General features: G+C 30.2%; 6 protein-coding genes and 1 long non-coding RNA gene across 8 annotated transcripts in view; 2 read left to right on the forward strand and 5 right to left on the reverse strand.

Annotated features, from left to right (window-relative positions):
- The first annotated feature begins 254 nt into the window (after nucleotides 1-254).
- On the forward strand, nucleotides 255-2,792 carry LOC112798095 (isoflavone 7-O-methyltransferase-like). The gene is made up of 3 exons (XM_025841266.2): nucleotides 255-766; nucleotides 1,607-1,920; nucleotides 2,401-2,792. The coding sequence occupies exons 1-3, from the start codon at nucleotides 292-294 to the stop codon at nucleotides 2,707-2,709; spliced, it is 1,098 nt and encodes a 365-aa protein (XP_025697051.1). The 5' UTR covers nucleotides 255-291; the 3' UTR covers nucleotides 2,710-2,792.
- A 2,481-nt stretch (nucleotides 2,793-5,273) lies between these two features.
- LOC112798096 (putative disease resistance RPP13-like protein 3) lies at nucleotides 5,274-9,347 on the reverse strand. The gene is made up of 2 exons (XM_025841268.3): nucleotides 8,697-9,347; nucleotides 5,274-8,274 (listed from the first exon to the last, which is right to left on the reverse strand). The coding sequence occupies exons 1-2, from the start codon at nucleotides 9,185-9,187 to the stop codon at nucleotides 5,385-5,387; spliced, it is 3,381 nt and encodes a 1,126-aa protein (XP_025697053.1). The 5' UTR covers nucleotides 9,188-9,347; the 3' UTR covers nucleotides 5,274-5,384.
- A 10,893-nt stretch (nucleotides 9,348-20,240) lies between these two features.
- On the reverse strand, nucleotides 20,241-24,519 carry LOC114927607 (toMV resistance protein Tm-2(2)-like). The gene is made up of 2 exons (XM_029297677.2): nucleotides 23,297-24,519; nucleotides 20,241-23,092 (listed from the first exon to the last, which is right to left on the reverse strand). The coding sequence occupies exons 1-2, from the start codon at nucleotides 23,764-23,766 to the stop codon at nucleotides 20,299-20,301; spliced, it is 3,264 nt and encodes a 1,087-aa protein (XP_029153510.1). The 5' UTR covers nucleotides 23,767-24,519; the 3' UTR covers nucleotides 20,241-20,298.
- Nucleotides 24,520-24,605: 86 nt separating this feature from the next.
- On the forward strand, nucleotides 24,606-27,978 carry LOC112798098 (eukaryotic translation initiation factor 3 subunit H-like). Of its 2 annotated transcripts, XM_025841270.3 has the most exons (12): nucleotides 24,606-24,987; nucleotides 25,071-25,150; nucleotides 25,592-25,708; nucleotides 25,811-25,914; nucleotides 26,149-26,215; nucleotides 26,435-26,568; nucleotides 26,650-26,698; nucleotides 26,818-26,889; nucleotides 26,975-27,076; nucleotides 27,157-27,224; nucleotides 27,357-27,509; nucleotides 27,646-27,978. In XM_025841270.3, exons 1-12 carry the CDS (start codon nucleotides 24,978-24,980, stop codon nucleotides 27,701-27,703), a joined length of 1,014 nt encoding a protein of 337 aa, XP_025697055.1. In that variant the 5' UTR covers nucleotides 24,606-24,977; the 3' UTR covers nucleotides 27,704-27,978. The 2 variants fall into 2 exon arrangements, with proteins under 2 accessions (XP_025697055.1, XP_072071400.1); XM_072215299.1 differs by lacking the exon at nucleotides 26,818-26,889 and having other exon boundaries at nucleotides 24,637-24,987; nucleotides 26,650-26,719; nucleotides 26,942-27,076.
- A 336-nt stretch (nucleotides 27,979-28,314) lies between these two features.
- LOC112798099 (uncharacterized) lies at nucleotides 28,315-30,687 on the reverse strand. Its single transcript, XR_003199923.3, has 2 exons — nucleotides 30,066-30,687; nucleotides 28,315-29,766 (listed from the first exon to the last, which is right to left on the reverse strand). It is a non-coding gene; the product is annotated as an uncharacterized lncRNA (long non-coding RNA).
- Nucleotides 30,688-56,561: 25,874 nt separating this feature from the next.
- LOC112798100 (probably inactive leucine-rich repeat receptor-like protein kinase At3g28040) lies at nucleotides 56,562-60,508 on the reverse strand. The gene is made up of 2 exons (XM_025841271.3): nucleotides 58,435-60,508; nucleotides 56,562-58,325 (listed from the first exon to the last, which is right to left on the reverse strand). Exons 1-2 carry the CDS (start codon nucleotides 59,973-59,975, stop codon nucleotides 56,843-56,845), a joined length of 3,024 nt encoding a protein of 1,007 aa, XP_025697056.1. The 5' UTR covers nucleotides 59,976-60,508; the 3' UTR covers nucleotides 56,562-56,842.
- Nucleotides 60,509-70,956: 10,448 nt separating this feature from the next.
- Nucleotides 70,957-72,089, reverse strand: part of LOC114927646 (isoflavone-7-O-methyltransferase 6-like) — a 3,076-nt gene continuing 1,943 nt past the window's right edge. Inside the window, exons 2-3 of the mRNA XM_029298073.2 lie at nucleotides 71,951-72,089; nucleotides 70,957-71,337 (exon numbers count right to left, since the gene is read on the reverse strand). The exon at nucleotides 71,951-72,089 is cut by the window's right edge and continues 175 nt beyond it. Coding sequence (XP_029153906.1) covers nucleotides 71,032-71,337; nucleotides 71,951-72,089 — 445 coding nt within the window. The 3' untranslated portion in view covers nucleotides 70,957-71,031. The remainder of the gene's footprint in view (nucleotides 71,338-71,950) is intronic.

Genomic DNA, 72,089 nt, shown 5'->3' on the forward strand with positions numbered 1-72,089 from the left:
ATAAAGCAAGCATGTTTTCAATAGTTTTTTCATTTCCCAAATTTACTATAGATTGTGTTTTAATCCACATCATATAAACTTAGACGCCCACGTGTTTTCAAATGTTAAAAATGAGTTTTTCATTTTACGTTATTCTCTTATTAATTGTTTACTGTAGAGAGGAAAATAATTTGACTGAATAGTAACTAAGAAGCTAAGCCAAACTCTATATAAGGTGATTCAAATGCTAGTAATTAATCATCACAAACACACAATTAGTTTCACTTGCAATCATAAAAAAAATTAAAGATCATGGCTTCACACATAATTAACAATGGTCTCAAAGCATCAAATGAGATCTTTGAAGGCCAAATTCACTTGTACAAACACATGTTTGCATTCTTAGATTCTCTTTGCCTTAAGTGGTGTGTGGATCAAAGAATACCAAACATAATCCAGAACCATGGTCAACCTATGACTCTTCATGAGTTGGTTTCCAAGTTACAAGTTCCATTAGCTAAGGTTAGTGGTGTGCACCGTTTAATGCGTTATCTTGCACACATTGGATTCTTTGACATTGTAAGAATTATCCAAGAAAATCAAGAAGAAAAGGAAGCATATGCTCTTACTTATGTCTCAAAGCTCCTTGTTAGAGGTAGTGATCATTGTTTAGCTCCAATGGTTGACCTTGTTCTTGACCCAACTATCTCAAGTTCATTCCAACAACTTGGGAAGTGGGTTCATGATGAGGGGAATCAAACACCATTTGCCATGGCATTGGGTACAGGTATGTATGTATTTTACAATGTTTTGTTCGGATTTAAATTAGTGTTTATTTTTAATGTAGTAGTATACTCTTTTCCTTTTAGTAATTGAGTTTTACTAAAAAAAAAAATTTTAATACAAAAATATTTAAAAAATAATATAAAATCAACTCAAAACAGTTTAAAATTATATTATTTAATATTTTAATTATTATTTACTTAATTACTACTGAAATAATTGACTTATTAATAATGTCATTTAATTAATCTAACTAGAGTGGTTAATAAGAGTTAACTAGGATTAAAAATCTGTTATAACTAACTAGTTAGGTAAATTAACTTAGTTACACCCTTGATACTAATATTAAACATAATATACATATAATTATAGATATTAAATTAAATAAGATAATTTTCACTTATTGTATATAAGACCAACTTTGTTTTGTTAAAGTGTAGTGGTTAATTATGTCTTTTCCATTGTTTGTTTTGTGATCTCTTGTTTATAATTTTTTTCTTTGGAGCCTGTGTTTTCTGCTTCTTTCATCTATCAAGCTTAACTATAACAAAAAAAGCAATAAAAAAAAACAATTATTTACGCAAAAATTTTAGTTTGTTTATTAAAATCAAACTTTTAAATAAATATAATTTTAATTTATACAGTCAAGTTAATTTGCATAAAACCAACATGTTTCTAATTATTTTTTAAAATTTAAGTCCTTGACTAACTATAATCTAACACTTATCTAAAATCAGATGGAACATATTCATTTCATATATAGATAGGTAGAACATTATCTCTCTAGAGAAAATATAATAATATTTAAATACTTGTTTTCTTGTTTTCTATATTTTCCTGACAGATATTTGGGACTTTCTTAACAAAAACCCTACACATATGAAATACTACAATGATGCAACTGCTAGTGACTCTCAAATCATAAACTTGGCATTGAGAGATCATGGTGCTGTCTTTGAAGGATTGGAATCAATTGTAGATGTTGCTGGAGGAGCTGGAATGGTAGCCAAGTATATCTCTGAGAAATTTTCACATTTGAAATGCATAGTTTTTGATCTTCCACAGGTTGTGAAAAATCTTAAAGGAACCAACAATTTGAGTTATGTTGGTGGGGACATGTTTCAATCTATCCCTAAAGCTGATGCAGTTCTACTTAAGGTATATATATGTTTCATCAAATCTAAAAATACATGCATGGTGATAAAAATTAGGGTAAAGTATATTTTTTATCTCTAAAGTTTGACAAAAATTTTAAAAATACTTATAAATTTTATTTTGTCTCAAAAATTTTCGATTTGCACCAAATATACTCTTAACGGCTAATTTTTCAAAAAATTTAAGACCAATTCAGTAACAATTTTATAAGAACAACCTTTAACACATGCAAATCAAACATAATTTTCATGCATTATTGTTAGATTGATCTTAAATTTTTAAAAAATTTATCCATCGAGGGTATATTTGATGTAAATAAAAATTTTTTGGAATAAAATTGAAACAAAATAAAACTTAGGGATATTTTTAAAATTTTTGCCAAACTTCAAGAACAAAAAATATATTTTACTCTAAATATTATTATTATTATTTTAAAAAAAGTTATATATGATTTTTTTTTAATTGTTTTCTTTTTGTTTTCAGTGGATTTTGCATGATTGGGATGATGATAATTGCATCAAGATATTGAAAAAATGCAAAGATGTTGTTTCTTCAAGTAATAATAAAAGAGGAAAAATAATTATTATAGATATTGTGATAGATGATGAAAAAAAGGATCAACCTGAAATTACTCAAGCAAAGCTTCAATTGGATTTAGTGGTAACAGCATATTATAATGGAAAAGAAAGAACCAAAAAAGAATGGAAGAAACTCTTCATGAAAACAGATTGTCAAGACTACAAAATTTCACCTTTAACCGGACATATGTCTCTTATTGAGATATATATTTAAACACTAAATGTTGTGACACATTTAATAATGGTTAAATGAAATAAATAAAGTTGTAATGTCTTGATGAATAGTTTTATATATAATATGTATATCTACTAAATAATGGTGAAAGCCAATGCAATGTGTGTCTTGAATGATTTTAGGTTCTATGTATCAAATAAAGCCAAAGTGTATGTTATGCAACAACTTCATTTGAAGTTTATTGTGTGTTACTTAGAATATAAATTCTATAAAAAATTATGAAACTTTTTATAGAGGCAAATTGTCAAGATTACAAAATTTCATCGATGTATGTCTTTTATTGAGGTTTATCTCTGAACATGTAATCTTATGATCCATTTTTATTATAATAGTATAATTTTCATCTCATGCACAAAATAATATTTTTCTCTTATCTCCCTAGTTATTTTGTATGTAGCGCGGTTGTAATAATATAGACTGCGTTTGATTATGAGAACAAGATAAGATACTAAAAATAAAACATAAAGAATAGATACAAAAATTAGTATTTTTATATTTTGTTTGGTGATAAATAAAAATATAATTTATTTTTGTTTTTTTCATTAAAAAAATTTGAGAAAAAAATATAACAATAAAAAAATTAATAAGAATAATAAAAAAATAAAAAATCAGTTATATTTTTTGTTAGTATCTTTCTGTTTTTTCTGTCAAGATGAATACAAAAAACACTAATTTAATATCTCTAAATATAATGTCTTCTGTATTATATCTGTCAAATATAATTTTGTGTTTCAATATTCCAATCTCAGTGTTCGCGTGCTATAAACAAACGCATGCAACCATATGTATTGGAATGGAAAATATTTAATTTAATGATGAATTGTTTCATAGATCTTTTATTTCTTTAATATATTGAATGCTTAATATTTTTTTAATACAATTATCTAATTAGATTGAATTTCACTTTAAACATTTGACGTTTTGAAAACTCTTCTTCTGTATAATCTAAAATTTTAGGTGAAATGTTTTCACTGGAAAAATCACAAGATGGTGATCTAAATTGAAATATCTCTATTTTCCCAAGTACATGAACTGATTGAAAGTGTTTTAGGAAATATTTTAGATAATCCTCTCCTGCAAAGAAGAACAAAGATGTGCATGGTTAAAAGTTCTCAACATTTTTTGCCACGTTATTTTTAAATTTATTTATTTATTTTTCAATTAACACGTTCACAATACTGAAATATAATGAAAGGCCCATTATTGTCGGTTGCACAAAGTTTGATTCAATATATAAAATAAAATAAATATACAAAATCATTTTTATAATTGAAACCGAAGAAAGATATAAATAAGAAAGCTAGTGCAAATTCTCGTAACTTGTCTATATTAAGTTTAGTTTACATGATATTTACAATAATTGATTCTTAATTTTTTAAGTAAATGATAAATTTAAAAATATAAATTTGATGGGTCAAGAAATTAAGATAGTACACAAATTACCGAGCTTGGAGATAGGAATGAAGAAAAGGGCAAAAAAACAGAAATAACCATAGGAAGAAAATAATTTACGTGAATAAGCCAAAACGAAAACTGCTTCATGAATCTACCAATGTACGTTTATATGTAGTTCGAACCAGCTTGATTCGAACTCCATTTCTACATAATTCGAACCAGTTTGGTTCGAATTATACACAACCACATGCACACACTAATTCGAACTAGCTTGGTTCGAATTACACACAGTAATTTATGGTATAATTCGAATTATGCTATTAAAAAATTAATAATTTATTAAAAAAATTTATTAAAAAATTTATTAAAAAATTAATAATTTAAAAATTAAAAATATATATATTTTATTTCATACGTTAAAAAAAAGCTAACAAAATATTTAATTACGAGACTTCTTTAAAATATTAATGAGCTATCAATTCGAATTTCATACAATACTTTTCTGCCTATTTTTAATAGCTTATGAATATTTTTTAATAAATTTTTTTAATAATTTTTTTTTTAAATTATACTACAAAAAATATTTTATCCTATGCAAAACAATTTAAAAAAAATGGCTTAAAAAATGTTAGGAGTACTTCTAAAATTTTTTAAGCCATTTTTTAAATTATTTTACATAGAATAAAATATTTTTTTTGTGGTATAATTTTTATAGTGGACATGGAGATCCACGCTAATTGATAAGCTAACCTCAAATATCAGGGAATTCAGGAGAAGTCATCAGAAAAATGCAGAGGATCACATATCATTTAAATGGCGTACAACAGAATGTTCTAATTTGGAATCTAAAATAAAACCAAATCCATTAGGAACGATGAACATCTTCATTAAGTTACATGAGAGTGATGAGAGTACTACGAAAGCACAAGCACAGCATTGAAAAAAATTAGAATTAGATGAAGCAGGGAAAAAAAATCGGAAACTAGAGATTTAAAATGAAAGTTTGTCTAAATTTTAGACATAGAATTCGAAAAAAAAGTTTTTTCCTTAGTAGTGTATTTTGTATTTTTAAGTTGGTGTGTTTGATTAATGAACGACCACAGTATCATGAGATTTTTAGTCAACAGTACATTTTTGTATAGTTCATATAAAAGAAATCAATCGTCAATTTATTTATCTTTATTAGATTTTGGTATGTTAATTTTAATGTTTTTAACAAAAAAATAACATAATTATAAAATTAAAAACAGTGTAAGAACCTAATTAAAAAAGATAAAAAAAAAAAAGTATAAAAACATAATTGAAAATTTGATAAAACTATAAGAACTAACGGGAACATTGACATCCAATATATCAGAGAAATCAATCATCATCAGCATCATCGTCATCATGATCATCATCATCGTCATCATCTTGAAGATATCATCATCTTCATCTTCATCATCGTCGTCGTCATCATCATCATCAAAATCACTATCAGCATCATCATCATCATCATCATTATCATCATGTGGCGTAAAATGCAAGTTACAACCCAAGGAACGCATTTGTTGAGGAAGGTACTTCAACTCCAAGCCAGGGCAGCCATGGAAGACCGCACGTCGAAGGCAAGGCATCGCACCATCTTCTAAGGTAAGACATTTGACACGCACAGATATCATGATAAACACTTGAAGCTGCAGAAAGCTCCTATCAGTACCACAATTAAGAATTTTTTCGATACAACGAACATCATTGAATTTTAAAATCTTAAGGCCGGGAATTCGTCCCAATGCATTCATGTCTTCGGACTTCAAACCATCAAAATATGAGATGGTAAGCTTCCTAAGATTTGACGGAAATGCAATTTTATCAACTGGAATTGGAAATGATTCAGAGATCGGGAGCTCCAATTTCAGTTTCTGTAGATTGCTTAGGCAGTGTAAACTACTAAAAGTTTTTTCTGCTGAATGTCTTCCTTCTTCAGTTACAGATAACCCGAGTGTTCTTAAGTTGGGAAAGTAGCCATTGTGGAGTAAGAACCCTAGTCGTGAATCAACATGCACATAAAGTAGGGTTTGGAGATTCTGCATTTTGTTTTTTACCCCATCTTTATCTACTAATAAACACACTTCACATTCTCTTCGAAAATGTCTCAGTTGCTTTAACCCCCCAATATTTAGGTCCTTGGGAGTTTCATCGTCCGTTATATGTAATGTTTGTATGCTCTGAAGCTTACTTAGCTCATTTGGGTAAAAAATATCTATTTTCAAGAACTTGACACTTTTCAACTCCTTCAAATTCTCAACATTCTTTTCATTAGTTAGTTGACTTAGATCATCAATCCATCCTTCAAAATATAGCACATTAACTCGACAGTCTTCTGGAATATGATGTGACCACCCCTTGACATCTCCATAAATGAACAAGGAATAAGTGCATGATTGATCACATGTTACTGAACATGCATAGGATCCTATATCCCTTGGAAAGGACAACCTACGAGCATTATTGTTACCGTTATCAGGGCTGTTACTCACTGAAATACACAATTCCCGAATGAGATCGTGGATCTTACAAGTTTTGACGCCTTTCCCGTCACTCCTCCTACTGGCCACTTGTACCAAGTTACGATCCACTAGTTCCTTCAAGTATTGCTCACCAATATCTTCAGGTTCTGCTGCTACTTTTGATCTTCCACTCTGGATTGGCTCTATCAACCTTTCTGCTATCCATACTTCGATTAAATCTCTCACCCGAATCTCTATATCTTCAGGAAACACCCCAAGATATAGGAAGCATGGCTTCATTTTCTCAGACAGATCATCGTAGCTAAGCTTCAATATCTCCATCATCTTCTTACCTTCCTTGTCTTCAGCAACAGACCAGTAAGGGAGCAGGTTCTTGATTTCTTCCCATGCATCTTCTGATCTCTCCCTCTTCGCTACAATCCCCGCTATGGTTTTGATAGCCAATGGAAAACCATTGCAACTTTGGGCAATTGATCTACCAATAGGTTCTAGATCCCGAGGACACTTTTTGCTGCAGAATACCTCATTGCAAAACAGTTTCCAACTTTCTTTTTTATCCAAAAAGGAAAGCCTGTGATGAGGCTTCTTTGACTCTGAAACGTTGGCCACCCGATCGTCGCGGGTAGTTAGTAGTATCATGCTTCCATTGTTGTTTTTAGGGAAACAACCCTTTAGAGCACCCCATGCGTTATTAGTGTCCCAAACATCGTCAAGGACTACTAAGTACTTTTTTCCATTCAAATATTTCCTCACCTTCTCCTTTAGCTCCTCTTCACTACTTGAATCTTTATGTTTAGATTTGGATGTTAAGTTGAGAAGGCTTCTAAAAACTTCCTTTCCTCTGAAATCTTTGGAAACAGTTGCCCATGCTCGGCAAGAGAATAGCTTCTTCACCTCATTGCTATCGAAAATCTTTCGAGCAAGGGTAGTCTTTCCTAACCCACCCATGCCAACAATGGAAACAACATTACCAGGAGAGTTTGCTTCCTTGAGTTGATTAATTACAATTTCAAAATCTTTCTCCAATCCCACTATATTTTCTTCCTTCGTAGTAGAACTACTTCCTTGGGTGAAGTAATATTTCTTAACCTCAACACCATTATTTGACACATGATCATCTAGCACATCTTCATATCTTGTTGTTATGATGATCCTACTACCGGGACCAAACCAATCAGTTCCTCCCGCTAGTGAATTCAGTTGTTGTATACTGTCAACATCATCCAAAACTAGAAGAACTCTTTTCTGGCCCAGTCTTCGTTTTATTTCAGAGGATCCTTTGAATGTGCTTCCGATCTTAGTCTTGACCACCTCTCCCATCTCAGAAAGAAGAGTTTCTTGTAGATGTTCTAGGCCACCACCACTTTCATTTGTTTTCTCACTGATATTAGAAAGAAAACTTGCAATTACAAAGTGAGGCCTAATCTTGTTATACAACTCCGCAACAAATTTGCTTATTTCATCACCATCTCCATGAATTCCCAGCATCAAACAAGGAGCATGAGAACCAATCTCTAAAAGTAATTCCACCAGTTTAAGTTCAGAATCACATCCAAGTGGACGATCAATATGCAGAGGCAAGGGGGGAAGTCTTTTTGTGACCTCTTCAACAATCTTCTCAATAGCCGTACCCCATGGACTGCAAACAACATACATACACATTTTTTTGCATTCTAATTTGTCTTCTTTTATAGAAAAACTACTTACATATAGAAAAATGAAGCAAAGAAGATCAAAACATACTAAAATATATCCGCATATGTCCAATTCTTTATCTAGATGAACATACCATGTATAGGATGAAAGTTAATGCTATATCCTACATACATTAAAAACTTGGATAAACTCTCGAGTTTGTCAAAATTAGTCTCTTAAGAATCAAAATACTTAATTTTACAAAAAGTCCTCCTAATCAGACTCTTAGGAAAATTAATGAAGTTATATCATATCTAGAGTCAATATATTTTTACATGATGGTTGATTATACATGATTGACGTTTATTATTTGGCTAGATTTTGGAGGAAACCTGTTTAAAATTTTAAAATAAAGTAACTACTCACGTAAGTCGACTGATGTTTTGTCCATATATGCTGCCAACTGCAGACAAGGCAGACCTCCATGCTTCCACCCTGTGCTTGTATCTTCCTTTTTCTTGATCAATCATGGCTGTTCTATAACTATTCTTCTCATACTGCACATCTGATCTTTGCACATGGAAATAGATTGGTAACACTGGTCGCGTTTTTCCGTTCTCCGAACACTCCATGATCTTGACGAGTTCATCAAGGGGCCACCTGGAAGTTGGATACATATCACAGAGTACAAGAACTGACATCCTTGATCTTTCAATTGCTTCCACAAGAGAACCGTGCAGCTCCTCCCCTATTCTGAGCCCCTCGCTATCCCTGAAGGTCTCGATTCTTGCTTTGATCAAAGCATGATAGAGCGTGTCGGTGAAATCGAACCTTGTGAAACCTCTAAAGTTGAGAAAAACATCATACTTGAAATATGATAATGGTGTTGGACCTTGATCTGATGATGAACTTGCCATGGTAACAGTGGTATTTGGAAGGTTTCAATTGCAACGACGATCAAGATTCAAGAGTCAACAAAATAGACACAGAAATGGACATTATGTGAAGTCACTACAAACAAGCCGAGCCAAGCTTCTTTGTATCTTCTGATTCTATATATTTTATTTTGAAAAATACAAGAAACCAAATTTTTAATAAGTAAACTTAAATAAAAAATTAATTATATATCATTATTTTTTATTTTAATTGCAAGTTGAACTTACATCATTGTCATTATCTCATTTACAGCTTTTGAATCGACAAATAAATTGAATTTCTTCGTCGTGGTCGAATAAATGATTTTAAAATAGTATTGCTAGCTTCCATAAATGCTTTCTCGGTTGCTGTTTGGTGCGTTATTTATTTCCTAGGAAGAAGTTGCTTATCTGGTGGATTGACTTGGACGGTATTAGAATACATATTTTATTTGCTTTTATTACACTCTAATTTTATTAAACCACATTTGCTATGGAACATCCTCTCAATTGTTAAAAAAAAATAAAAGTGTAAAGTACGATCTCTAATTTTTTATTATTTTTTTATATTTATTTTTTATCTCACTTATAAAATTAATGGTGGGAGATCACATTTTATTCTCTCAATTGTTAAAAAAAATTGAGAGGATTCATTCTCTATTAACATCTCTGCATGATATCAAAGAAAATTAAATTAATTAATGAAGAGTGTCAAGAGCCAGTAAATTTTGTGATTTGTAGTTATCAATTAATTATTATTTATATTTTTAATGGCATGAGATTTCATCCAATAATATAGGATTACTCACTTTTCTTTTATTGGTTAAGTGCTGACCAAATTTTAATAAAAATATTATCTCCTAGACTTTCTCTTAATTATATTATATACTTGATTTAAAATATTATATTATTTAAGAATGCATTAGAATATTAGATAATAGATAAATTAATATTAAATTTAAAGGTTAATTTGTAAAATAAAAAAACAAATTCTACAAAAGATTCATTTAGTATGATGGTAATAAGTGGTTAAAAGAAGGGGGTTGAATCTTAACTTCTTTTTTCGGAGAGTATTACTTTTACTTTTTCAATAAACTTCAGGAGATATTTTCACTTTTGTCTCGTAACAGGTTGAAAGATGTTGAGTTAAGAAATTAACTAATATAATTGATGATGACAAACATTAAATTATTGGGTTAATTACCCAATTGGTTTTGATTGTTTTGATTTAGTGATGCAGGCTAAAATTAATACACCAAAGCAGCTCAAACTGAATAAAATCAAAAACAAAGCTGGTGGGCTACAAAGCAATGAAAGCCCAAAGAAAAACAAAGCAAGGAGTCAGATGGGCCTAGCAAATCAAACCCGATCCAAACCCGATTACCTCTCTCATTCAAACACTCTGATAAGTGACCAAAAGCATGGGTTTAGATTTTCGCACGAAAAATATGATTGACGTTGCAAGTATAGTCCAAACCCAACTATTGATCATCAATCAAATTATAATCCTAAAGATGTCACAATCAACACAAAATAACCGGGAGTTTTAAGTCCTGGGTCGTTCTCCCTAGGAACTAATGCCAAAGAGTGCACACAATTTTTGTTGTGGAAAGCAAAGGGTTTTCAATGATAAGCAAGCAATAAAGAAATAAAGAGATAAAAGAACAAGGCAAGTTTCAACTAATAAAGTAATGAAAGAACAAAAGAACTATACATGTAATATAAACAAGTAAAACTATAAAATGATTGAAAAATGGTTCAAAATATAAATGAAATCTTGACTTGGGATGAATTATGGAAGCCCTTCCTTGCCATAACCACGACTATAGTAATTATCATGAGTTAATCTCGCTTAGTTAACCCCTAATAACGAGGAGTAAGTCAAACAAGCATAATTGACCTTAATCTATAAGTCCTAACCAACTTACCAACTAGTTGATAAAAGGCTAGCTTTAATGGAAACAAGAATCAACTAACTCCCCAAGAATTACCACTAAATATTGGACATTATAGCTCTAGTAATCCATAAACTCATTTCCCCAAGTCAAGGGGTGAAAATCTACTCCATAATCAAAATTGGCATTTCATCGAATACATAGAGGGCATAAACATAAAATATGGCAAAATTGGGAAAATCATGAAAGCTATGAACCATAAATGATCACAATCAATAAAAGTAACTCAATAAACATAAAATAAGCATCAAACATCAAATTCATGAACAAGAACTCAAAATTGCAAAACCAAGCATATATTGACAAAGGAAAGTCAAATAGAAGTATGTGTAGAACAAGTGTAGTAATTAAAAGAGAAATTAAAGGAATACTTACAATGCAATTGCTATAATAAAAAAATAAACTTGAAGTATAAAATGCTACAAACCCTAATTAAATCTAAGAGAGAAATTCCTAATCTACACTACTCCTACTCCTACTCCTACTATGTAAAACTATGAAAAATAAAATCTAAATCCTAATGCCTTCGTATGCCTTCATTCCCCCTTCATATAGCCTTTGATCTCAGCCTCAAGCCTTTAGAAATGGACCAAAAAGAGCCCCAAAACGCGAGTGCACGTGTATTTTTAATGAAGGCACGCACTGGTACCTGTGCAGACGCACAGATGTGTGCGTCCGCACACTTCGCCGAATATGCACTTGTGCGTACGCACAGAGGGTTGTGTACACGCACACTTCGCGATGCTCTGGATTCGCTCTGCTTGGGTTCTTGTGCGTACGCACAGGTTGTTGTGCACACGCACGCATGGCTAAGCTCTCCTCCTTTGTTTTCGTCATGCTTTCTCCCAATTGCATGCTCCTCTTCCATTTCTACCTTATTCATCTGAAATCACTCACAAATAACATCAAGGTATCGAATGGAAGGTAAATAGAATAGAATTAGTCAAAATAAGCACAAAAGAACATGTTTTCACATTTAAGTTCAATTTAGGGATCAAATACAAATGTATGCTATTTTGGTGAATAAGTGTGTGTTTATGTGATGAAATCCATCCAATTATAGCCAAAATATATCATCAAATATGGATTCATCACACTCCCTTGTGCTTTCACCAAGAAAAAGCAACGTACACTTTTTTCTCTTGGTCAGATAGCAGAGAAGTAAGAGAGAGCTTCTTCCATAAGTTGTTCACAGAAAAAGAAAGAAAGAGAAGGTTAGGCAAGAAAGATTGATGTCAAATTAACATGGTCAAACCAAATCAAGCTTAGGTAAAGGTTAAAGGTAAACCATTTCCTATTACATGCATACTACTATCTTCTCTTCTTCCCAACTCTCTGCCAAGTCCGAAATGGGATACATGGGAAAGATGATTTCTGATCCTCACTGTTGTGCATCTACGGTCACAAGTGTGTCTTGGGGACTAAGTAGTTTCTCAATGGCCAAGATCTGGGCTTACCATTGAAGATATTTGTTTCTGCTTTCCTACGGCTTTCGATCAACAAGAGAAGGTCAGAACCAAAGTTTCTATTTTGAGGTTTAATGGGAAAAAGTGAGATGGTGGGTTGGTGAAGCACAAAACTCAAGAAGTTGACCTAGAGAGAGCAACCTAGCAACATGCAATGAGATAAAAAAAAAAAATTTTCTTCATTCAGAATCAAGGAGAGATAACCAGCATTCTTGAGGTGTATGTTCTGAGAATAGGCCTTTGAAGAAGTTCATCTAACTGGACAGTGTTTCCTAATCAAGGTGCATTCCACCAGTATGAAGAATTGAATCAGAGGCTATCAAATCTGGTTTATCACATAGCAAAGAGGCTGTTGAAGAGTCAATCTCCTTCATGTTTTACAGATTGTAATTTACTTTTCAATGTTTATCTTTCTGTAATTTCTTGAGTGAAAAGGCATAATGAGAGAGTTCAAGTAAAAGCCAATGAGTGGAAAGAGACTGAGTGATACAATTGAGAGAAAAGTCTAGAGTTAATTTCATATTTCTTTTGGTAAGTTTGTGTCTTGTATCCAGTACCAGTGAGGTATCCCTTTCTTAGTTGGGTGAGCACTAAGAGTGAAGAGTTAGGTATTAGCATAACCAATGTCAAGTTAGGTTAGAACTTGAGTGTGAAAGGATTGTGTCAATCTTGTGAAATTGGTGTATGTAATACTTTTAACTATAGTGAAAATTCCTCCATTGTTGTGAAGGAAACTGGACATAGGTTGCATAGCATAAGGCAACCGAACCAGGATACATGGTGCTGTTAGCTTTTCTCTTCTCTGCTCTGCCTTGTTTTCTGATATTCATGAGACAAAATGAAATTGTCTCATAAATTTTCCGCTGCTTAGTTCAAACAGATTCAGGCTGTTAGTTCATTTCAAATGGGTTAATTCATTAAACTAAAAGAAGGTCATAGATTCAACCCCCCTTCTCTAAGCCTTCTACAACCTTCAAAAGACATTTTTAGTTTTGTCTCGTAACAAATTGAGAGATATTTTTCATTTTGTCTCCTGAGAACTGGTGCGGTATTTACAACCACACTTACTTACCGGCAAGTATACCGGGTCGTACCAAGTAATACCTTACGTGAGTAAGGGTTGATTCCACGAGGATTGATGGATTAAGCAACAATAACGTTTGATAGGATTAGTTAGACAAACTAAAAAGAGTGTTTGAATATTTAAAGAGCATTAAATAGAAGACAGGGAAACAATTACTTTGGGAATAAAATATGGAGAAGGCAGTTAAGACTTCAGAGTTATCTATTTTTTCGGATTAACTTTTCTTACTAACTATTTTAATTATGTAGGATTTAATTTATGGCAAACTATATGTGACTAGACCCTAATTCCTTAGACCTTCATAGTCTCCTCTAAAATTCATCAACAGCCAATTCCTTGGTCAATTAATTCCAATTAGAGGGTGATGATCAATTTCTAGTTTATATGCCACAAAAACTCTAATTATCCAAGAAGTAAAAGGATTATATGTCACGTATCCTGTTAAATTCAGATAATTAAAATTTAGGAGAATATGTTTTCAAGCTGTTGTTCAAGTAAAGAGCTTTTCCAAGTTTTACAAGAACTCAAATAGAAAGAGAGTCATACTTCCGTTCCACCCAAATTCATAAGATAAAGAGCGAAAATAATTCTTAAATTATAAATCCATACATAAATTAAAATAGAAAAAGCAATAAAATTAATCCATAGAGATAGACAGAGCTCCTAACCTTAACAATGGAGGATTAGTTGCTCATGGAATGTAGAATGTAAATTTGTATAGAATTCCCTAATGGAATCCCCTAATGGTATGTTCTACTAGGAGAGAAGTCTCCCCTTTTTATAACTAATCCTAATTAATTTGAAATCTAATATCTAAAACTAAAAATTAAAATAATATCTTTTCTTAGAATTAAAATTTGAATTTAAATTTGAATTAATTTAAATAATCAAATCTTCAAAGGATGGATGGGGATCACTTGAATTGTCCATGCTGCAGCTTCTAATCTGTGTTTTCTGGGCTGGAAACTGGGTCAAAATAGCCCAGAAATCGCCCCCAGCGTTTTCTGTCAATTCTGCAGATCGCTCATGTGACGCGTCCGCGTCGTCCATGCGTTCGCGTTATTTGTGCAGATTCCAGTCCACGCGTTCGCGTCATTGCGATTTCCTCTATTCCGCGCGGTCGTGTGAGCCATGCATCCGCGTCGGTATTCGCTGATCATCTCCTTGGTTTAATTTCTTCTCTTTCTCTGCAGAAACTTCATCAAATCCATCCGAATGCTACCTAAAATAAATAAAATTGCACAAAACTCAAAATAGCATCCATAGTGGCTAAAATATAATTAATTCTTAATTAAACTCAACAAATTAGATGCAAATTCACTAGGAAAAATAGACAAGATGCTCACACATCAAGAACTAGAAACAGAAAAAAAGCAGAGAAAAAGAATTGACACCAGATATATCCTGGTTCAGCTACTAGGTGTAATATAGTCTACATCCAGTCTCCATCACAACAATGATGGAATTTCACTATCTTTTTCAAGATTACAAACACCAATTCTTCTCTAGGATCTACCCAATCCTATCTGAGACAATTCCATATTCTAACCCTAATCTGAATTTGACTTGGACTCAAACCAAGCTTTCAACAGCAAAGTGCTAACTCAACTTGCAAGAAAATCTCCACATAATCATGACACACAACAATAGATGTTCAAAGAAATTCTGAGACATCTATGACTTTTTCTCTAATTTTGATCACTATCTTTTTTCTTTCATTAATTTTTTCTTACAAACCTCATCATGTTTGCCTTTTTCACCATGAGATTTAGACAGATAAAACTAAGAAAAAGAAAATAAAATAAACACTATTGAAAGAGAAGAACTCAGGTAGCTTTTGGGTAGCTATGAGAATTCTGTGCTTTTTTACTTACTCTCCTTATCTCAACCCTTGACTGTTCACCCTTAATATAGAAGAGTGGAGCTTCCAAAGTTGAAGCCAGTTGCACCCTCACAGCATCTTTCTTCTCCAACATCAGAGTAGCGGTGGCTTCACCAGAGGAGATTGAGAAGATCGAGACTGATGCATGCAAGATCACTTCTTCTCTCTCTCATCATTTTTCTTCCATCTTCTCTAATCTTGGTCATTTATCTTGACTTTGGCCCCAAGAATTGATTCTGAGCGTTGATGAGCATCTGATCCAAGATGGCTTTACGTTTCTATTTTTGCTTCTTCTATCTTGAGACTCTGAGGCTTATGTCTTCTTTGTAGCACAAAAATGGAAATGAACTTTTGCTGTGCCTTTGCCAAGATGGATTTGCTTCATGAACCGAGGCCTTTCTTTCCTTCCATGGCAAAGAAATTTGTTGGCCCTTCTTCATAGATTTTTCTTTTGTGAAAAAAATCTTTCTTAACTTTTTTTCATAGGTTTTTTTCTGTGTCTTCCATTTTTCTTCTTTCTTCTTCTTTGAATGATTGATTTGAATGAAGCAAGAGAGAGAAGAGAGGAAGCAAGAAAGCTTTCGGTGAAAGCTATCAATACAAATTAAATTGAATTGAATTTAGAGTTTCAGTTACTAAAGAATATAATTAATTGAATTGAAATTTAAGTTCCAGTAACCAAATAAGTAGATAACTGAAACATGCTTTGTAAACCCAACTGAAACATGCTTTGTAAACCTTGGGTTCCATTTTTATCAACTTTGGTTTATGGACTTTTGATTTGAGCTTAGAATTTCTTTTCTTTAATTCTAAGGTTTCAGCCATTATTAATTTCTGCACAACTCTAAGTTAATTCAATGTTCGTCTTGGGTTTGTTTGGCTTTTGGCCTATTATAAAAATTAATTTTTTCTTCCTGCACACTAACAACAACATCAAACAACTAATTGAAAATAATTTGAACACTTAATATTTTAATAATGTTTGATAATCATTTCAGCCAAACCCAACATAGTAATTTGTATATAATTCAATATAATTATTTAAAAAAATTATACTATTTTAATGTAAATAATAATTAGATTTAACTATTATTTTTTAATTCAATTAAATAGTTATATATATAATTTAATTGATTAAGAATCTCTTTCATGTTTTAGTGGCATATCAAAATTATTTTAAATTTTATATCTATATTGATGATAAATGAGGATAAATGACATGGTAATACTATATAGAAATTTAATTATTTTTTATATTGTAAAATTATAAAATTGTCGTCTATATATAAAATTATCGATATGACATAAATATAAAAGGCAATATGGCATAAGTTCATTCTATTATATATTAGCATTAATTTTTATATGATCGATATAAATAGATGTCTATTTTCTTAAGATATAGATTATTAAATAATGTTCATCACATTGAACATAATATATATTTCTTCGTTAGTTGGCAATCTGAATCCTTAACTAAGCATTATAAATCCATTTAGGGAAATTATCCATTTATAATATGTTAAAGTATAAATCAAATAGTTCTAGTGTTCCACAATCATTTTGGATATTTGACATGTTTTTTATTTTATTAGATAAGGTTTGCTTTTTTTTAAAAAATCACATGGTTTTTTTCATGATGACTATTTTTTTTTACCAAAGATAAAGATATGAGACTCGAACTCGCAACTTCTTAATTGAGTATGGAGAGATTATGTCATTTAAACTATTACTCATTGATTTTTTCATGATGACTGTTGCTTTCACCTACCGGCAATTTATTATAGTAATTACTATATTATTTGCTAGTTGCAGTATTTTATATATATGATAATGATGAATGAATGATATATATTTGTTATAAAAAGACCTTAGTCTTGACAATTATTGCTTTCACCCACCGGCAAATTTTATACTAATTACTGTATATTATACCCTAGTATATATTAGGGGTGAACACTATTGGGTATTCGATTATCCGTCTAAATATATTGCAGTACTATATATATTATCCGTCTAAATTTGAACTAAACTAATTAAATTAGTTTTGAAATTAATGGTCACATTTAATCCAAATTAAATCGACGACTTTTGTTAGTAATTAGTTTAGGTATTAGTTTTAGGGTGTAGAATTTGAACCAACTCACAAATTCGATCATATATTAATTAACTAAAAATTATATATATGTCTTTTTCATTAGAAAATGATTATTCATTATTAATATGTTTTGATTTTAGTGAATTTAGTTTTTAATATATTTAGTTTTTAATATGTTTAGATTATTTCTATTGATGTTATATGTTTATTGTACTTGTTGAATTTTTAAGATACAAATATGTTTTTTTTTTTATAAATTCCAAAGTCATCAAGTACCCAATTATCCAAACCGAATCAATTCGTTCTTAATAGGTTTGGTTTAATTCGGATACATATATAAAAAAACATAAATTCGAATCAAACCGAACCAATTATATTTTGATCGATTCAATTCTAATTTTACCATAAACCCAAACCAAATCGATCCGTGCTCACTCTTATTATATATGATGATGAATGAATGATATATCTTTCACACTATATATACATGTTTTAGAGTAAACACCCAATTCGGTCCCTGTCCATATTAAATTAGGACAACGCGATCCCTCACCAAAAAAGTAACCCATGCCGGTCCCTGTCTATGCATAAAATAACTCATCGCACCCCCTCTCATGTATTTCCGTCCATGGACAGGGACCGGCGTGGGTTAGTTTTTTGGTGAGGGATCGCGTTGTCCTAATTTAAAATGGACATGGACCGGGTTGGGTGTTTACTAAAAAAAATATTAAAAGTAGTAGTGTAAAAAAATATTGCAAATTTAATATTATAAAAAAATTATATAAAGACTAGTTGACTAATTTTTAAAATTTTACGACAGTTGATATTTTAGAAATTATTTTTAGTAAGTATAGAAATAAAAATGGTGTTTTGTCTAAATTGATATTTGACAATTGGATACGCAAGGAATGTTACTACAGCGTCGTCAAAGATTCGTCCAAGCATGGCATACATATAGTGTTCAATACGTATTTTGTGTTTTAGTTATGACTTATGATCCACCTTATATATTAGACCTGTTCCACCTACAGCAATATCCAAATTTTTTCAATAAAGGGCCAATTTTCAACAAAAATATCCAAATTTTTTCTTATAGAAAAAAATTAAGCTATGATATTCTTTCATTTTTAAATTAATTCTTATTCAATTTATTAAAATTAATATATTAGAAAAAATTCACCTAAATATATTAATTTTTCAATAAATTCAAAAAGTTAAAAGATTTTAATAATATAGATATAGAACTTATTTTATACAATTATATTATCTTAACATACACAAAAAATTAATCACCATATAAAAATAAGTTTAATATTCATAAAAAATACTTTTTTTGTTATGAAAAAATTAAATTTTTTATTATTGACAAATTTATTATTCTCTTATATTAGATTTTGTTTTCTTTGAAAAGTATAGAACCTAACTTTGCTTCGTGGCTGCTCGTCAGTGAAAAAATAAAGAAGTTAATAGGAATTTCGAATACTAGTTCATTACTAAGGGTATAATAGATATTTTACCAATTCTTTTTACTAAAATCTTTTCACATAGCCAACGTGAAATATCTTATGACCAAGGTAATATTCACTAATTTTATTGTGTATTATCAATTTTTTTACTTTTGTGTCATTCTTTTCCGTCAATCTTCTCTTATGTTGCCTTATTTGTATTAAACACAATGTGTCAATATAATAAATGATTCAATATTTTAATACATATTTTTTCCATGTTATATCAATTATGACATGCGAACACTTTACTGATTTACTGTATCGGATGAATATCGAGAAGTATTATATTTAAAATATATTCAACATATAGAAGTGTCATATTTTAACTAATTATATCTTAATAAAAAATAAAAAATTTGTAATATTTTCTGACACTACTAATTTTAATTTTTTTTTAGTAAATACCCAACCCGGTCCCTGTCCATTTTAAATTAGGACAACGTGATCCCTCACCAAAAAAGTAACCCACGCCGGTCCCTGTCCATGGACAGGAATACATGAGAGGGGGCGCGATGAGTTATTTTATGCATAGACAGAGACCGGCGTGGGTTACTTTTTTGGTGAAGGATGGCGTTGTCCTAATTTGATATGGACAGGGACCGGATTGGGTGTTTACTCCATGTTTTATATCTCACATTTAAGAGAATACTAGAAAGATTATTCAAATTTATTATTTTTTATTATTATTTTTTGTTATTAATTTAATTTTTTTAGTTTAATAATTTAATAATATATTTTTAATTTATATTTTTATATTTTCAAATATTAATAATTAATTACTAAAAATATTTAATAATTCTCTAATGTTTCTCATCATTTAATCATAAAATATGTGTCAATTTTGTTCTTATTTTTCATAGTACAAAATTTAAACTCATGAATAGATACAAAGTTATTATAAGAATATTGTAGTCATAATCACAAAATTAAACTACTTCATATTAAATTATTTATATAACAATAATTTTATTTATTATCATAAATATTAATAGAATAAGTCATTATTATTTTTTATTTGAAATTAAATAAAAATAAAATAAAAAATACTAATTCATTTAGATTTTAGAGTTTAATATTTTTTTTTATTAATTATTATTTACACACCAAAATAAGCTATTATATTATGAATTTGTGTCACTCATTTTCAACGTGTCTTTTAACATTCTCCTCCTGAGCCCAATGCCAATGGAATGTGATAGTTTGAGATCACAGTTATGATTTACCTTAACATCTTGCAAGCTGTTTCTCAATTCCTCAGAGGGATCAGTGACACGCACTTTCGCTAAGGTTGTCAAGGACCAGAGTTGTTCTGGAAGCTGACACAATCCAATACAGTCCCATATTAACAGATATCGAAGGCGAGGCATTGCACCTTTCTCTAAAGTCCAACTTTGGACTGGGACTTGCATCATTTTGAACACTTGAAGTTTAGGGAAATCCCCAGTGACACAATCAAGAGGGTCTGGAATGGTACCTCCTAATAGTTTCAAAACTTTGAGGTTGGGAAACTGTCCTAGAGCCTTCATGGAACTGCAGTCCATCTTACCAAACGCTCTCAAGGTAATCTTTGCAAGATTCAAAGGAAACCATTTTGCATGTATTGAAAGATTTGAAGGACAGCAGTTTAGTTTCAGCTTATGAAGACTGATCAGATGCTGCAAACTGAACAATAATTCATGCCACAAACTATGTTTCTCCCTTTCAGGATTTAACCATAAAGTCAACTTTTTCAAGTTGGAAAATCTTCCCTCCCTGAATAGGAATGCTGTTGGTGTATCAAAATCCACTCCACAGAGAATCTGAAGATTCCACATTATTGTTTTTGTTCTGCTATCGTCTCCATTCTCCTCTGTTGGTAGACTTGCACCATCTGAGGATAATATATAGACATGTCTTAATCGCTTGAGCTTCCAAAATTCTTTTGGAATGCAAGATGTTTGCCAACCTCTTGTATCCATCGTTTCTAAATTCGAAAGGCTCCATATACACTCAGGAGCTTCTGTTACTTCACTAGTTAAAGTAGTTATTGTTATTTTCAAGTACTTTAGGAAGATCATAGCCTGAAAATTACTGGGTATGCGTAGAAACCATGCTTGTCCTCCCAAATGTAGCACTTGAACTGATTGGAAGTATTTTAAAGAATCATGTGAAGAATCCTCTCCGGCAAAGAAGAACAAAGAACGAGTGCTTGATTGATTAGTTTTGATTGAGGACATGTAAGACACTTCACTGCACAACAAGGACAATCTATGAGGGTTGCTTAGAGTATGGATATTGGACCCAGTGCAAACCTCGAAAAAGTTATCAGCTTTGCTCAATATTATGCAGAGGTCACGGAAGAGATCATGGATTAGGCATTCTTTCACACCCCCATCACTCCTCTGTCTTGACACAAGTACCATGTTACGATCCACTAGCTCTTTTAAGTATTCCTCACCAACAACTTCTGGTTCTGGTGAATTTGGTAATCCACTTTCTTGCATGAAACCTTCAGCCATCCATAATTGGATTAGTTCTGTAGTAGGAATCTTAAAATCTTCAGGGTAGATACCAAGATATCGAAAGCATGGCTTCAGTTCTTCAGACAAGCTGTCATAGCTAAGTTTTAGTACATCCATGACTTTGGTCATGTCCCTGGTGAGATGCCAGTGGATGCACTCCTTAACTCTCTGCCATTCTCTTTCTGACCTTTTCTTCTTGGCAACAACCCCAGCAATGGCAACAATAGCAAGTGGCAAACCTCCACAACTTTCAACAATTGATCTACCAAGAGGTTCTAGATCAAAAGGGCACTCTTTACCCGGAAACACTTTCTTGCAAAACAGTTCCCAGCTTTCTCTTTTATCAAGGAGTGGAAGTTTGTAGGGTCTTGAGCTTGTATAATTTGCCACCTCTTCATTACGACTAGTTATTAAAATTTTGCTGCCATTGCTTTCTGGAAAGGCTGCTCTTAGATCGTCCCATACTTCAGGTTCCCACATATCATCAAGTACTATCAAGTACTTTCTCCCTTTCAGGTAATTGCTCACTATCTTCTTTAGATCCTCCATTTCTAAATTTTCATATGTAGATGTGGACTTCATCAAAGAGTGGAGGAGCCTCAACAATACTTCCCTTGGCTTGTAATCTTTGGAAACACGACTCCATCCGCGGCAAGGAAAGAAATCCTTGACCTCTTTGTTCTTATAGATCTTTTGAGCAAGAGTAGTCTTACCCGACCCACCCATGCCAATGATGGAGACGACATTATTGTTTGCATCATAAAGCTGCTCAATTACAAAGCTGAAGTCATCCATGAATCCCACTATATCTCCTTTGTCTGCATCATCTTCCTCAACCTGTCTACCAACAATGCAATGTCTCCTAATCTCAACACCAATATTTAACTCATGCTCGCGTAGCAGATTGTCATATCTTGTTGTTATAATGATCCTACTACCAGGACCAAACCAATCAATCCTTCCTGCTAATGAATTCAGTTGTTGGATTCTATCAACATCATCCAAAACTAGAACAACTCTTTTCTGGCCTAGTCTTTGTCTTATTTCAGAGGATCCTTTGAATGTGCTTCCAATCTTAGTCTTTACCTCCTCTCCCATCTCAGAAAGAAGAGTCTTTTGTAGATCTTCTAGGCCACCACTGTTTTCATTTGTTTTCTCACTGACATTAGAAAGAAAACTTCCAGCTACAAAGTGAGGCCTGATCTTGTTATAAAGCTCTGCAACAAATTTGCTTAGTTCACCATCTCCATGAATTCCCACCATAAAACTGGTAGCATGAGAATCAATCTCTAGAAGTGATTTTGCCTCTTCAAGTTCAGATTCAAATCCAAGTGGACGATCAACATAAAGAGGCAAGGGAGGAAGTCTTTTTGAGACCTCTTCAACAATCTTGTCAATAGTCTTACCCCATGGTCTGCACACAACATACATACACATTTTCTTTGTATTTTAATTTTCTCTTCTTCTATACAAATATATAAATTACTAATAAACAAGAGAATCACATCCTAAAATTGACAATCATAAGTAATTGAGAAATATCAGTCAGCTAAAGCATGTAAAAATATTTAAAAAGCTTTGTCTACAAATTAAAATAAAGTAACCAGTAAGTACTCACGTATTCTGATTACAGCGTTGACCATAAATCTTGCCTACTTGAGACAAAGCTGACTTCCATGATTCCAACTTGTGATTGTATCTTCCTTTTTCTTTATGAGCAGCCATGGCTTTTGCATATTCATTGAGCTGGTACTGCACATCTGATTTTTCCACATAGTAGTAAACCGGTAGCACCGGTCGCTTCCTTCCATTCTCTGAACACTCCATGATCTTGACGAGTTCATCAAGGCACCACTTGGAAGCTGGATACTCATCACACAGTATAAGAATTGACATCCTTGATCTTTCAATTGCTTCTAGAAGAGCACCTTCCAGCTCCTCGCCTATCCTCAGTTCCTCGCTATCTCTGAACGTCACTATTCTTTTATTGATCAAAGCATGATAGAGAGTGTCTATGAATCTGAGTCTTGTGTAGCCTCTAAAGCTCAGAAAAACGTCATACTTGAAATGTGATGATGAACCTGCCATGATAACAGTCTTTGCAAGCTTTTTAGTTGCAATATTCAAGAGTACTCAACAAAAGATAGGAAGGTTATAAGGTGTATCCGGCGTTCTAATTATTTTAACCGTTTATCTGAATTATAACAAATATATATAATATAAAAATTTTTTTAAATGTATCAAGAACACCAATATTCCAGTTTTAATAGTTGATTTCAATTAATATATATTATATATATTTTTTATAATTTAGATTAACGGATAAAACAATTGGACCGATATTTTTAATACATTTAAAACTTTTTCTATAATATATATTAATTAAAATCAACGGTTAAAACAGCTGGAACATTAATATTCCTAGGTATACGTGATAACATTCCCAAAAGATATAATATAAGAAGGTTATCAGGTGTACTGGAAACATCAGTGTTCCAATTGTTTTAACCGTTGATCTAAATTATAAAAAATATATATAATATATATTAATTAAAATCAACGGTTAAAACAACTGGAATACCGATGTTCTTAAGTACACCTGATAACTTTCCTATAATATAAGAGATTAGAAATAGAGATTGAGATTAGCAAATGATTATAGAATAGTATTGCTAGCTTTCATGATTGCTTTCGATTTTGTTTTTTGCATTATTTATTGGTCTTGGAGAGTCAACATAATATTTTACTTGCATTTTGTAGTCCTCTAATGGAACCGATAATCTGAACCCTTCATAAACAAATCAACGGTTAGAATAAAGAACGCAGCTTTGACGACACCGTATTATCACAATGCAGGAACACCTGAACATTCTCCTGCTAAAGTGGATCAAAAGTCAAAAGTCAAAACCCAGCACGAGGTGAGTTTTAAGTTTTAATGGAACCCAAAACCTTTGAGATGGGGAGGGGGAGAACGCGGTGTGAGCTATGGCTCATTGGCGGTTTATTTTTAGCTTTTGAGGATGATGTTAATCTTATCTTTTATCTTTTTATTTGGGCTTATTTGGGCTTACTAGTACCCAATAAAATTGTAGCTGAAGTATTTGAGCCCAATACAGAGGAAAAACAAAAACCTCGTCTCACTCGTCTCTTCTCTTCTCTTTGCTCCGGCGTTTAGGGTTTTCTTCGATCTCCCAACTCCCAAACGCTGAACGCCAAGAGATTCCTCCGCCACCTCGAACCACCGCAATCTCCTCCTTCCGATTCGTGTGCGCGTCGTGCTGAATTTCACCTTCACAAACATGGCTAACAGTAAACATTCTCAATTTTCTTTTTTTTTTATTCACATTATTACTAATTCACTGAACTCATCATTGGTAATTTGTGTTTTGTAGCTATGGCTAGGTCGTTCCTCCAAGTGGCTGCTACCGAGGAGGCTGCTCCGCCTCTCAGAGTCGTCCAGATGGAAGGGCTGGTAAGAGTTCTTACCAATTTTATCACTTTATTTGCTCAATCTGATTCACAGGCTCATATGCTAGATTCTCCATCAGCATGTTCAGGAATGACGAGATAGATTACCTTTACATGGGGCTTTGGAAGCTTCCGTTATTTGATATTCTGGGTCACTGTTTTATTTTCGCATTTAGTTTTCTACTAACGTGATGCATTTTAACTTCCATCTATGACATGGAATTTGGAAACTGCAACATTTAACTTGGTGACATTGATAGTTATAGGTATCATATTTTATGTTGCGTGTTGTGTGTAATGTTTAATGTACCCCTTTCCTATTTTTAAAATTGGATCATACATGGGTGGAAAGTTTGAGGCAGGGTCTCCTTTTCTGAGAAAATCTTCAATTAGTTTATTTGTCTATCTTTTTGAAGTGATTTTTTTTTGAAATTCTGTTGAACAGGTTATCCTGAAGATAATTAAGCATTGTAAGGACCACTCACCTTCTCTAGTCACTGGACAGCTTCTTGGGCTGGATGTTGGCAGTGTTCTTGAAGTTACTAACTGCTTTCCCTTTCCGGTATGTTACACTTTTTATTTTGTCTTCTTTTCAAATTCTCTTATCAATACCATTCTCCTCTTGCAATTATAAAATGCCTAATTTGGTTACTATAACTTGTAGATGAGGGAGGAGGATGAAGAAATTGAAGCTGATGGTGCAAATTACCAGCTTGAGATGATGAGGTGCCTGAGGGAGGTGAATGTTGACAACAATACCGTTGGATGGTATGTATGATGAAAAATACCACTTCACGTTTGACTAGAAAAGAGCAACTAGTAAGCTAAAAGTTAAATAAATTTTATATCTGTCGAAAACTGATATACGTTGCAAGGAAGACAAAAGAGAAATTACAAATTCCTATATTATAATAAAGTGTCCTTAAGAACTTTAGCCATAGTGCTAAACTGTTCTATGTTCTATAATGATTAATATAACACAAGATAACTCCATGAATTTAGGTACCAATCTACATTGCTTGGCTCATTTCAGACTGTGGAACTGATTGAAACCTTCATGAATTACCAGGTAATGGTTCATGAATTATTTATTCTTTTGGCATAATATCACTTATGATTGGGTTTCTTGGAGTACAAGTTATAGTTCTACGCTATTAAGGATGTGCAATGCCCACAGAGTTTGCTATTTGGTGTAAACTTTGTGAACTTTTACAAACCAGTCCAAACTATTCAACTCTTAATCAACTGAGGTATAGCTAATGAGCATACTCCTTCAAACTGTTTTCAGGAGAATATTAGACGCTGTGTTTGCATAATATATGATCCATCAAGGGCTGATCAAGGTGTCCTAGCCCTTAAGGCCTTGAAGCTTTCTGATGCATTCATGGAACTCTATCGCAGCAACAATTTCACTGGAGAAAAGTATGAATTGACTTCAATAATTGTTATTCTATTTAAATAGTTATATGTAAGTTCTTATTTATCATCATTCTTCTGAAATAGGTTGAGGGAGAAGAACTTATCATGGGTGGATATCTTTGAGGAAATACCTGTAAGCTCTATCAGCCTTACTGTAACGTTTGCATGAGCTTCATTGTAATGTTTGGATTTTATTTTTGTTAGCCAATTGATATTTAAGCTGATCTTGTTTACTATATTTTTGTATCTCAGATCAAAGTTTCAAATTCTGCCCTTATCAGTGCTTTTATGACAGAACTGGAACCTGATTCTCCGGTTACCCAGGTAATAACTATGATCTTCTTAAGAGGTTATTTTGGTTATTTTAAAAGTTTAGTTTATGTTATCAACTGCTGTTTTTCCATTGCAGTGTGATTATGATCGTCTTCAATTGTCAACCAGTTCATTAATGGAGAGGAACATGGAATTTTTGATTGAATGCATGGATGACTTGTCCCTAGAACAACAAAAGGTGATTCTAGGTTCTTATTCAGCACGATTCTTTATTTTAGGTTTGAAAACTAGATTTGACTGAAGTGTATTCTGTTTCAGTTCCAATTCTACTATAGGAGCTTGTCGCGTCAGCAGGCTCAACAGCAAGCTTGGCTTCAGAAGAGAAGGTGTGATTTGTTTTGTATTTATATTGGTGTTTAAGGCAGATGGACAACTTAAATGTTCTTTGGCAGTTGTAATAGTTTACTTTATCCATGTTGACTGTTGGTTCAGTATAAAATTTTGTTGTTGCATTATAGGGTGGAGAACATGTCACGTAAAGCTGCTGGAGAGGACCCTTTGCCTGAGGAAGATCCTTCAAACCCCATCTTCAAGCCACTCCCTGAACCATCACGGTTGGAGAGCTTCCTCATTACTAATCAAATTTCAAACTACTGCAACCAAATCAATGGGTATGTTAACACTATTTTTTAAAGACAACCATGGAACTTGATTAGTTTTTCAAATTTATGTGAAGCAAATTCACTATAGTTGTTTTAATGTTTATGTTTTTTTACATTATTATATCTTTGTTTGCATGTTTTGCAGGGTGTCAGGGCAGAGTTTTAACAGACTCTATTTGATGAAGGCTTTGCATGAGGAATGAAAGGCAAAAATTTTGTAGTTTATTCTTATGTGTGCTTCGATCCAATTTCTTTTCCATATAGGATGAGATTTTTGTGGCTTATTCGATAGTATATTAGAGAAGATCATGTTTTAAGGGGAATGTAATCGTTTTGTGTTTATTTATTGCTATGAGAACCCATCCAATTGTAAGCAGATATGTTAATTTTCTATATTTTATTATTTTTAGGATCCTTGATCTATAATGTGCGCTCGATTACTGAATGCAACATCAAGTTTGATTATGAGGGGCTAAAAGAAGTGGGTTGAATTTTAGCTATTTTTTCTGCTGAATATTACTTTTTTTCTTTCTCAAGGGAACTTAGGAGGTATTTTTACTTTTGTCTCGTCATTTTTGTCTCCTGAGAACAGAAACAGAAAAGTAGAGGGAAAGAAGAAATAGCACCTAGATATATTTTGGTTCAGCTATTAGGTGTAATGTAATTTATATCTAATTTTCATCACAACTACGATGGAATTTTAATATCTCTTTTTCAAGATTACAAACATCAATATTTTCTTAGGATCTACTCAATCCTATTAGGGACAAATCTAGATTTTAAACTCAATTTGAATTTGAATAGGACTCAAACCTAACTTTCAACAGCAAAGTATTAATCCAACTTGCAACGGAATCTCTACAGAATTATGACACAAAACATAAAGATGTACAAAGAATCTCTGAAACATCTTATGGTTTTTTCTCATTGTTTTAACTCACTGCCTTTCATCTCTCGTTGACTTTTTCTTACAAACCTCACACAATGAGACTCAGATAGATCCACACTGAGAAAAAGAAAATACAAAATAAACTACATGAAGGAAACGAACTCTAAAGTTTGGGTAGCGAAAAAGAAAATACAAAATAAACTACATGAAGGAAAAGAACTCTAAAGTTTGGGTAGCTATGAGAGTGAATTCTGTATTTTTCACTTATTCTCCTTGCCTTCAACCATTGGCCGTTCACCCTTAATACAGAAGGGTGAAGCTTCCAAGGTTGAAACAAGTTCAACTCTCACACTTTCTTCTTCTCCAACATCTGAGTAGCAATGGCTCAACAGAGAGGAGGGAGAGGACCGAGGCTATTGCATGCATGCTCACCTCTTCTCTCTCATCCTTTTTCTTCAAGCTTCTTCAATCTTGACCATTGAACTTGACTTTGACCCCAAGTTTTAATTCTGAGCGTTGATTTGCTTCTGACCCAAGATGGCTTCATGTTCTCCATTGTTGCTTCTTCCATGCTTGAGACCTTGAAGCTTTTTTCTTTGATCCTTGGTGAAGCACAAAGGGGAAAGAAACTTTTTGTGGTGCTTGACCGAGAGGTCTAGCTACTGGATTGTAGCCTTCTTTACTTTGCTTTGATTTGGCAAAAACGTTTTTCCCATCATCCATAATCTAACCTCTGAGCATTCCATTTCCTTCTTTCTTCTTCTTTGATGAATGAATGATTTGACCGAAGCAACAGAGAGGAGAGAGAAGAGAGAATAGCTTTTGGTGGAAGTCTCAATAAAATCAAATTGAGTTGAAACTTGGAAAAAATGTGTTACTTGAACCAAAGGAGTAGGTAACCGAAGAATGCTTGGTCCATTTCCTTCTTTTCTTTTATTTTGGATTAAGGATATGTTTGGACCAAAAGTAGTGTTGACTTGGACTTTGCATTTATTTCTTGGGCCAGTTGGTTTTACTACCCTTCTAAAGTTTAGCCACATGATTTGAAATAAATTTGTATTAGGCTAAACTTGTTTAATGGTCAAACTGTGCTTGCAATAACTGGACGAGAAAAATTTTCTTTCCTACACACAAACCAAATTCATCAAACAAACAATTGGAAACAATTTATTAATCACTTAATAATACTTTTAATAATATTTGTTCATCATATTAATTTAATATTAGTTTTTCAAACTCAACAATCTCCCCCTTAATGACAAACATTATTATAATGAATTGAAAACATTAGGATAGAATACTTTCCTTTGAAGATTCGCAGATTTCTCCCCCTTTGTTATGTTCAATATGCTCCCCTCAATATGTGCTTTGATTATCCTGTTTGTACCAAAATATTCATAGAAACAATGCCTATATACAAGCTCTAAAAAAATTCTTAAGAGATGATGAAGAATTTTCAAGACATGAAATCTTTAAAAAATAGAGTCAGATTTTTACAAGTGAATGCACATAAAACCAATTAAAGTTTGTTTTAAAATCAATCCCTTTGTCAGATAATGCATCGAGATCAATAACAAAGGAAGAACAGAGATTACGGATTGCAAGGACTTGTGTATGAAACTCATAGGCCGCACAAGATATAAAACAGTAAGGGTCAAAGTGAGAATGAGTTTTACCATATTTCTATTTGAAGTCCAGAGACTCCAGATTAGGGGGCTCCCTTGTATTTTGAAGAATAGAGCGTTTTGGACCTCGAGAAGGATGATGACTAGGAGCAGAATGGCCAGTGGGGTGAGGAGCTGAGCGGCAAGAAGGAGGTGACGGTGGGGCTTCCTCTTCCTTTGCACTTTTACCATGGGAAGATGCTGCCTTCTTTTGAGCCGAAGACCCCTTTTGGTGAACAACCTTCCTTGCCATGTATTCAGATGATGGTGAAGAATGAGAAAAAGAGGAGTGTGAGTAACTGTGGTTGCTTGGAATGAGGAGGATTTTTGGAAGGAATGTATACTCCGGTGCTTCTTCTTGTAGCAATCTTCTTCCTCATATTTGAGAGAAAAGAATGGAGAAGGGAAGATAAAGAGTGCGTCGAAGGTGGGAAGTGGGAGAGAGAGGTTAGGAGTAAAGGGGGTCATTAATGCAATGAACAAACCTTTTCTTTTAAAGCAAAATCATTAATGAAAATGGTTTTCAAAAAATAATTTAAATATTTAAAACCATGAAAACTAAAAAGATAAGTCGTGAGGAATGATGAAAGTTTAAAACTGACATGACTTGGAATGGAATGAAGTGATTGCTCATAAAAATTTTAAAAATAAAAGAAATTTATGATTTAAAATAATGAGCCCTATCATGTGAACCTGATTTGTCTTACATAGGCCCAATGGTGGGTACTGCGCTCTGGGTTCTAAGACACAAATTTCCATGTTTCAATTCAGAAATTAATCTGGGCTTTGTATAGGCCTTCTTTTGAAGAATTCATTATTTGTCCAATTTTATCTCCCTGTTACCTACGAGACAAAATAACACAGAGACCAGAAAAACATCAATCAATCAACAAACTCAAACGCAGTCATTCCCAATTCAGTTCTCAGCTTGCAAAATCTTTCTTCACACAATGACTTAGTGAAAATGTCAGCCAATTATTCTTTAGATTTTACAAATTGAATATCAATAGTTTCTTTTTGCATATGTTCTCTAATGAAATGATATCTCACTTCAATGTGCTTAGTTCTTGAGTGTAACACAGAATTTTTTGAAATATTTATAGCACTCATATTATCACGAAATAAGGGAATACTATTAAGAAATGAACTGAAATTACTTAAAAAATAAAAAATTTGGTCAATACTTATCAACAGCATCAGGTGAACCTCAATTAACATACAAATGAACCGAAATTACTTCAGTTTTGAACAACCAGTAAAAAAGACTCAATCATCAATAAAAACACATACAATTTATTTTTGGATCCAAATGAACCTCAATTAAACTAAGAAATGAACCGAAATTACTTAAGAAATAAAAAATTTAGTCAATACTTATCAGCAGTATTAAGTGAACCTCAATTAATTCACAAATAAACCGAAATTAGTTTAATTTTAAACAAGTAGTCCAAAAGACTCAATCATCAACAAAAATACATCGAATTCATTTCTGAATCCAAATGAACCTCAATTAAAAAGAAGAAAAGAAAAAACTCAGCAACAACAGCAACAATAAAAAAATGACGATTGAGAGAGAATACGCGAAGAAGAGGAAGGAAGGCGAAGAAGGAGGAGGCAGGTGAAGAAGAAGAAGAAGGAGGAGGAATGCAAAGACGAAGAAGGAGGAAAGCGAAAAAGAAGGAATGCAAAGACAAAGAATGATATGTTATTAAAGCGCACGTGTGTATATTAATAGTACAAACTAGGTATCCTTTAAAAATGGTACAATATTCCGCCTTTTATTACAATAATTTCAAAAAAGTAAAACAAACACAATTAAAAATTATGAATAGATTTAGTGTCTTTTTAAAATTAAAATACACATTTAAAATGCAAACTAAATAAAACTGAAATTTAAAATTTAAATTTTAAATTTCTGTTTCAGATTTAATATATTTAATTATTAATATATTATAATTTTTTTTGGTGACTAATATATTATAATTTAAATACATATCTAAAAATCAAATTATTCAAAATTCAAAATTTTGATTCTAAAATTCTAAAATAAATCTTAAACCATTTAATTATATTTATTTGATAGATTTTTGGATGTGTTCTAAAAATATTTTGAGTACGACTGTATTATTTTGTATGCGTAATAAATTTACGAAATAAACTAATTTTAAACATTAGCTAAAACACCAAATAATAACATCAGTAAAAAAATTAAAATGAATAAATACTAATACTCAAATAAATAATAAAAATTCCAACTAATACTACAATAATACATGTTAGATATATTTTTATTCATAAGATATAAAAAATTTAAATTAATTATTGATTTTAATAATTTTGAAAATATTAATGTCCAAATAAGTAACGAATAAATATAACTAATGATAAAATAATAAATATTAGATGCATTTTATTAAATCAAATATCAAAAGGTTAATCGTATTTTTAGTGTTTATATTTAAATGCTAGAATTTATAATTTTGGATGTGTTTTAAAAATAATTTATATATAACATCATATTTTTAGATGTGTTATAATTGAAAAAAAAAAAAACAATTTTTATGAACATACCATCTACATATTCTTACTTAAACTTTTAAATTTTGGATGTGTTTTAAAAATAATTTATATATAGCATTATATTTTTAGATATGTTATATTTTTAGATGTATTATAATTAAAAAATAATATCTACTTGTGTCATGGACATAGCTTGTAATTAATCTTCAATGTTGTGCTCTACAAACTTAAATTGTGGACATATATTCCATGTATTAGATCATGTATTAGATGTAACAAAAAAATATTCAATATTTTAGGAGAATTAGTATGTTGAACTGTTAATAGAACATTGGTTATTAAACCTTTCATTTTTAGAATGGAATCACAAGAAATAGCCTTAATAAGGGAGTGGTCGAGTGGATTCTTTTCAGTAGAAAAAAAATTGGATAATGTTCAGTGTTTGATCTCATCATTTATTATTTTCTCTTATTAATTTCTGATCCCACTTATAGAATTAAAGGTGAGAGATTACATTTTATTCTATCCCATAAAAAAAAATGAAGAAAATCCATTTTCCCTTAATAATGGGACAAATAATATACAGATACAATCACATAAATAATAGCACAAATAATAATAATAATAATAATAATAATAATAATAATAATAATAATAATAATAAAGAAAGAAGAAGAAGGACACTATCTGGCTTTTTCGATAAGAACGTTCTGGTTGAGCTCTAAGACGAGAGGGTGATGTTATTAGTTTATCACATTTCAGAATGTAACAAAAAAAAAAATATAAGAAACCGTGTTATATGAAATTACGTAAAAGAAGGAAAGAAACAATAATTAACTATCAAATAAATAGGCAGCCGAGGCCTTGGATCAGTGGCAGCATCATCTGCCTCGCTGGGAGCTGCACCCGGGTTCGAATCCTCAGTGAGGAATATAGAACCCATGTTAGTAATATCCATGTAGTGTGTGTGAGTGTGTTGTGTGAGTGTGTAATACATGGGTGTAATGCTTAGGATTGGGGGTTGTCCAATCCACTTGACCAAAAAAAAAAAAAAAAAAAAAAAACTATCAAATAAATAGGTCAATAGGAAGTTAGAAAAATTTAAATTTTTAAAATTTAAATTAAATTTAATTACAAATATGTATCTAAAAAATAGTGATATATTTCTTTAAAAAAATAATTAAATAATATTAAAGACTGAGCAAAGACTAATTTGTGTTGTATAAGTAGCATTTTTATTATTTTTTTCTAATAAATTATATATATTAATAGATTGGTATTCTCTTGTGCGGTTTTAGTTTGCTCCGTTTGCATCGCTCTCGGCATTCCATTCCTTTCTTAATCTCATTCTGTGTTTGTGAAAGGTAAAGCTAAACACCCAAACTCAGATCTGTCGGTGTATGATATGATACTCACCGTTTAATCAAAATTGCTTTACTGGTTTTAGCTGCATACGTAAAGTGGTTGATCCCTGATCTTTTTTTTTTGTACATGCATATACTTGTTAACGGAATTAAAATGTTTTATTACTAATATTTCTTGCCTTTTTGTTCCGATTTTAAAATGATACTTTGACACTAGATGAAGGAAATTTGTCCTCTTTCTCCCATTTGATTTCCTCTTTTTGGTGTATTCTGGCACAATCAACAGTTTAGTTAGTGACTCATCAGAGTTTTAGTTTGAGCTAGCGATTACAAGATGATTTAACATGCTAATTACCTTTCGGATCTAGCGCTCTAATACCATGTCATGATACCACTCATCCCAAAAGCTTTAGCTGATGGAAAAGGTAATACTAATGATTATATCTCTAATATTCCCTAAACCTCCATTATACACGTTGTATAAATATTTCATTGGCTAATTATTTTATGTAGGATACAAGTAGTGACGGTTGGATGGATTTACCTCCGGAAGTTTTGGAACTAATTTTCCAAAGACTATCTTTAATGGATAATCTAATGAATTGTCGTGCCACATGCTGCTCTTGGCGAAAGGCCGCGGACTCCATATTTTCATCTCAGCTTCCATTGATGCTATCTCTTTCACCATCTGAATTTCAATCCAGCTGGGTTAAACCAGACGACACCACCTGCCTTGGAAGCTTGTCCGCCCCATGGAGTAAGGATGATTCCACTGTGCTAACTGAAACATGGCCCCAAGTAATCAGACCTGATATTACTAGGGTTTACTCGATGCAAGGGTGGTTGATGTTCAATATATTTCATTATGTCAGCGACAAAGACCAAATTTTCTCTGAGCTTTCCTTCTTCAACCCATTTTCTCGTGCCAGATTCAAGCTTCCAAAACTGTTCTTGTTTTCGGGTAGCCCGCGTTGTCATCAAGTTCGTTTTGCATTCAATTCTGCACCACCGGGTTCAGAGGAGTTCCTTGTTGTTTTGTTGGGTAAGTTTTGCTATCAAGAAAGGGAAGAGTCCATCGTCAAAGTAGAACAAATAAAGCAAAGGCTAGCTTTTATCAAATTCAAGCAAGGCTCATGGATTGAATCTATTGAAACCACTGAATTCTTTTATGATATTGCAGTTCATGATGATAATAAACTGTATGCTCTTTCCATAAAACATAGAACAAGTGTTGTGTTCGTGTTTACCCTGGGAGATAATCATAGTGATGATCATGTCGTTGAACGATTATTCATGCTCAATACCATAAGAGGTATTTCTTCTCGTGACACAATATTTTGGTCCAAAAAGGGTGGTGAAACATATCATCTCAGTGATTTATCATTCAAACCGGACCATCAGTTGGCAATGGACACTAGCACTGGGGAGTTGTTATTAGTTATTCATTATCTTAGTGCATCAAGCTCCTGTAGCTGTTATAGGTCAGTTCGTACAGAAGAATTCCGTGTTTTTAAGTTGGACAGAAGCATTCTTAGATGGTGTGAGGTTTTTGATATTGGTGATCGTTTCTTGTTCTGGGATTACACAAGGGTGAGTCTTGTGTCTGCTACGGCTCTCAGACTCTCACACCATAAATTTAAGGGAGGCAATTGCATCTTTTTCTGCCATGCAAATACTAAGATGAATCCAAATATTAAGGAAGGTCCACTAAATTTTCCAGAACATGATATTGGAGTCTTCTTTCTGGCTGATAGAACTATAAGTCATTTTCCAATTAATTCTTCTTTACCGTTCTCATTTGAGAACATATGGTTTAGTCCTGCTCCTTAATTATTTTGATAAGAAATTTGGCATAATGTTTATTTGATGATGGAAACTCAGGTGCAGTCGACTTCACGTGAAGTTAATATCTGAGAGCCTTTAGATGATTTGACTAATTTGACTAAATTTTCATCTAACGGTTTTCAGATATCAACTTCACGTGAAATCGACTTCACCTGAGTTTTCACCTTATTTGATTTGATTTATTCTAGAGAAATAGAAGAACAATAATGAAAAGTTGGAAGGAGAATGATCATGAATTAATGAATAATAGTTGATCGGATTCATCTTGAAGTGTCTTTAAAGGAGTTAAAATAATTATATTCTATTGCTCTCCGTTTGTTATTTAATGCTAATTTCTATGTTTTACTTTGTTGGGTGAAAATATAATTATCTAAATAAATTAAATAAAAATTAGGGTTTTACTATAGTGTTAGAAAGATAAAACCGTTCTACACATGTAGAAAAATGTGTTTGCCTGTTTGGAAGCAATACAGCACAGGAGCTTAAGTAACTACGAAATTGAATTAAGGATAATAATTAAGTGACTCACTACTGCTCCCTTCACCTTATTACCTCATAATAATGAATCGCAAAAGAGGTTGCTTACTTTTATTATATTAAAATAATTTAGTTTTGTATATCCAAAATAATATATTCTTACTTTACAGTAAATTAATATATAAAAATTTGTTAGTAAATTTAAGTATTATTAGATTATTTATAGTACCATTCAATATATATGTCTGATTTATTAATAAAAGTATATTATTATAATTAGTTAATAACTATTTTAGAGTTAATATAATTAACACTAGATTTAAAAAAAATAAACAATACATAACTCATTATTTTTTTATTAATTAAATTATTATAATTCAAATTAATTTTAATAAAATAACTTAAAATTATAATTTCGATCTTATCACATACATGCCACGCCACGGATAATCACATTTGTTAATATAAGAAAAAAAGATTTTAAAAGAAAAATTACTAAAATATCTATGATATAATTATTTTTTTTATATGATGATATAATTATAATTGTTTTCGGCCTATAAAAATCTCATATTCCATTTGCTACCAATTTCTTATTCCTTAATTCAACTCCAGGGTGGCTGACATTTTTTTTTTTTAAGTTAAATAATTTTTAATAAATAAATATTTTATGCATTAAAAATATTGTTTATATATATATATATATATTATGGTTTATTCCAATTTTCTAAAATATTGTTTTCAAAAATTAACTTAAAAGCATTTAATTGTACACATTGTACAAATTAATATTGGTTCCTAATACTTTCTCATGCAAATATCATATCAAGTTACCAACTGATAAGAAATAGAAACAACTGTTAGATATTTTATAAAATCAGTAATTTGCGTACCTCCAACTATTGCCAATAAATTCTTTGATTTAATTTGAAAATTTCCAATTCTTCAATCACAAACTTAGATGGAATCAAAGTGTGTTTATTTGTTATTGTGAAATCAGAATTGAGGACCAAACTTTATAAAGTTTATTCGTGTTCTTTTCATCAAAGAACAGACCAGCTGCCAATATAATTAATTAATAATTACAACACCATCCAAACTAATTTCTATATTAACAAATTGGACCACAATTAGAATAAAAATTCTAACATTCTCCCACTTGGTCCAACATTCGTTACGTATAGTTTGTAATTACATGCTATGCTTAAACAATTAAGACAAATTACACGAATCATAGCAGTAGGTTCTCATTAATCGAATATTACCTTCTATATATTACAATGTAACATCTCCTAAGTGAATAAACTCTTTATGTGGTATTTCTGTAGGAATAAGCCCAATGCTTATTCTAGGTCCTTCACTGAATTTTATTTGTCATTCTTAATCATGTATGCGCATATATACTGACCAAATGAAAAACAAACAATAATAAGAATTTCATATCCAAATATGTCATATAATATAACATAAGTCATATAAGTGACGTTACAGAACATAAACCCATACTAGTAACATGATCCTTAAACAATCATGGTGGCATGCCTTTTGTCAAAGGATCAGCTATCATCTGTTTAGTACTAATATGCTCTATCTGTACCTCATTAGACTTAACTCGGTCTTTAATGGCTAAGTACTTAATATCGATGTACTTACTTCGACTACGTATACTTCTATTATTCTTAGCCATAAATACAGCAGCTGAATTGTCACAATATATTCTCAATGGCCTACAGATACAATTCATAATCTTAAGTCCAGAGATGAAATTCTTTAACCAAACATCTTGTGATGTAGCCTCAAAACAAGCAATAAACTCGACTTCCATGGTAGAAGTGGCTACAAGTGATTGTTTAGCACTCTTTTAATATACTGCTCCATCAGCAAGCATAAAGATGTATGCTGACGTTGACCTCCTAGAATCAACACATCCCGCCAAGTCTAAATCTGAGTATCCAACAATTTCTAAATTGTCGATTCGTCTATATGTAAGCATGAAGTCCTTGGTCTCTTGAAGGTACCTTAAAACCTTCGTTGTAGCTCTCCAATGGATAATTTCTAGATTACTTTGATATCTTCCTAACATAACAGCAAAAGCAATGTCAGGTCTTGTACAGACCTGAGCATACATTAGGCTTCCAACGGCTGAAGCATAAGAAATATTTTGCATCTGTTTCTTTTCAAGTTCATTTTTGGGACATTGATCTAAGCAGAATTTGTCACCTTTCACAATAGGTGCAACACTTGGTGAACAATTTTGCATTTTAAACCTCTCAAGAACTTTATTAGTATAGGCTTCTTGAGATAAACCTAAAATTTCTTTATGTTTATCTATATGAATTTTTATGCCAATGACATAAGATGCATCACCCATATCTTTCATATCAAACTGTCTAGAGAGAAATTGTTTCACTTCATGTAACAACCCTAAATCATTTGTTGCAAAAAAAAAATATCATCTACATATAGATGAGAAATATGATCTTGCTCCCACTAACCTTGTGATATATACATTGATCAGAAATATTCTCAATGAACTCAAATAAAGAAATCACATTGTGAAACTTCAAATACCACTGTCGGGAAGCCTGCTTAAGACCATACATTTCTCTCTTAATCTTGCAAACTAACTCTTTACCAGCACTTGAGACAAACCCTTCATGTTGTCTCATATAAACCTCTTCTTCCAAATCTCCATTAAAGAATGTCATTTTCACATCCATTTGATGCAATTCCATGTCAAAGTGTGCTATCAATGCCATAATGATGCGGAAAGAGTCTTTTTTTGAAACAGGAGAAAAGGTTTTCCTATAGTCAACTCCTTCCCTTTGAGTAAATCTTTTGGCAACAAGTCGAGCCTTGTAGCGCTCAATATTGCCTGATGAATCCTTCTTGATTTTAAAGACCCATTTACAGCCAATGGCCTTTTCCCCATCAGGCAATTCTACAAAATTCCAAACTTGGTTATCTGCCATAGAATTCATTTCATCCTTCATAGCATCTAGCCATAAATTGGAATTACGACTTTTCATTGCTTTTGTGAAAACGTCGTTGGATCATTTTCATCACAAACATCATAGTCAGCCTCAGCAGATACACTACATAGTCATTAGAAATTGCAGGCTTTCTTATTCTTGTTGATCTTCTTAATGTTGCATCATCAACCTCTTGTAAAGGTAGTGGCATAACAGGTTCTTCCTCTTCTTAAAGTTGCTCTTGAGCAATATATTCTTGAACAACATTTTCATTATGAGGAGTTTGATCATCCATCATATGATCTACTTGAACATTATCTTCATGATGTGGAACATTAGTAATAGGTTGTTCTACATTGACCCTATCTGTATGGGCATTATATTGAACAATCACTCTTGTACATGGAGAGGTTTGACAAACATTATCATTCTCAACAACTTTAAGAGGATGATTTCTCCCACTTTCCATATCATGCTCTAAAAACCTTGCATTTGTAGATTCAACTATTTTACTTGAATAGGAGGGACAATAAAATTTGTAACCCTTAGACTTTTCTGCATAGCCAATAAAATAGGCACTTCTCGTCCTTGGGTCCAACTTCCTTTCTTGTGGATTATAAACCCGAACTTCAGCAATACAACCCCAAATGCGTATATGATTCAAATTAGGTTTTCAACCTTTTCATAGCTCAAATGGAGTTTTAGAAACTACCTTTGTTGGAACTCTATTTAATATATACGCACCTATCTTAAGGACTTCACTCCACAAGGATAAAGGAAGATTGGAGTTGCTAAGCATACTCCTCACCATATCCAGCAAAGTCCTATTTCTTCTTTCAGCTACACCATTTTGATTTGGTGTGCCAGGCATGGTGTATTGTGCCACAATACCATCCTCTTGAAGGTACTTTGCAAATAAACCAAGTATTTGTCCACTTCCAGTATATCTCCCGTAGAATTCTCCACCTCTATCTGATCTCACAATCTTAATTTGCTTTCCATATTGTTTCTCTACTTAATCTTTATAAACTTTAAAAGCATCCAATGCCTCATATTTATTATGAAGCATATAGAGATACATATATCGTGAATAATCATCAATAAAGGAGATGAAGTATTTCTGACCACTTAAGGACATATCAGGACAACATATGTCAGTGTGAATTATTTCTAATATGTCAGAACTTCTCTTAGCACCTTTTTGAGACCTTTTGGTTTGCTTTCCCTTAATGCAATCCACACAAGTATCAAAATCAGTAAAATCTAGAGGTTCAAGAACTCCATCACTTAATAATTTCTTCATTCTCTCAATGGAGATGTGTCCCAACCTTCGATGCCACAACATGGAGAATTTTTCATTCATACCATTACCGTGCATAACCACAAGACTAAATGGAATATTATTAGCTAAATGAACTTTAAATAAATCACCAATTAAAGTACCACATCCAATAATATTAGAGTTTTTAATAATGTTAACAGAATCATCATAAAAATTTATACATAATCCTTGTTTTACAAGCTTAGAAAAAGAAATCAAATTTTTAGAAAAATCTAGAATATAAAAGGTTTTTTCTAAATCTAAAATACAACTAGTACTTAATACAAGTCTAAATGTTCCAACAGCTTCCACACGTGAACACATCCGATTGCCCATATAGATGCTTAGTTCCCTTCCTATCGGTTTCCTTTTCCTTATGAAATCCTGCATGGTATTTGAAATATGAATTTCAGCACCAGAATCAATCCACCAAGTGTCATGACATATTTCAACAAAATTAGATTCAAAACACACTGAAGGAATAAGATCACAAAGGTTAGTACCTTTCTTTTCAAGCCAAACTTTAAATTTTGGACACTCCTTCTTCATGTGTCCTTTCTTTTTACAAAAGAAACACCATGCACCTTCTTTCTTCATAGGATGGGATACAATACCCTTTCATTTCCTCTTATGAGCTTGCTTTTTACTACCCTCATTTGTCACTAATAGTGCACTTTCACCAAGTTCCTGAATTAGCGTTCCTTCCTCTTGCACAGACATCATCAGTAATTCGTTAATGGACCATTTTTCTTTATGTGTGTTATAAGAAATCTTAAATGGTCTATACTGGACAGGAAGAGAATTCAGAATAAGATGCACCAGAAATGAATCAGAGATCTCAACCTCTAAAGCTTTCAGTTGTGCTGCAATATCTCTCAACCTCATGACGTGTTCACGCACACCTCTTACGCCGGTAAGCCTCATAGATGACAATTGTGTCATTAGGGTGCTTGCAAGTGCCTTACTAGAAGACTCAAAATGTTCATCAATAGCCTTCATATAATCCTTGACATTCCTGCAATCAGGAATTGAACCTCGGATACTAGCTGAGATACGAGACTTAATGAACATCATACTTAAACGGTTGGATTTCTCCCACCGTTCGTATAATGCTACCTCGACTTGAGAACTAGCATCAGTAGGTGCCGGAGGCTCTTCCCTACGAAGAGCATAGTCAAGGTCTGCACACTCTAAGTGAAAGAGAATATTATCTTTCCATTCTTTATATATAGTTGTCACCACTTAACAAATGAACTTCAGATACAGTTTCAGATATCATTACTGCTGCAAATAATAAATCATGTTAACATTACTCAACTTTAAATAGGCACATCAAAATCCATAACATATGATAATACATGTCAATACAAGTCATATCAAAATAAATATGAATCATAGTGTCATTAAAATCTACCCGTGGGCAAAGATTTTAACACACATAATATTCACTATATTAACTAAGGTATTGAAACTAGAAAAGAAAATACTACTTCTTAATACATGTAGGCTAATTAAGAAGTAAAAAATATTTTCTATTTCAATCTAATTATATGTGAATAACATAATAAATTTCTGTGGGTAAGTTCACTATATAATTCACAACAATTACAAATATATCATATTAATATTTATGTGATTTCTTTAAATATAATTATTATCAAAGATGCTGTGGCTATTCCTCAATAAATCATATATTAATCACAATATGATATGCAGCGGAAGAATTTATATTGCATGCAAATATAATCATCAAATAAATAAATTCAGTAATATAAATAATATCAAAGTGGAGATGATCTAGTGGACAAATATTTTGGTAATATTTAGAAGATCCAAGTTCAAATATCACTCATACCAAAGTTTGAATTTTTATAATTTATTTATTTTTATTTATTCAAGAATAAGAAAACTTATGGGAATCACAGAAAGTTATACTATTATGAAGAATAACTATGAAATTTAGAAGATTCTTTCTGGGAATATTATTTATTATTCCCTCTTCTTGTAATACATCAACTTTAATTTCAATGGTTTTTCTTACTTATTTCAAAATTCATACTATACATTCTTCTTTGAAAATAATTTATCAAAATAATGCACAATAATTTTGAAATGACAAGGCAGAGACAATTTGACTCTGGTACCACATGTTAGATATTTTATAAAATCAGTAATTTGCGTACCTCCAGCCATTGTCAATAAATTCTTTGATTTAATTTAGAAACTTCCAATTCTTCAATCACAAACTCAGATGGAATCAAAGTGTGTTTGTTTGTTATTGTGTAATCAGAATTGGAGACCCAAACTTTATAAAGTTTATGAACAGTCGTGTTCTTTCCATTAAAGAACAGACCAACTGCCAATATAATTAATGAGAAAGTATAGGGAGCCAATGAAAATTTTGTACAATGTGTACAATGGAGGTTTAGGAATGTCCGATTAAGTATTAGAGATATAACCATTAGTGTTACCTTTTCTTATCAGGTTAAGCTTTTGGAATGAGTGGTTTCATGACATGGTATTAGAGTTCTAAATCCGACTAACAGCAACTTGTAATTGTATATTTGACGAATTATTTTTATTCATCAATATTATAATAAATACGGGTAAAAGAAAATTATATTCCTTATATAAATTTAATAGAATTTTTCTCACCCTTTGCCTTTAGTTAGTAGAATAAGTTAAAATTAAAGAAAGATTTTTGGTTCCATATTTTTTTTCATTTTTTATATAAATGAGTAAAATATCGTTTTGGTGCTCAACATTTGGGGTAAGTTTTATTTGTGTCCCTAACGTTTAAATCGTTCTATTTGTATTCCTAACGTTTACAAAAGTGATTCAATGTTGTCCTACTATCAATTATACTAACAAATCAGATTATATTTTCAATTATTCTCACTTGGATATATTCATTCTCAATTAGGTCTTACTTGGATGTGTTCGGTTTTAATATTATACCCACTATTTGTGTTTAGATTCAATTATATCCCTAGAAAAGTGAATTATGTAAATGGAATTAGTTTCAACTTTTGATGAGCTATTTTTTTGGAGTGGATCATCGATTCTATCCCAGATATTTGTATTCTAACTTCAATAAGAGATTTTTAAAACTCAAACTAAAGCGTTCATGATGTGTAATTGACGGCAAGATAACATTGAATCACTTTTACAAACGTTAGAGATACAAATAGGACGATTTAAACGTTAGAAACATAAATAGGATTTACCCCAAACGTATGGAAAAAAACATAAATAGGATTTAAACAAGTAGAACAGTAACACTACATTTCTATAGGTGTAAAAAATTTTTCATTCTCAATCAACACCAAAACATAATCCTTAAAATTAAGAAAATCTTTTACTCATGACTTACAGTAAAAAAAATATATTATGAAACTTTTCTTGTGTATAACACCCATACCCATACAAGATAAATTCAGATGTCAATAATCAATCAAATGAATAAGATGAATTACATTTTGATAGTGAGAAGACTAAGTCAATAATTAAGATTGATCAAAATTCCAATGTAGTCAGAATAATGACCTTCTGTTTTGGCAGTTACATGAACTAGCTTAGTAGCATAGTCTTCTTTGAACAGAATTTTATATTTGTTGACAGTAACAGTATTACTGCTAAAGAGAGAATGAGAGAGAATGACAGTTAGTTAGTTAGTTAGTTATAGATATTTTATGAAAAGCTAATGGAATATTTATACAATATGTACAATGGAGATTTAGGGAGTATTAGAGATATAATCATTAGTGTTACCTTTTTTCCATCAGTTAAAGCTTTTGGGATAAGTGGTATCATGACATGGTATTAGAACGCTAGATCCAAAAGGTTAAGAATTCGATCCTTATATACATTAGACCTTGTTCACTCTATCAATACAAAAGTACTTCACATTTTGCGTTCTGTTTCCAATTTCACTCTGCTCTAATAGCTTTAGTTTTTTCCAATAATTCACATTCTTGATCTCCAAGAAAAGAAATTGATGTTCTAAGATCTTCACAATATCTTCTTTTATCTCTAACACGACCCAAGTGTTCTTTTTTATAGGCATCATCATTAGGAGAACTCTCATTTGCTTAAAGCAAAGCTAATTGTTCTTACTATAAAAAATTGAGAAAGAAATCATCATTAGGATAATCTCTATCATTATTAACAAACAAAATATTAAATTATAAAAGTACTTACATTTTTCTCTTTAGCCTTGTCATTAACAAAATATTCATCCTTCTTTTTGTGATTAATTAGATACATTTAAGCTCTAGTAAAAACATTTTTGTTTGTAGTTTTCTATCAATTCAATAAATAACAATTCAATTTCAATGCAGGTTCAAATTAGACAACAAAATATTATCTTGATTAAGACTCAATCACATATCAACTTGTGTTTCTTCCTAACAATTTATCTTGAATCCCAGTGTATAAAAAATTATTTTTTTATTAGTTGCATTTTTGTCGCACATTTTTTATACATGCATGTCCAATTCGCAACTTGTCATATATATATATATATATATATATAGAGAGAGAGAAGATTTCGCTAAGGAGACAATGAATTATTGGTACAATGTGTACAACGGGTTATTGAGTTACAAAATAAATATCCCCCATACTATCTAGAATAATCATCCGAGTACTAGAGATAATAAACATCTTCCCAAAAGTTTAAATTGATTTTGGAGTTCACCAAAGATCAAACTCTTGATCTTTCGGATCTAGAACTCTAATATCATGTCATGATACCACTCATCCCAAAAGCTTCAGTTGATGGAAAAAGATAACACTAATAGTTATATCTCTAATACTCCTTAAACCTCTATTGTACACATTGTATAAATATTTCATTGACTCCTCACACATTGTATTACCTGAGTTTTTGATCTTAATCTATAATCAATAAAAGTTGCCCATTATTCCAAGCTAACTCCAACTCCCTTTGGACACAAGATGACAAGACTATATTTTGCTCTCAAGTAAGATTCCAATTATAATTGTCATGAAACAATTTAGATCTATCATCTTTCTACTTCTTGTCAAAATTTTGTAATATGTACTTTTTTTTCCAATCCATTATCAACTTTAAAGAACCTCTACATAATAAAAACAAAAAAATAATTAACTTAAATAATTATGACATAGATTACAAGTAAAAAACAGAAAAAAGATAAGTAGGAAAAAATAAAAAAATAAGTAGAAAAAAAATAATTTACTTATTGCTAAATAATTAGATAAGGAATAAAACCTAAAATAATATTTTTATAAGCACCATTTTTGTATGGATCTTTCGAGACTAAAGACTATTTTTCATAATTTATAGAAAAAAAATTTTAAGTTTCCAACAACAGTTCCCAAAAATAACTCTAAAAGGCCACCGAAATCACCAATTGGTTAGCCATTCTCATTTCAATGTACAATAATGTTAGTCCTACGAGATAGTGCTCATACATCCTTTAACCTTAAGTGACTTTCCTTAATCACTTTATTTATATCTATCAAATGATTCAAGTGGTATACTATACATTATTGATGACAAATAGTAGATTCTTATAAAAATAATTAACAAACAATTACAATTGTTTCAAATAATGTGATGAATAGATATTTTTTATTATTCTACTATTATCCCTTTTTATTTTTCTTATAATTAATCTTAAAATTTTTAAAAGATAAATATTATTAAAGGTAAAATTGATCTTCTAAAATACTAAAAAATAATTTATAAATTGTAATTGATTTTATATAATTTAAAAAAAATCAGTTTTTAGATAAAAAAATTGGCTTTCTAAATAAAAATAGATTTTTATATGCAAAACTATTTTTTTTCATGTAAAAAAAACTAATTTTTTATTTAAAATTTATTTGGCTTATTAACCTAAACAAAATTTTTTATTAATCAAACTCAGATCTATTTTTTTATTAATCTTAACCATATGTATTCCTACATATTAATAATAAATTTAAAAATAAAATAAATATATTTATAATTATTATTTTAATATAAATACTATTATATATTTTTTTATTAAAATTTTTTGTCTCTTCAAACATTTTTTCAAGTTTTGTCTGTACTCCTATGTACTCTCATTCTCTATTAAATTAGTTTGTACTTGATGTAGAAAATTTGGAATCATATGATTATTTTAGATATTTCATATAATATTTTAGTCTTGTCCATGTGTATCCAAATATAATACTGGACATTATATCAGTGTCTTGTACATCGTATCCAAACACAATATATAAACAATAATTTTTACTATCTCCGTCTTATTGTCTCTATCTCAGTGTCATGTTCTGTCATTTCTTTGAAAACAAACGCAACCAAGAGATTAGAAGAGTGTAGTTTCTGTTAAAGACTTGTTGCACTTGTTGTAACTACTCCACGCTGTTGTTGAATATGAAACTATAATTACTAACAAAAAATCCTTCATTCTCTCTCTTTTTCTACCTTCCTTTCTCTGCTCTTATCCTTGCGTTGAAAATGCTTGGCTGTTTACGGAATAAGGGAGCTTCTGAGCAAGCTTCTCATGAGAAAGATGAATTGGTGGATGATCATGATCCAAAACTGTGGCAAGGCCCAACCAAGATGCCATGCTTCAAAGTCAGATTGATCGCATGCATTGATCATTGGAATCTATGATGGATTTTGTTACCTATTGTAATTATTTTTTTGTGAGTACATAAAGAGTACATAGTATATAAGATGTAATAATTCAATAAATATTTTCTAAGAGGATTTTTCATTAAGAAGGACTTATTATGGACATAATCTCTCCATATTCACTTAAGAAGTCGCAGTTTCGAGTCTCCTTATAATATAAAATACTATGTTTTTATCCAATAATATAAAATACTATTAAAAAAATATTCTTCTCATTGCTGAAAAGAATAAAAAATCCCCTGCTCTCAAGGAAACCAAAAGACTCCATAACCATCAGACCACTATGTTTCTATTAAAATTTATATAAATTATAATATATATAGATATCTTTTATCAAATAGTTTATTTTTATTTAATTTATTTTAATTTTAATTATAAATTCACTCATTTTTAAATTAATTATATTTTTATTTAACAATAATTATAAACTCACTTATTTTTTATAATTATATAATATCTATTAATATTATTTTTAATAAATACTTGTAGTATATAATAGTATAATAGATATAAACTAATTAATAAATTATTAAAATTTAAAAATAATAGTTATTTTAATATAAAAACAAAATAAAAATATTTATGATAGAGTAAAATAACAAATTATTTATTGTTCATGTTCTATATTGTTTTAAAATAACTTGATATTTTTAAAATGTTAGTAAAAATATGTATTTTAAATTTTAATTTTAAACTTTTGACTTTGTTTTATTTTTTACTTATATAGGACTGGGTCGGTTCGACCAGTAACTCACTGGTTGAATCAGTGACCCAATAATCTGACCGGTTCGATCACCGATTCAGATTTCTGAATTCCATTAAAGATGAGGCAATAACAGACCCCAAGCTTGCAGTAGTGGGATCATCATGCCTAATGTTTTTGATACTGGAAGGCAATTTGAGATTAGCCACAGTTGGAGATAGCTACGGTTTCATTGGAAGAAAGGCCTCTTTCGAATCCGAACAATTAAACTTTGTTCATTACCTAAACAATGTCCTTCTGAGACGGGACTTCTTGAAAGAGAACTCTAACTACCAACCGGATGATATATTGGTTAAACGTGATGGTGATGGTGATTGGTGCGTGAAAGGGAGCACCAAGGTATTTTATTTTATTTTAGCCTTTATTGCTCTTAAATTACCTTTCAATCATTATTCAGTATTGTGATTTGTGATATAGCAAGAGAAAAAGAGATTGAACAATGATAAGAGAGAAACTAAATATCAGAAACTGAGCGTTATAATTTTTGTATATTAGATACAAGTAGTGCAGTGCTCTTATACATAAACCAGAGAAGAGATAATCTAACTGAGTTTCCCAAGAGCTTCAACCTCTTTCGGATCACCACCTGTAACCACTGTATCATCAACATAAGCCATTAAATAAATAACAGATTTTGAAGTTAATTTTACAAATAATGATGTGTCTGACTTTGTGCAATCTAACCCGAACTATTTCAATGTATTTTTGAGAGTGAAATACCAAGCACGGGTGCTTGTTTAAGACCATACAAAGCTCTATTAAGTTTACAAACCAGTTTCGGATTAGAGCTCTCATAGCCTTGTGGTTATTGCATGTAAACTTGTTCATGTAAAATGCCATTCAAAAAAGACATTATTAAAGTCAAATTGGCGTAGCACCCAACCTTGACTTGTAGCAATCTTTAGAACCACTCTAACTGTAGAGGGACGAATCACAGGACTGAACACTTGTTCATAGTCCACACCCTCTATTTGGTGAAATCCCTTAGCTACAAAGCGAGCCTTGTATCTTCAAATTTCTCCTTTTGGGTTTTTCTTAATTGCATAAACCCACTTACATCCAATAATTGTGGCTGTTGGTGGTGGTTCAACAAGGCTCCCATGTATTGCATTTTAAGAGTGCTTGATATTCTAAATCCATGGCTGACTTCCAACGACTGGAGCTGAGGGCTTGGGTTACATTTTTAGGAACCTGTAATGTCAAATCAATAGTGTTAGTAGTAAGAAAAGATCTTGGTTTTAAACTTCCTGATTTGGATCTTGTTACCATTGCATGTGTATTCGTTGTAGTGGGTGGGCAGGGTGGTCAAGTAATTTCTAAGCCAGAACTAGAAATTTGATTAGGTGGAAGAGATGTAATTTGTTCATGGGTATCAGCTATTGTAGAATTAGTATTGCTTGCAACAACATTTGGGGAGGTTTGATTTATGTTGTTTGAGGAAGACCTGCACTGTTCACTTGTAACACTATTAGTAGAGGCATTAGAATGAGTGTGAGAATTTTCATTGTCGGTAATAGGCATATTATCATTAAGATCACCAAGAACTTGATAATGAATGTTGATGAGTTTGAAAACTCCAATTTAATTTTGATGATGAACAAACATTGTTAAAATATTTAATTACAAAATTATTAATTTAATTTTCATTTAACTTATGTTAATTAATAATTTTGTGATGCAGATTTTAATTGGGCCGAAAATTAAATGACTTGATGCAAGCCCAAGTGTGAATTTATTCAGCATGAATATAAAAACTAAAATAATTATATGGCTGAATTGTTGTGATATTAATTGGGCCAGAATGAATTTTGTTGCTCCAAGCCCAATTATGATTTATGCTAAGTGATCCAATGCTTGATCCAAAATCCATCAGGAAAGCAAATGTTATCATTTGCCCTATGCTTTCCAACGGATTCCAATTCTCATTAAGAATGGATTTCAAATTCTAATTTGATAGCATTGGAAACATAAATGAGAGAGTATGAGTAACATGATTGATTTATTGTTGTAGCACGCCACTCAAGCAAGGAAAGTAAAAGCAATGTTTTCCACTCAAGTGTTTAACTTCATTTAATTACTTCTCATTCATTTGTGTCTTCTCTCTCATCTTTCTTTTTTCTCTTTCGGTCATTATCCAGGAAGTCATGGAAGCTAAACTTACTCACCGAAAAGAAGATGGAGCACGTCTCAAGACCATCTCAATGATGGCAAGAAAACATAACAAAATAAAAGTATGTTGTGGCTGAGATTTTCACCAAAAATGGTAAGATTTGGTGAGGTAATCTCGAGCTCTCTATACCGAAAATGGAGAAGGTGATTCGGCCAGCAAGGAAGAGATTCTTGGAGGCATGACTTGTCTTTGATTCTGCTCAACCACCACAGGAAGTAGCTAGAGTGGCGAAGTGATGGAAGAGACAGAGATTGGAGCAGAAGAAGCCATCATCATCATGAAGCATCAAGGGCCAGAAATCCATCTTGGAGAGCAAGCCAAGGATGGAGCGCTCGGATTGATGAAGGGTGATGACCAAGGAAGGACTAGAGGTAATTGCATGTTGGGTTTTGCATGGTTATCTCTTCTCTCTCTGTGTGGCCGAACCGGATCTGTTTCTTGGAGAAGAAGTTGGCTTGGTTTTTGGCTTCAAAAGTGGAGGCTTCCCTCTTCTATAAAAAGTGAGAACAACCACTGTTTGGAGCAAGGAGAAAGTTTGAGAGTGCAAGGCACATAATTCTCAGAGCTACCTGAGCTAACAGTTTTTTCTTCTCCTTCAATGTATTATGTTTTGAATTTTTCTGTTTAATTTTGTCATGTCTTGAGTCTCATGGAAAAAGGCAAACGTGAGGTTTGTATGAAAAAGCCATAGAGCGGAAAAAGACAGAGAGTGCAAAATTAAAAGAAAAAGCCATAAATGTCCTTAGAGTTCCTTTGTTCATCTATGTTATGTTTCATGATTCTGTGGGAATCCCCTTGTAAGTTGGGTTAGCACTTTACAGATTGTAATCAGGAAGATTATAGTGAAATTCCATCATGTTTGTGATGGAGACTGGATGTAGGCTACACTGCACTTAGCAGCTGAACCAAGATATATCTAGGTGTAATTTTCTCTCTTCTCTACTCCATTTCTGTTTCTACTGCACAGGAGCTAAAATCGAAAATATCTCGTGTCAAGTGACGAGACAAAAAAAAAGTCTCGTGGTTGGGGACGAGACAAAAGAAAAAATCTCGTAGCTAGTCACGAGATAAAAGGACAAAAAGTTTCTAAAGTTGGTTTCAAAGATCAACAAGTATTATCAAGCGAAAAGGGGGTTAAGATTCAAAGGAAGAAAAATAGAGTTTGAATCATAATTACATTTAATAGCAGAAGCTATCATGATATGGGAAAGTTGTCTTTATCAAAAATCAAACTTTTAGATAGGTAAATGTTACCATCTTCTGATTCATACATTTATAACCATAGTGCTGTGAATCATAACTTAAACATAATAGAAATCTTAGATAGTAATCATTGACTTGTTATTTGTATGGTTAACTAATATTTTAGTGTTTTTTGTTATATAACTATATAAGGCTATGAGAGTTGGTTATCTAAAGAGAAGTACCATTGTTGCTCCTGCTGAATTCTAAGAGAAATCCTTACATCCCAAGGATGATGAAGCTGCTACCATTGTACGCAATAGTAAAAGGACGGTAATGCTTCTTCTTTTTTTTCTTTTATTTCGTATAAATTTATATATAGAATATAGTATTTATATGAAATTTTGATCAATTAAAAAAAAATAAAAATATTTTTTAAAAACCAAACCTTTTTTCATGTATAGCTGTGGATTCTTAGATGACAAACTTATACCCGTAACCTCTTAATTGAGTATGGGGAGACTATGCCATTTGAACTATTACTCATTCGCATAATCGATTGAAATTTGTACGTAGTTTTTTATGTATATATATATATAACTCATATTTTTATAATGAAGTAATGTTATTTCTATTTATTATTTCAACAACCATGTCATACAAATATTATGTTTTGTCAATTATATTTTATTTTATACCATTAATTTGTTTATAAAAAATTATTTTTCTATTTTTTTATTTATTTGCATTCTATTTATATGTTTGCATATATTAATGTTATTTCCATTTTTTAGATGTTTGTGATATAAATTGATATTTTTTAATGTTTATGTAGAATTTTTTTTTATTTCTTACCATTCTTTAGAATAATGTATTTTATATTGATTAACCTTAGAATAATTTTTTTTTAAAGAATTAGAATTCTATTTCATATTTTGGTATAAAAAATAGCACTAATTTCAATTCTAATGAGGTTTTAATTCTGATGTTAAGGCTATATATAAATCATACTAAAATAAGTCTAATTTCTAATTTCATTTGATTTGTTATTTTTATTATTCTTTTTAATCTATATTAAATGAAAAAGAAAATGTTTTTTACACAAACAAAATAAGGAGAAATTCATTGATAAAACATAAAATAATTCATACAAAAAAATCAATTGCAAATTTTTTATTAAGTAGCCAAAATCTTTTTCAAAATTTTAAGAAAAAGTCTAGGGGTCAGCAACTTTGTTAAATTCTGGCCAGCATGTAACCAACAAAGAAAAGTGAGTTATTAGATGAAATCTTACACTAATCTCACACCATTAAAATCATCTTGATGGCTATTTGATGGCTACAAATCACAAAAATTACTGGCTCCTTAGCATTCCTCAAATTTTAATTTGTATATCTCTTAATATTCAACATTTTAAATTTGGTGAAAAGTATATTCAACCAAAATATTCTTTTTATATAACCAAATTTTTTGTTTATTTTGTATAACCAAAATTTTTGCTCATTTTAACTGATATTTATCCGGAGTGTTATACGGTATTATTAATTTCTGGAATCTGTAGTCATGGCTGGTGTCCGGTAGTTACATTGACATGGTTCAACGGTAAAAAAAAATCTTTTCTTGAGAGCAGGCACTTTTTATTCACACCTTTTGCTGCTGTGATGGAAGTTGAGATTGGAAACACAATCACATAGTGTACTTTTCAAATTAAAAGAAAAAAAAAATCCACTAAATGAATCTATTAAACTGTAAAACAATAAAATATGCGACATCAAATGAACGTAAAACTTTATCTATAAAAATATGGAAAAATTTAATTTCCCTCCCCTGCGAGATGCTAAAATGACACTCCCCTCCCCTCTATTTTATAAATATACATTTTCCTCTCTTCTAATTTTTAAAAACCTCCTCTTTAGTCCATTTTAAATTTTTTGTGTTAACTAATGTTAACTTTATCCATTTTTTAAGAAAAAAATTATTTAAAAAAATACCCATTAACAAAAATTTTATTTTTTATCATTAAATTTTACTTACCAAAATATCTTTTAATAAATTATTCTTTTATTGATTAAATTATATTTTTAAAAAAATTTAATAATTATATTATTTTTTCTAAAATACACTTCAATAATTTTTTAATTATTAAATTATAATTTTACCAAAATTTTCGTTAACAATTTTTTTTTTATATTTTACTATTAATTTTTTGATATCTATATATATTATTTTAACATTAAATAAAAAATTTTAATAAAATTATTTTTTAATATCAATATATATTAATTGTTATACATATTAACAGTGGTAAGATTTTTTTATTTAATGTTAAAATAATATATATTGATATCAAAAAATTAATAGTAAATATAAAAATAATTGTTAATAAAAATTTTAGTAAAATCACAATTTAATAATTTAAAAATTATTGAAGGGTAGGTATCTTAGAAAAAAATAATTTAATTATTAGTTTTTTTGAAAATATTTTGATAAAAATACAATTTAATCAATAAAAGAATAATTTATTAAAAGATATTTTGGTAAGTAAAATTTAATGATGAAAAATAAAATTTTTTTAATGGATATTTTTTCAAAAAATAATTTATTTTTTCTTAAAAAATAGATAAAGTTAACATTAGTTAACACAAAAAAATTAAAATGGATTAAAGAGGAGATTTTTTAAAAGTTAGAAAGGAGGAGAATGTACATTTATAAAATAAAGGGGAGGGAAGTGTCATTTTAGTATCTCGCAGGGAAGGGGAGTGGAATTTTCTCTAAAAATATAGAACTAGTTATTACTTATTAGCTTATCGTACAAATGAAAATGAATTCACAATTATGTATCTATTATTTAATTGATCATGACACTCTACTTATGAATTTGTTCTACTCGTCTTTAAATTTAAGAGTTTTTATCAGAAAAATAAATTTGATTTGATAAAATTTTTTGAAGAAGTGTTTGTATTTTTAAAAGTACAAACTCTTTATTTTAAGTTTGGTAAATAAAAAAGATTATATACTTGTGTTTATAGCTTTTAAAGGATCAAAATACTTTTGAAATCACCTGAGGTTGAACTTTTCAAAATTAATTTGTACTTTTCAAAATTTAAAAATCTAATATAATCTCATGTATTAACTAATTTTTAAATTTAACGCTTAAATTTATGTCATATTTTTTAATTTTAAAAACTATTTATTAATTGTTGTTACTTTTGTTTATTGAAAATAAATTTTAATTTAATTTATCAAACATAAATGCAACACTTTTTAAAAAGTTATATTTTAAAAGCTAATTTTTACAAACTAATTCTGAAAAATAAAAATTTTACCAAACCTTAATCTAAAGTATCTTTAGACTCATCTATGAAAATTCTTAATAAAAAAAATTAGAAAAATAAAATAAAAAACAACAACTGTAACTACTTGAAGCATTTTCAATTTTTCATATTGTACAATCAATTGTGTAACACTTTCAATCGATTAAATTACCAACAAAATTTATATTGTCATACGAAATTCAATTGATTGTATTACCCTTCCAATCGATTGAATTTTGAAAAAATCTATATTGTAGTGCAAAATTCACTCGACTAATTGTGTTTTCAATTGATTGAATTATCAACACGATTTTTCTAAAGACAAAAAAAACTCATTGATTTGGGTTGCCAAAATATCCATGAAGGTCATTTATTTTGTTGTTGTTTTTGTTTTTAATTGTTAATAAACATGATAGATGAATAATAAAATAACAATTTATAAAATAGAGAATAATTTTATAATTAAATAATATATAAAAAATTAATTTGTAAATAAAATTAAAAAAATTATTTGATAATTATTAAAAAATTTAAAAAATATATTTTATTACTAAAGACCATTTAATAGGTGAAATGTTATGTGACCCTCAAATCTTTTGCCGAGAAACAAGGTCTTCTAGTTCATCTATGATAGCTTCATAGCAGAAACAAACTGATCCTGATATATTGTAGAGAGAATTACCAAAAAAGTTCAAAGAGAAAGCAGTAGTGATAATAGTAATATTATCATAGGGGTATAAGTTTTATTTTCCTCTACTTTACAAAGTTACAAGAAAGTCCACTCTTTGAATAACTACAAACAATAAACAGTTCTGATTATTTATAAAGTGAATAACTACAAACAGATAATTGCATTTGAAAAACAGTAATGGTAGTTGAGCATCACGGCATTGATGAATGATAATAAATTTAAGCAAGAAACTTATTTTTCAAAATAACTTTTCTTTGGTCGGGTCAAAGTAAGTATCCCTTTAATTTGGATGAGAAAGAAAAAGGAATCCTTGAAAAATACCAAACCAGAAAGTAGGGGTGTTTGCGGTGCGGTTTGGATCGATTTTGAGTCAAAAATTTATCCGATCTGAACATTAATTTTAGTTGCGGTGCGGTTTGGATTGGATTTGATTTGCGGTTTTATAAATTAAACAAATTAAATACATATCACAAGTCTCAACATCAAATTTTAAATAATCAATAATGACATAATAAGTCTCAACAATATCTTAAAAAGCCAACAATAATATAACAATAGAAATAAAATTATAGGTTAGTTAAAATAAATAAATAAATAACATTTTGAACATAAAATATTTATTAAATAATAATCATATATGAATAATATAAAAATATATAAAAAATTGAACATGTTATAAGTATAATTGTAAGTATAATAATAAAATAATAATATTATAGCACATCGTGCGGTTTGCATTGGATTTGATCGGTTATGAAAATTAGATCCGAAATCCGATCCGATCCAGCGGTTTGCAAAAAATATAATCCAATCAAATCCGAATTAGTGGGGTTTTAATCGATTTTCGGTTTGGATTGGATTGGATGAGCAGTTTAATTTGGATCGGTTTGAATTTGAACACCCTACCAGAAAAAGGCTTTTAACCTTTTACCTTTGTCTTTTTTTGTGTGTCCTTACTTTGATGAATGACATATCTCATTCCATCATATTCACTTTCTAATTATAGAACAACAACAACAACAATGATGTAATCTTGTGTAGCCATATTCCATGCCTATGATTAATTGATTTATGCTTTCCTATGTATATATTTATAACCTCTATTTATAATGTGCATGGCTAATTTTTTTAGCTTAATATAAGATAAAAGTTCAGATAACAACTAACTATTTTCTCACCAAATGAATTGCCAATAGAAACAAAGTAAAACAGAAAATGAGAGATAAGAATTGCAGATTTTATACAATAGTGATTCCATATGCATGGAAAAAGCACCTTATACTTGAATGAACAGTCTAAACAAACCAAATTCTTCATCAAAGTTAAATAGCAATACAGAAAATGAAGGGAAAGAAAAAGAGAGAAGAAAGCTTAACAACAAGAAAGCTTTTCTGTACTTGAAGATAGTTAAACATAGACTCATTTTGTTTGTACTTCAAGATAGAGTGTGGTTCCCTAATTCGAATGCCTTAATGACTTGAAGAATTTCTCACATTGTCAGAAAACTTCCATCCTTTGAGGAACTGGAGTCTTAATGACTTGAAGAATTTGAACAACTTCTGCCATAGAAGGCCTGCTAGAAGGTATCTGAGAAGTGCAAACCATTGCAAGCTTTAAAACTGGCAAAACTTCATCTTCTGGATACTCATTCATGCATGGATCAACACACTCCAACACATTCCCTTGCTCAAGAAGAACTCTAACATGATCATTGAGTATTAGCACATTGTCCTCACCATACTCCACTGGCCTTCTACCTGTCACAAGCTCAAGAATCATCACTCCAAAACCATACACATCACATTTCTCATTCACCCTTAAGCTCTGGCATGCTAACTCTGGTGCAACATAGCCTAATGCACTCTGGAACCTGTTGCTCATAACATGCTTGTCAAGCTTTGTTAGAAGCCTTGCCAACCCGAAATCCGATATCTTCGGATTGAAGTTTTCGTCAAGAAGGATGTTGCTTGGCTTTATGTTGTAGTGAATTATGGGTGGCCGGAATGACTGGTGCAAATGTGCAAGACCCTTTGCTGTTCCAAGCAAGATCTTGAACCTATTAGCCCAAGAAAGTGGAGGAATTGAAGAGATTCTCTCATGAAGCTTGGATTGGAGGCTACCATTTGATGCATACTCAGTTACTAGAAGCTGAATTTGAGGTGTCCAATAATAACCTTTCAATGCAATCAAATTTGGATGCCTTGCTTTTCCAAGGATCCTAACTTCTCTGTCGAAATCTTCAGGATATTGGATTATGTTTGAGGTTATGAGTTTCTTGATTGCAACAATTCTTCCATGTGATCCCAATGGAACTTTGTACACTGTTCCAAACACTCCTTCACCAATCTCTGATGCCTTGTTGAGCAAGGATTCCGGATTGCTGATCCAATCCGGCGAGCTGGACTGCGAATCAAGCAGAATTAGCTTCCCTGTGGCTGGACTTCCGGATCTTGAAGAACTCGAACACATGCTTTCCAAGGCATTGTCCACAAATTTTAACCTTCTCCTTACAGAAACATTGAGTAGGCTAATAGCAATAACTCCTAATATGATCACAAATGAAGCTGCAATCGCGACAATGGCCGAAACACTAAGGAATCTGTGGTGATGACTTAGGCCAGTAGCCATAGATGATTCATTTCTTTGCCTAGGAGATCCTATTTGGTTGTTGTAAGCATTTGGATCAAGAACTAGTGGCTTTGGTACATTCATCATACATGGACCTTTCAGCAATGGTGAACAAAGACCATAGTTTCCTTCCAAGGAACTCTTGTCCAAGTTCTGAAATATGCTTCCTGTTGGAAGCCTACCTGTGAGCTTGTTGTATGATATGTTCACAGCAAGAAGGTTTTGGAGCATTCCAAGCTCCATTGGTATCTCTCCACTCAGTTCATTGAACTCCAATCTCAGAATCTTGAGCTTGCTTAGCCTTGACATGGACTTTGGGATTGAACCACTTAAATTATTGTGACACAAACTCCTGCATAAAAAGATAGAGAGGAATTAGTATCTTTAAAAAAAGTTTAAATAAGTTCTGACATAAACATGATTAAGAAATGATAATAGAGGTTGAGAAACAGGAGGCATACAGCATATAAAGAGATGAACAATTTCCAATCTGCTCTGGAATAGACCCCTCCAATGAATTTCCATCAAGTTGAAGAACAGCCAAGTTACCCGAATCACATATATCGGATGGAACTGAGCCGATCAAGGCGCTGTTTCGAAGATCCAAGACTGTTAGATTCTGAAGCAGACCAAACTCTGGAGGCATATGAGAATGAAGATCATTCCAAGACAAATTCAAGTATCTAAGCTTTGAAAGTAGCCCCATTTCAGCAGGGATATTCCCCTGAAGATTATTCTCTGAGAGATCCAATTTGATGAGACTTTCCAATAGCCTGCTTGTCCCTGCTGGGATTGGACCTGTTAAATGATTATGAGAAAAATCTATTTCCTCCAATCCAAGGCCAAACAAGCCCTCTGGTATGCTTCCATTGAAACCATTCCCTCTAAGCTTGATCACTGATAACTCTGTGCAAGAAACTAATGAAGCCGGAATGTTCCCTTCAAGTTTGTTATTCGCAACACTCAGATATGCCAATGATCTCAATTCTCCAATGGAATCCGGAATAGTTCCCATGAACTGATTGTTGGAAAGATCCAAGTGTTCAAGACTAGTCATGGTACCAATCCATTGAGGAAGCTCGCCGTCGAAAATATTCTTCGATGTACTTAAATAGCTCAGAGATTTAAGCCTGTTCAATGACTCTGGTAAAACTCCATTGAATTGATTATCACTCAAATCAAGCTTATTCAAATGAAGACAGAGTCCAATATCATTAGGCAATGAACCTGAAAACTGGTTTTTCCTTAACAAGATCTCTTTCAAGTTATGAATTGAAGAAATTCCATTAGGCAAAGAACCTGATAAGGCATTGCTGGAAAGATCCAATTGCCTAAGCCTAGTCAATGACCAAACAGCAGCAAAATCAACATAACCGGCGAAATGGTTATTCGAAAGATCAATGCTATTCAATGAAGAACATCTAGAGATTGTGCTAGGAATTTGTCCTTCAAACATGTTATTGGACAAAGAAAAGTAGTGAAGGGAATTGCAACTGTCAAAGAAACTTTGAGGGATTTGTCCTGAGAATGAGTTGTGAGAAAGATCAAGAGACCTAATTGAACTCATATTAAGAAATGAAGTTGGTATTTGACCAGAGAAGCCATTGTGACTTAGATTTAGACTCTGAATGGTGCTGGAAAGTGTAAGTGAAGGAGTAATGCTACCATTGAAATTGTTATGAGAAAGAGACAATACCATTAGATGCTGCAACTTCTCAAGGCCTCTTCCAATTCTTCCAGATAATCCCAACCCATCAAGATTGATCTCAGTGACTCTTCCTGTTGCTGGATTGCACTGAACCCGGTTCCATGAACAAGCACTTGAATCATCTTCATTCCATGAAGCAAGAGATGAAGAAGGGTCATGGAGGTCTGATTTGAACACAATTAGGCCAAGAACATCATCATTCAGCTGAACATTATTCATGTCATTGCTGTCTCCATAGCAAAAACTCAAAACTGAAACAACAATCAGCAAACTCAGAAACTGAAAACTTGCCATTATTCTTGTTCTTTGGTAGTTTAGCTTATAGCTACAGCATCATGGTTTATTTATGATAATATATGGTATGATATTAAAACTTAGTATATAGCTAGATGAATGAAAAGGATGTTACAAAGGGAAGTGTTCACGAGAAGATAGAGGAATAATGTGATGATATGATTTTACAAAAATGGTGTGAGAGAAATTAAAGGAGATTAAAGAATAAGGTAGTTTATTTTTTATTTGTCCACGGTATCCACCCGTTCAACAGGTCTAAGGCTAATCCGTTGCAGATCTGAACTCTATGACTAATACATTGCTGCATGCATAAAATAGGATTTAAATTTCTAACATCTGCTTAAGCGGACGAGTGAGCAAGACCAATCCAAATTGGTCAAAGAAAAGAAAGGTAGTTAAGGGGTGAATAATTGGTATGTAATGAAATATAAGGAAGTGTTTGGTTAGTGAAGTCCGTGAGTGTGAGGAAACAATTTAGGACCAACAAAGATGGGTAGTAGCTACTGACAAAATGTGCCACCACATTACAACATACAAGGCTCATCTCATCTCATGGCCCTTTTGTCTTTCTGCCAAACGAGGAGGCTTTGTCGTGTCCTACACCCTCTTCCTACACCCTACACGTTCCTTCTCTTTCACAACCATTGTTTTTCAACCATTAGGAAACTTCATTTTGCTTTTACCTCAGCTTTGTAAGTATCATTTTTTTTAGTTTTTGATATTCTAAAGAGTAGTATTAGCAAACTAAGTCAATGAGTTATAACTCAAATGACATAGTCTCTTCGTACTCATCTTAAAAATTGTGGATTCGAATATCTTTATTTTTGATTAAAAAATAAAACTTATTAAACAAATCTATTATGAAGCTCATTAAAAATAAACTTTTGTTGAGTTTAATTTGCAATTTTTTTAATTAAATTTTGGATACTTTTATTTTTAAGAATTTTGAGTGATTTTTTTATGTTAAATATTAGTTATAATATTACAATATTAGCTCTCAAAATTTCTTCTATTTTAAAAATGGTTTGTGGATTTTGAATTGTACCGTATTAATTATTTGGTTTAATTATTTTGTTGATTTTTATAATTTTATTAAATTTTTAATTAAATTTTTTTATTTTTTTTCTTTTTAATTAGATTCCTATGTTATATTAGATTTTGTAACTAAATTTTTATGGTGACAAAAATATTAAAATTAATGAAATATTTTGTTAAATTATACAAAATATTTAAAGTAATTATAAAATATATTTAAATGACACGTGTCATGATCATAGTACGTTTTCAACACATGGTAGCATGTCAAGAGGCATTCAAACTAAATTAGATGAGCATGATATCTATAATAGTTTCATAAATTTTTTTAATCAAATAATTTAATCTCAACAAATTTTACTTGAATAAACTGAATTAACAATTTTAAAATTTTTTAAAGACGATTAAGTTATTATTAAATAATGATAGAAATTGATATATTTAATTTTAGCATGAGTATTGATTTTGTCTAATACAGATTGATTTAATAATTAAAATTTATGAAAAATTAAAATGTTCGATTAAAATTTTTTAAGAATTGAGATATCAAATACGATTTTAGAGAGAGAAAAAAAATAACAAATTAAAAATTTTAACATGTTACAAACCTAATAATATAGTAACTAGTAAATAGTTAGTTAGCGAGTTATTAATTATGTGTATATATAGGATTGTAGATAAAAAATAAAAAATTATCACTATTGAAATAAGAATAGCTAGTGTGTGCATGAGTGTACGTTGAGATGCTCTATTTTTTGTTTTAATGTTTGTTTGAAGAATAATTTTGTGTGCATATCCTATAGTTATATTTACTGTTTATCTTGTGAGGACTTTTGTACTTGTACGATGATGGTTCAAATGAGTAACTGTATTTTTATTCATGAGCCAATTATTTTTTATGGTACATTGATTTTGGTGCTACTACTTCAGCTTGGTTAACAATAAATATGCGCTGGCAAGGTCTCTTTCTCTCTTCTGAGATTGCACATAAATAATTAGAGCATATAATTCCAAACCATAAAGTCATGTGCTTTTATTTTTCTATGATGCTTTTAATTGAAATAAAATCTACTTGTCCTCCTGTCTGCTAAAAGGGAATCTTGATTCTACTATATCATCAATATCTTATCTCATTCGTTTAAAAAAATAACGGTAGATTTATTTTAGAATAAAATATCGTTTTTGTTCTCAATATTTAAAATAAATTTTATTTATATTTTTAATGTTTAATTCGTTTTATTTATATTTTTAATGTTTATAAAAATAATTTAATATTATTCTTTATTATACGTCATGAGTTTTAGTTAGAATTTTAAAAGTCTCTGCTTAAAATTAAAATATAAATATTTGAAACAGAACTAATAATTTATTTTAAATAATAGCTCATCAAAAATTAAAGTTAATTCTTATAATATTTATATAATTTATTTTTTTAAAGATATAATATAATTAAACCTGAACATAAATAGAGAGTATAATATTAATGAAATCAAACACATCCAAATAAAATCTAATTGAAAATAAATATATTCAAATAAGAATAATTAAAAAATACAATCTAATTCGTTAGTATAATTAATGACAAGATAACATTAAATCATTTTTATAAATATTAAAGATACAAATAAGACGATTTAAACTTTAAGAATACAAATATAATTTATTCTAAACATTAAAAACAAAAACGATATTTTATACTTTTATTTTATTTATAATATAATAGAAAAATAAACCTTAGCTTTCAATAATAATCAACATACCCTAAGTTCATATTTTAGTTGCATAAGATCAATAAAGCATCCCGTTAGTTTGGTAGTTATTATATAGAAGACAATTAGTTAAGTGATTAGCGACTGAAAAAACTTAGAAAGACTTAAATATAAATTTAAAATATAATGATCCGATCGATCCATAGATCAAATTAAATAAATATAAACTTCAGCTATATAAATATATCCAACGGTCATATTCATAGGCATTGCGCATATATATATATATATATATATATATATATATATATATATATATATATATATATATATATATATATATAGGTGAGTTCTACAGTGTAGAAAGAAAAAAATTTTTATACTTATAGATATGTATTGGTTCGTTGGAGAGCTTGACAAGTGTTTAAAGGGGGACAAAATCTGTACTCTTTGCAGGAAAAATACAAGGGCCTTGTTTTTTCTGCAAGTGGTTAGGTCAAAATTTTGATTGACTAATTATACTAATTAAAATTAAATTTAGTAAGATGATAAATCTCACCACAAAATTATTTTTTTATCGATTTTAACAACTACAATAAAAGGCTTCAGTTTATATATTTTATTTTGTTTGAACTTTGAATCATTTTAATCTTTTAATAAACTAACTTATTATTTTTATTTTTAATCCATATTTATTATTGTTATTACTATTATAGTAAACTTTGTTAAATCCAAATAAAAATTTAATTATTTTGTTGGTTTCTATAATTTTACAAAATTTTCAATTAAGTCTTTATATTTTTTTAATTTAGTTTTTGCATTAATTTTTTTTTAATTAGGTCCTTTTTTACCGTATAGAGACTCAATTAAAAAAACTTTAGAGCAAAGACTCAATTAAAAAAAAATATAAAAACTTAATTAAAAATTTCATAAAATTATAGAAATCAATGGAATAAATAAGTTCCAAATAAAAAATATATTCATTGTGTTATATTGTAAGCCAAAATACAATTGTAATGTATTCCAGAAATATGACTCACATATTACATAATTAGTCATACTAACAATATCCATTTGTAATTATTTTTTTTTATATTATGAGCAATACATACTTAATGATCTTTTTATTATTAAAATAAAATAAATTACACTAATTTTTGCTAGCATCTAAATTCACTAAATACGTTTAATTAAATTAAAAGTTAACAATAAAAAATATTATTTATTATATTGTTATTTACAATTTTTTAATTTTGTGACGGTAAACATACTTTTAAGACAATTTAATAATATAAAACTTATGACACAAATATTTTTTTTATTAGATATCATACAACCCTTTATTTTTAAACAATATTGCTATATAAAATAATTTACTATATATTTTGTAAATAAAAAATAAATTTAGATTAAATGGTTAATAACTTAAACTGAGTCGTTATTTTTCGAACAATAATAAAACAGAAATCCAATTTATGATGAGGTCTATTATTATGTCAACATAATTAGTCATAATGAAAATAATTACTCACTTAAATTCTATATAAAAAAGAGAATTTTTTTATATCATTCCTACAAAGAGTATAAACTTTGTCTCTTTCTTTAAACACTTGTCAAATTCTCTAATGAACCAACACATATCTATAGGTGTAGAAATTTTTTTCTTTCTACACCATAGAACTCACCATATATATATATATATATATATATATATATATATATATATATATATATATATATATTAAAATCTATATTTGCTTGAATTTGTGGTCACCGAATATGAGTTAAGTTTTATTTGGTTCTTAAAATTAATGAGTTGTATTGATTTAGTTCTTGATTTTTTAATTGTTACAATTTAATTCTCCAAATTTAAAAAAAGTACATTAATGTAATTCTTTGTATATTTTCTGTCACCGAAATTCAATGCTGGTAGAGATGTGGCTCAAACTTTGACACACTAGACATATTAAAACGACATCATATGTGTTTTGGTGTTAAAGAAGACATAAAATGACGTCGTTTAAGAGGTATGATAAGAAATTTGATTATGACAAAATTGTTCAAACCTTTAAGTGCCGTTTATTAATACCTTTTAGCGCCAAAATGCGTACGACGACAAGGCTAAGTGACGGATCCAGAAAATTTTAGAAGTGGAGGCAAAATAATATAATAAAATAATAAAAAATATATATTAATATTAATACATCTAAAAGTATAGTAATTTAATTTAAAAATATTTTTCTCATTTCAATATTTCGGTAATATTGCATGAGTAATACATTTATTATTAATATTTGTGCTTATTCAAGCATTTAATATCCGTCAAATTACATTTATATTGATTATTTTTTATATGATACAAAAAAATTATAACTCAATACTAAAAAATTTATAAGGAATATAACTGGAATGAACTAATTTAGAATTTTAACTATTTTTAATTTTGATGTTTGAATTTTTTTTAAAGTTATGCGAAAGAGACAAAAAAAATTAGGGAAAAATAAAAATTCAAATTAAACAATCATAATTATCTTTATACGCAGGTATAGACAAAATAATATATTTTTTTCTATTAAAAAATATCAAATAATTTTTTGATATTTAATTGCAAAGTTGATATTTTATAATATTATAATAATTTTTTTAACGAAAATAATATTATATGTATGTATAAACAAAATTAAATTAAACAAAACAATAAAAATTAAATAAATGATATATATTATAAAAAAATATTAAATACTAATAATCTCATTTATATTTAAAAAGTTAAGTTTAACTTTAGGTAATTAAATAATTAGATTATTATTAGTTATTATTAATATTTGTTTTGAATTTATATAATACAATAATTTTTATTATTGTATTAATATTTAATAATATAAATATTTCTTATACATAATTTTTTTTGAAGTGTGGGGTAAATAAATTATTGTAATGAGGTAATTCTCTACACATATATATACTTGTTATTAGTTTTTTGAAAGTTCAATGAAATAATTATCGTCACACCCCTACACATAAATTCGTCCCTTAGTCAAGGTTTGAGGTATGTCACTAACGACATTGAATTTTAGTGACAAAAATATACGAAGAACTATATTGATATACTTTTTTAAATTTAAAAGACTAAATTATAATAATTAAAAAATTAATTACTAAATTAGTGGAACTTGTTAATAATAGAAACCAAATTGGAGCTTAACTCTACTAAGTATTGATTATGTATTTGTCTCATCACTACATAAACAACATTTCGAGAAACAATACTTTCAAAAATAATATTCTAAGGCAGTGAAAGTCTTAGTAAAGGAATTTACTTAAGTAAAGACAAGTTGTCATAATAATAATAATTAAAAAAAAAAGATTGAATTTATATAGAAGATAATATAATATAGATAAGAAGAACTATTAAACTCTTAATGATATCGATGTTTATGTTCATCAATCAAAATGCATCATATCATTACCTTAGCTTCTTAGTTTATAGGCCTATAGCAATAGGTGACAAAAACCATATTATTATTGCCGTTTTGAAAGGGTTATTACTTATTAGGGTATTGACTAATTAGAAAAAGCCAATGTATGTTTACCATCCACTTGCAATAAATTACAATTGCAATATATTATTATCTCACATAAGGGATCCTATTAGCAAATTGAACCTTTTATTTGCGTTATTAAACTCATTATATTTCACTCTAGTAGGAAATAGTTTTACTATTTCTTTGTTTACAAATATATATAGGGTTTGTGGCAAAGTATAATGAAAAGTTCAAATATTTAACCTAAGCTATAACTATATAATATTACCAAATTTTAATTAGTTAATAGGGATAAGTATTGTTTTAGTCCCTCACGTTGAGGGTCAGAATCGAACTCGTCCTTGATCTAATTTTCGATTTAGAATCGTCTTTAACGTTTTTTTCATATTAAAATCGTCATTTTAATAAAATTTTTAATTTTATTCTTAAACTACCCTTACTTTAATAAAAATTATAAAATTAAAAAAAAATAAAACACGCGTGGGCAGGGGAGGGGAGACAGGGCGGGGGTGGGGTTGGGGGAGGGGAGGGGAGGGGGAGGCGGGAAGGGGAGGAGGAGGGGAGGGGGAGGGGGAAGGGGAGATCGGGGGTGGGGGAGGGGAGGGGGAGGCGGGAGGGCGGAAGGGGAGGAGGAGGGGGAGGGGGAAGGGGAGACCGAGAGGAGACTAGGGAGGGGAGGGGGGGGGAGACCGGGGTTGGGGGTGGGGGAGGGAGAGGGAGAGGGGAAAAGGGAGGGTATTTTTGTTAAAAAAATAAAAAGAACGATTTTAATACGAAAAAAACGTTAAGGACGATTCTAAATCAAAAATTAGATCAGGGACGGGTTCAATTCCGACCCTCAACGTGAGGGATCAAAACAATACTTATCCCTAGTTAATATAATTATTTTTTATTATAAAATTATTTTTAACCTTCACTTTAGAGAATTTAAAGTTAAGACTTAAAATTTAGAATTTAAAATAAAAAAATTTAAAAATTATTGATTTTAACTACTTAACCCTAGTTAAACTCATATTTATATGTGTGTGTACGGAAACTCAAACATGTAATTAATTAAGTGATTAATTGTTATGTAAAGAGTTCCCTTTTATCTTCTTTATTTGAATCCACACTTACTCAGATACATATGTTTAATTTGTAGTGAAACTGATGAAGTAATGATTATTATTTATTAGGAATCTTAAATCAAGTAACTCTTGATGATAATTAAGTTGCACTTTGATCAGCTAAATTTAATTTAACTAGTTTCCAATGTGAAACAAACTGAATCTTCCAATTTTGAATTGAGTATGAAATTAAAGAGGAATTATTGATTCAGGAATTGGAGCCCACCGACCATCCTATAGAACTGTTTAGTGTAAACCTTTTTGCATGCATTGCCTTCAATAATTCTCTACATGTCATGTTCAAGAACAATTATTCCTTGCAAAGTTTAAAACTAATAATTATCTATTTGGTTCATGGTCATGGAGGTGTTTCTTTTTTTGTTTTTATGACTTCAATTATTCCCACAATTTTATAGTGTACTTGTTAGAAATAATTAACCAAGAGGAATGGTTGTAGTAAAAAACGAATTTGAAATTATCTTTAATTTCTTTAATGGCAATATATAACACTTTACATGTATATAATTTAATGAGTTTAATTTATATAAAAAAAAGTCATAAATCATTTAGCTTATTAATTAAAAAGTTTTTACACGTAGTCGTTGTTAAATATTTAACTATTCAAGCATGTCTTTTCTTATTCATTTAACCTTTTGAAAAAAAATAATTTCATAACATAATATTAGAATTTTAATAATAAAAAAATTTAGAATTTAATTTTTGTTAATTCTTAAAAAAATTCAGTATATATATATAAAAAAAGAAAGTATATTCAAATTTTAGATAAATTCAAAAAATTAAAATTTCAAAAAGAGTAATTTCATGATAGTAGCAAGAAAGAACTCCAACTTATATTTATCATATATTCATATTGTGATGAGATACATTAAAAACTTATAATATCTTAATTCATTGCATGCCCTAACTACCTTAGCTTGTTGATGTGATATATATTAATTAATCATATGATGATGCTCCTAAAAGTGAACCAATAGAATCCGTGACGATCATGATTCATCAAAGTGCTTCAAAGAAAACAAAGAAGAGAGGAAGAAGTGAATAAATATGGAAATGTGAATTGTGAACGTGGAAGAGCAAGGATTTGATGGTTATAATATTGGGAGAGCCATATATTAATGTATTTTTTGTCTTTGCCATATATGGGACCAATGCAAGTAGGGTTGCGCGTGATGGGCACCGCCATACCCATCAATATCAACAATCATGCTTCACGGGTTTCCTTTGGGTCCCTACTCTCTACACTCCATTGCCTTAGCTTTGTTTCTTTCTCCCTATTTTCTTTTCTATTTTATTGTTAATAATTATTTTTATGCACTCATAGTATAAAACGTTTTACACAGTCGTACAAAGACTATTTACGCGTTTAATATAAAAGATAGTTATTTTTATTAATGTGATTTTACGTAATTGAATGCACATGTAAAACTACTTTAATTTATACTAATTATAATATATATAATACAATATTTCATTTCAAACCCCTATGTTTAGGTGCAAGTTAAATAGTTAATGTTATGTTCTTTGGCTATTTCTCTTCTTGTGCTTAAATTTCGATTTAATTAAGGTTTAATTATTCTGTTGGTCTCTATAGTTTCGTGAAATTTTTAATTAGGTTTTTATACTTTTTTTTCTTTTAATTGGGTCTTTGTACTAATTTTTTTTCATTTAGGTCTTTCTTAGTAGTAATTGATTTAATTTTATAAGGGCCCAACTAAAAAAAATTGGTGTAGGAACCCAAATAAAAGAAAAAAAATATAGGGATCCAATTAAAAAAAATTTGGTACAAGGACTCAATTGAAAGGAAAAAAAATACTTGACCAAAAAAAAAAGAAAAAAAAATACAAAAACTTAATTAAAAATTTCGTGAAATTATAAAGACTAACAGAATAATTAAACCTTTAATTAATGATATCTTGGACTATAATATGTATTAAGAACTTGAATACCTTGCTTTTCTTAATTAATTAGGATAAGTGTTGATAAGGAAAATTTTCAATTTTTTAAGTATTTCTAGGCACCTCAAACTCCAAGAGTGGTTATCTATATGAATTTAATTTTTATAGTTATTTTAGTTGGTGTAGTAATACATACATATGTAAGTATATGAATGATCAAATCATACATATGGCCATATGCATGGACCCGATACAAATAGTACTTTCTTAAATTATTTAAATATCATGTTTCTGATTAAAGTTTTAGGAATAGTATTATGTATCATGTATGGTCAATTTCTTGTAAATTGAAAGGTGAATTTTCGCGACATTAGAAAATAGTAGTTCATTTGATACTGACAATCAAAAAATAAAATTATATGATTGAACATTTGTGACAAATTAGAGAAGCAAAACATAAAAACTAAATCATATATATGATTCAAGATAAAAGTTCTTCATACTCCCTACTAGATATATACATGGGACATAACTTTTTAAACGTTACAACTTTATGCACCAAAAAAGAAAAGATCTGAGTGTCACTTTGAGCTCTTCTTTGGTCCTGAATCCAATTAAAGCATAGTGGAGTACAGGATATAAATTTCTGAAACTCAAATAAAACAAGCAATAAAAAGCAAAAACACCTCAATCATAAAATTTTATCTACACTATTTTATAAGGAATAGTTAACAAATACAAAAATAATTTTTGTACACTAAAAATCGGTATATTATTTATCTATATTTAACTAAATAATTAGCTATCAAAATAATCAAATATGTTATAGTAAAATAATTGAATTTATAAGAGACGAATAATTAAATTTGTTTATAATAGTATAATAAATTTTTTTATGAGATGTTAATATGTCGTTTTTTTTCTGTGGTATTGTTAAATATGTATTTTATGGTAACAAAATTGGAAATGAGTAAAAAGCAAATGGAAAGGACATTAGCCCAGTGGTCCTGAACTGAATGTTGCTTCCTAACAAAACTGGTCTGATCCATTTGCAAACTTTGTGCAACCGACAATAATGGGCCTTGCATTATATTTCAGTATTGTGAACATGTTAATTGAAAAATAAATAAATAAATTTAAAAAAATATTAAACATTCAATATATTAAAGAAATAAAAGATCTATGAAACAATTCATCATTAATTAAATATTTTCCATTCCAATATATAGCTGTCTTTGTTTATAGCACGTGAACACTGAAATAGGAATATTGAAACACAATCATATTTAATAGATGAGATACAGAAGAAATTATGTTTAAAAATATTGAATTAGTGTATTTTGTATCAATTTTGACAGAAAAATAATAAAAATACTAACAAAAAATATAACTTATTTTTTATTTTTAATTTTTTATTAATTTTTTATAATTATATTTTTTATTGTTATATTTTTTTCTCAATTTTTTTGAATGAAAAAAAATAAAAATAAATTAGATATTTATAATTTATTTTTGTTTATTATCATCAAATAAAATATAAAAATACTAATTTTTGTCTTTATTTTTTATATTTTATTTTTAATGTTTTGTCTTATCCTTATTCTATTCTCATAACCAAACGCAGTCTATATTAGTGCAACCGCCGCTACATACAAGATAACAAAGGAAATTAGAGAAAAATATTATTTGGTGCATGAGATGAAAATTACACTATTATGATAAAGATGGATCATAAGATTACATGTTCAGGGATAAACCTCAATAAGAGACATATATCCTGTTAAAGGTGAAATTTTGTAATGTTGACAATTTGCCTCTGTAAAAAGTTTCTTCCATTCTTGTGTAGTTCTCTCTTTCCCATTATAATATGTTGTGACAGTTAAATCCATCTGAAGTTTTGCTTGAGTAATATCAGGGTGATCTTGCTTTCCATCGTCTATAACAATATCTATGATAATTATTTTTCCTCTTTTCTTATTATTTGAAATTGCATCTTTGCACTTGTTCAATATCTTCAAGCAATCATTGTCACCCCAATCATGTAAAATCCACTGAAAATAATAGAATGGAGAAAAAGATTAAAAGAATATATATAGTAATACCCATAAATTACTTACAAACAATGCAAATTTTATTGATCCATCTTGAGATTTTGTGAAATATTCAATTTGTCTTTCTTCTATTTCTATTTTCTTTTTTAAAAAAAAATATTATTAATCCCTCTTGGGATTTAAATAATGATATCAGAGACATTGTATTTTATGAATATAATTAACACCAAAAATATTTTTAAATATAACTCTAGCTTCTTTTACAGGATGGCTTATATAGAAGTCCAATATCATTTAAAATAAACAAAATTTGAATTAGATAAACAATTTAGTTCAAATACTACTACAAGAAATTAATAGAATAACTATCGATTTTAGAGACTAATAAAATTAGTTACTAATAGCGACCAATTTAATGATCCATTAATTTTTTTATATATAAAAAAAAGTTAATCGCTAAAACGGCTGCTAATTTTTAATTTAGTGACCGCCACTAAAATTATTCTAGTTAGTCACTAAATCAGTCGCTAAATTAAAAATTAGTGGCCAAATTTATATCTTGGCTAAATCTTAGTTATATTATAAATGCGCACATATATGACTAGGTATATACCTTAAGTAAAACTGCATCAGCCTTAGGGATAGATTGAAACATGTCCCCACCAACATAACTCAAATTATTGGTTCCCTTAAGATTTTTTACAACCTGTGGAAGGTCAAAAACTATGCATTTCAAATGTGGAAATGTGTCA

Source organism: Arachis hypogaea, chromosome 14 (genome assembly GCF_003086295.3).
Source record: "Arachis hypogaea cultivar Tifrunner chromosome 14, arahy.Tifrunner.gnm2.J5K5, whole genome shotgun sequence".
Classification (NCBI taxonomy): domain Eukaryota; kingdom Viridiplantae; phylum Streptophyta; class Magnoliopsida; order Fabales; family Fabaceae; genus Arachis; species Arachis hypogaea.

What these genes read in the sequence shown, in the direction of transcription:
- LOC112798095 (XM_025841266.2), top strand. Translation starts at nt 292, where the DNA reads ATGGCTTCACACATAATTAACAATGGTCTCAAAGCATCAAATGAGATC. An exon ending in TGCCATGGCATTGGGTACAG is followed by an intron (nt 767 to 1,606) that starts GTATGTATGTAT and finishes TTTTCCTGACAG; the next exon opens with ATATTTGGGACTTTCTTAAC. An exon ending in CTGATGCAGTTCTACTTAAG is followed by an intron (nt 1,921 to 2,400) that starts GTATATATATGT and finishes TTTTGTTTTCAG; the next exon opens with TGGATTTTGCATGATTGGGA.
- LOC112798096 (XM_025841268.3), bottom strand. Translation starts at nt 9,187, where the DNA reads ATGGCAAGTTCATCATCAGATCAAGGTCCAACACCATTATCATATTTC. An exon ending in CAAAACATCAGTCGACTTAC is followed by an intron (nt 8,275 to 8,696) that starts GTGAGTAGTTAC and finishes TGTTGTTTGCAG; the next exon opens with TCCATGGGGTACGGCTATTG.
- LOC114927607 (XM_029297677.2), bottom strand. Translation starts at nt 23,766, where the DNA reads ATGGCAGGTTCATCATCACATTTCAAGTATGACGTTTTTCTGAGCTTT. An exon ending in CAACGCTGTAATCAGAATAC is followed by an intron (nt 23,093 to 23,296) that starts GTGAGTACTTAC and finishes TGTTGTGTGCAG; the next exon opens with ACCATGGGGTAAGACTATTG.
- LOC112798098 (XM_025841270.3), top strand. An exon ending in TGTCCCTAGAACAACAAAAG is followed by an intron (nt 27,077 to 27,156) that starts GTGATTCTAGGT and finishes ATTCTGTTTCAG; the next exon opens with TTCCAATTCTACTATAGGAG. An exon ending in GCTTGGCTTCAGAAGAGAAG is followed by an intron (nt 27,225 to 27,356) that starts GTGTGATTTGTT and finishes GTTGCATTATAG; the next exon opens with GGTGGAGAACATGTCACGTA.
- LOC112798100 (XM_025841271.3), bottom strand. Translation starts at nt 59,975, where the DNA reads ATGGCAAGTTTTCAGTTTCTGAGTTTGCTGATTGTTGTTTCAGTTTTG. An exon ending in TGTTCATCTCTTTATATGCT is followed by an intron (nt 58,326 to 58,434) that starts GTATGCCTCCTG and finishes CTTTTTATGCAG; the next exon opens with GAGTTTGTGTCACAATAATT.